General features: G+C 36.3%; 9 protein-coding genes across 32 annotated transcripts; 5 read left to right on the plus strand and 4 right to left on the minus strand.

Moving 5' to 3' along the window:
* The first annotated feature begins 1,972 nt into the window (after positions 1-1,972).
* On the plus strand, positions 1,973-5,456 carry LOC112275354 (protein EARLY-RESPONSIVE TO DEHYDRATION 7, chloroplastic). The gene is made up of 6 exons (XM_024505666.3): positions 1,973-2,662; positions 2,976-3,218; positions 3,509-3,747; positions 3,983-4,149; positions 4,459-4,543; positions 4,732-5,456. The coding sequence occupies exons 1-6, from the start codon at positions 2,144-2,146 to the stop codon at positions 4,907-4,909; spliced, it is 1,431 nt and encodes a 476-aa protein (XP_024361434.1). The 5' UTR covers positions 1,973-2,143; the 3' UTR covers positions 4,910-5,456.
* A 933-nt stretch (positions 5,457-6,389) lies between these two features.
* LOC112275355 (transcription factor GTE6) lies at positions 6,390-13,612 on the minus strand. 10 transcript variants are annotated; one of them, XM_090246165.1, is made up of 13 exons: positions 12,883-13,396; positions 12,465-12,662; positions 12,125-12,278; positions 11,782-11,835; positions 10,705-10,989; positions 10,251-10,408; positions 9,671-9,880; positions 9,234-9,311; positions 8,639-8,866; positions 8,300-8,407; positions 7,763-7,821; positions 7,191-7,347; positions 6,390-7,054 (listed from the first exon to the last, which is right to left on the minus strand). In XM_090246165.1, the coding sequence occupies exons 5-13, from the start codon at positions 10,784-10,786 to the stop codon at positions 6,830-6,832; spliced, it is 1,305 nt and encodes a 434-aa protein (XP_090102291.1). In that variant the 5' UTR covers positions 10,787-10,989; positions 11,782-11,835; positions 12,125-12,278; positions 12,465-12,662; positions 12,883-13,396; the 3' UTR covers positions 6,390-6,829. The 10 variants fall into 10 exon arrangements, with proteins under 10 accessions (XP_090102291.1, XP_024361443.1, XP_090102292.1 ...); XM_024505675.3 differs by lacking the exon at positions 12,125-12,278 and having other exon boundaries at positions 7,191-7,341; positions 12,518-12,662; XM_090246166.1 differs by lacking the exon at positions 12,125-12,278 and having other exon boundaries at positions 12,518-12,662.
* Positions 13,613-13,924: 312 nt separating this feature from the next.
* On the minus strand, positions 13,925-17,116 carry LOC112275356 (ras-related protein RABH1b). The gene is made up of 7 exons (XM_024505676.3): positions 16,493-17,116; positions 16,321-16,383; positions 15,854-15,924; positions 15,471-15,559; positions 14,970-15,081; positions 14,757-14,847; positions 13,925-14,620 (listed from the first exon to the last, which is right to left on the minus strand). Exons 1-7 carry the CDS (start codon positions 16,562-16,564, stop codon positions 14,483-14,485), a joined length of 636 nt encoding a protein of 211 aa, XP_024361444.1. The 5' UTR covers positions 16,565-17,116; the 3' UTR covers positions 13,925-14,482.
* Positions 17,117-17,689: 573 nt separating this feature from the next.
* Positions 17,690-23,969, minus strand: LOC112274867 (uncharacterized). 2 transcript variants are annotated; one of them, XM_024504691.3, is made up of 12 exons: positions 23,623-23,969; positions 21,662-23,336; positions 21,186-21,405; positions 20,852-21,052; positions 20,612-20,682; positions 20,321-20,483; positions 19,224-20,198; positions 19,029-19,104; positions 18,831-18,894; positions 18,582-18,711; positions 18,299-18,412; positions 17,690-17,990 (listed from the first exon to the last, which is right to left on the minus strand). In XM_024504691.3, exons 2-12 carry the CDS (start codon positions 21,955-21,957, stop codon positions 17,973-17,975), a joined length of 2,328 nt encoding a protein of 775 aa, XP_024360459.1. In that variant the 5' UTR covers positions 21,958-23,336; positions 23,623-23,969; the 3' UTR covers positions 17,690-17,972. The 2 variants fall into 2 exon arrangements, with proteins under 2 accessions (XP_024360459.1, XP_024360458.1); XM_024504690.3 differs by having other exon boundaries at positions 17,690-18,088.
* Positions 23,970-24,371: 402 nt separating this feature from the next.
* LOC112274772 (cAMP-dependent protein kinase regulatory subunit) lies at positions 24,372-28,139 on the minus strand. Its single transcript, XM_024504519.3, has 9 exons — positions 27,871-28,139; positions 26,914-26,997; positions 26,565-26,660; positions 26,169-26,258; positions 25,794-25,925; positions 25,523-25,645; positions 25,233-25,352; positions 24,841-24,999; positions 24,372-24,608 (listed from the first exon to the last, which is right to left on the minus strand). The coding sequence occupies exons 1-9, from the start codon at positions 27,904-27,906 to the stop codon at positions 24,531-24,533; spliced, it is 918 nt and encodes a 305-aa protein (XP_024360287.1). The 5' UTR covers positions 27,907-28,139; the 3' UTR covers positions 24,372-24,530.
* A 201-nt stretch (positions 28,140-28,340) lies between these two features.
* On the plus strand, positions 28,341-32,731 carry LOC112274773 (embryogenesis-associated protein EMB8-like). 12 transcript variants are annotated; one of them, XM_090246175.1, is made up of 9 exons: positions 28,341-28,637; positions 28,942-29,192; positions 29,528-29,618; positions 29,797-29,868; positions 30,165-30,984; positions 31,071-31,256; positions 31,639-31,812; positions 31,994-32,097; positions 32,592-32,731. In XM_090246175.1, the coding sequence occupies exons 5-8, from the start codon at positions 30,853-30,855 to the stop codon at positions 32,057-32,059; spliced, it is 558 nt and encodes a 185-aa protein (XP_090102301.1). In that variant the 5' UTR covers positions 28,341-28,637; positions 28,942-29,192; positions 29,528-29,618; positions 29,797-29,868; positions 30,165-30,852; the 3' UTR covers positions 32,060-32,097; positions 32,592-32,731. The 12 variants fall into 12 exon arrangements, with proteins under 12 accessions (XP_090102301.1, XP_090102300.1, XP_090102306.1 ...); XM_090246174.1 differs by having other exon boundaries at positions 29,802-29,868; XM_090246180.1 differs by having other exon boundaries at positions 28,942-29,868; positions 30,165-30,430; positions 30,702-30,984.
* Positions 32,732-33,521: 790 nt separating this feature from the next.
* LOC141044303 (uncharacterized) lies at positions 33,522-35,777 on the plus strand. Its single transcript, XM_073530206.2, has 2 exons — positions 33,522-33,793; positions 34,103-35,777. Exons 1-2 carry the CDS (start codon positions 33,661-33,663, stop codon positions 34,969-34,971), a joined length of 1,002 nt encoding a protein of 333 aa, XP_073386307.1. The 5' UTR covers positions 33,522-33,660; the 3' UTR covers positions 34,972-35,777.
* A 180-nt stretch (positions 35,778-35,957) lies between these two features.
* LOC112274771 (uncharacterized) lies at positions 35,958-38,343 on the plus strand. 3 transcript variants are annotated; one of them, XM_090246181.1, is made up of 6 exons: positions 35,958-36,310; positions 36,495-36,648; positions 36,849-37,083; positions 37,187-37,316; positions 37,422-37,641; positions 37,791-38,343. In XM_090246181.1, exons 1-2 carry the CDS (start codon positions 36,018-36,020, stop codon positions 36,589-36,591), a joined length of 390 nt encoding a protein of 129 aa, XP_090102307.1. In that variant the 5' UTR covers positions 35,958-36,017; the 3' UTR covers positions 36,592-36,648; positions 36,849-37,083; positions 37,187-37,316; positions 37,422-37,641; positions 37,791-38,343. The 3 variants fall into 3 exon arrangements, with proteins under 3 accessions (XP_090102307.1, XP_024360283.2, XP_024360285.2); XM_024504515.3 differs by lacking the exon at positions 37,187-37,316; XM_024504517.3 differs by lacking the exon at positions 37,187-37,316 and having other exon boundaries at positions 36,947-37,083.
* A 1,361-nt stretch (positions 38,344-39,704) lies between these two features.
* Positions 39,705-41,699, plus strand: LOC112274793 (3-oxo-Delta(4,5)-steroid 5-beta-reductase). The gene is made up of 2 exons (XM_024504560.3): positions 39,705-39,994; positions 40,168-41,699. Exons 1-2 carry the CDS (start codon positions 39,947-39,949, stop codon positions 41,320-41,322), a joined length of 1,203 nt encoding a protein of 400 aa, XP_024360328.1. The 5' UTR covers positions 39,705-39,946; the 3' UTR covers positions 41,323-41,699.
* The last annotated feature ends 26,573 nt before the right edge of the window (positions 41,700-68,272 follow it).

Here is a 68,272-nt window from a genome sequence, read left to right on the forward strand (position 1 = left end):
TAAATATACTAATAATTATAGATGTTTATAAAAAAATGAAAGATTATAATATTGTAAGGTTAAGTGACTATATTTTCTTCATGAAGTAAGTGTTTATATTTTGATCTAATAAAAGTTGTTAAAATGACATCTTAATATTATATTAGAAAGATGGATTTAATTATTTACTAAAATATGTTGATTAAATGATCTTGGTTGGCTTAGTAGTGATTCTATATAAGATATAAGTAAATATATTGATGAATTTGAATAGTAGGAAAATTTTTGAATGAATTAAAAGAAATTATAGAATTAACCAAAATTACAAAAAGCTTTTTGTAAGAAAGGCTTCTTTCCAAAAATATTTTAGATAATTTAGAATAAGATGGCATAGCTAAAATTACCTTTATTAGAGTTTGATTTTGGTATTATGCTACAATATTTTGTATGTGAAATAATTAAAATTTCCATTATATTTTTGTTTCATGTAATTAATTTATATAAGTAAAATTATAATTTTCATTTTTCAATTATTTTATATTATTTGTTGAAAATATTAATTTTATAGATTTAATTTAAACTTATCTTTTGCCTTTGTCAAGTTGGTTTAATAAGAATTGTACTATGTACTATTAGCCATAATTTTTTGCTTTAAAAATTATGATTAATTTATGTTTTCAAATGTTAAAACCACATCCATTGAATTTAGTAATGTAGCTTATATCTACATAATGTGCCATTATGAATTTTAATTTATCATAAATTCAAATTCAAATCTCTATTAAGAAAAAAAAAAAAAATTCTTAAATTTTTCTATTTTTAATTGATTTATCAATTGTATTTTTTTAGTGTAGGATAGAAACAACTTTCAATGCAAACAAGGATTTATTTATTTATTTATTTAATCGAAATCAACCTCAATCCAACCATCAATGTGTTTTTCTTCCATACTTATGTTTTCAAGATACAAACCTTCTAATCTAACTCAGCTCTGATACCATGTGGAAAATATGAAGACATTATATTAACAACAAAATTAATTACACTTTCATACATATGTATGTTCTAGTGTCTCCCGAGAGGACACTCCCCTGGTATAAAGACCCAACTGTAGAGATGTATAACTTGTGTACTCGTACTGTATAATAGTCCTTACAAGCAATAATGAACAACTGGTTGCAGTAACAGCAAATCAGTGAAGCTATGCATGCAATGTTTCGAGTGGACAGGATGAGCAGAAAAGTTGGGGCGTTGGACCCATTCTTGCCATCAACTTCGAGCTCTGTAGATTCTTCCACAACCTTGACTTTACATCGAACGATGTTGATCTCGATGTTGACTGTGTGGTGTGAAGATCAGATCCACATCGATCCTTCACACAGTCCACTGATTTTTACACAACTGAGTGTCGGTAGTCTCTTAGATTGGATGCTTGATTCCAGTTTCACGAAGTTTTTGGCGATTTGATGCTTTGGACAAAACTTCCAGAAAATTGGATACATTTCTGATGATGACTTTCCACCTCATACGATACTTTACCTACGCGTCTGATGAATCGATTATTAAAAACTGTTGCAAAGATTTTCAAAGATTTTGGTTTTGTTTATTGGGCCTCTACCATTTTGCATCCGAAGGGCATTCATGCAATTCGGCTACTCTTAATCCGTTACGTTTCTTGTGGGTGGGTGATTCCGAGATCGACGTAAGGTTTCAACTTCTGAAGTAAATTTCGTTACAAAGAAAGCTTCGAGCGAGATGCCACAAATCTATAATCAGATTTTGATTCTCAGCGTTGGAACAGTATCATAAAGCTGAATATGGTATTGTACCAGCGACGTGGTGTTTTGGGTTTTTTTTGGATGTTGCACGTGTCGATTGGATGAAGGCGGAACTGCCACCTCGCTCACGCGTCTGGGCCCGGTTTGATCTCCCCAGTTAGCAAACGAGGCGGTGAAATCAGATGTTGACGGTGTCTTTTGTGAAGTGTTGTAGTGTTGAGTCAGTGTGCTCACAAAGTCTGGATTTCTCAGAGCAGCTGCGAAAGATCGTTGAGAACAAATAGTTTGCCGACTTCATCTCTGTGTGCATTTTGCCGCGACATCTTTCACTCTTTAGTGCCTTCGCTTGTTTATTGTTGTTGCTGCTCTCAATTGAGTAGGTGGTCATGGGAGGTCAGGAACCAAACCCTTACTTGGTCAGCTATCCAAGCATGAACTGTCGGCCTCAGAGTCCCTTCGCATCAGCTGCTAGCGCTTCTCTTTATCCAAAAATTCCTTCCGAGGGACCTCAACCGTCTAGAAATCCAACGGTAGATGTAGCTGGTGATTCTGCCCGTTCTCATCCTTACCCGCAGATCCACAGCCAGGTGCAACAACCGACTGGAAACCCTTACATTTTACCCATGTCCGATTGTTCGGCCAATGCCCAGAACAGTGGCTTTGAGGAGCTCCTGGTGACCATTTCGGGTGCCATTGTGCATCTTGTGGACGATCAGGAGAGTGTCTTCCTGGACCATGGCAACTTTACGGTTTCTCGGATTAAACAACATGATCAGGGGATTGTGGCGGTGGTGAGAGTGGGAGATGGTTTGCAATGGCCTTTGATGAGTGACGAGCAGGTGGTGAAGCTCGATTTCATTCACTACGTCTTCTCACTTCCTGTGATAGACAAGGACACCGCTGAGGTATGCTTCACCAATTCGCTTCGCTCTTGGGATTCATATCAAATTCACGGCTCGCTTGCCTGTTGGAGTTGAGGTCATTATATTCATTCTTCTATACCTGCTTAGAAAAGGTGTACGTAAATCTTGCTACACTTTTGTGTAAGTTTGTTACTCTTGTTTTACAGTCGTTAATCGTTTATTTTTGCAACTTCTCAATTGAAGCTTCTAGGCCTGATTCATTGTGTATGGTGTTTAGTTATCATTATTTTTGTTTACCATACAAAGTTCTGTCAGATGTTGATTGTGTTCTGACTTTTGTTTTATCCATGTCTAGGCTCAAGGTGGAGAGAACATGCATTACGGAGTCACGTTCTCAATACCAGGGCAAGAGGCAGCTTTAAGAACTCTTGACGAAGTGCTCGAGTGTTACAGCTTATTCTATCTTCCAACATTAGTCCACGGAGACCAGATTAAACAGGCTGCCGATGCAGGTCTTGCTCCTAATGCTGCTTCACAGTTGGACACAATGGGCGCTGCGGTCGTCCCAGAATCTGTGGTTGCTGGAGATCCCAAGCAGGTGCAACAATGTCCCTATCTTCTGTAGATTTTCTTTAAGCTGCGGTCCTAGCTGCTTTAAGATGACCTTGGTTTTCGTCGCATATGTATCTGTACATTGCAACAGCGAGGCCTAGAACAACGGCACTAATTTTAACATGGTCTTACCACACTGGGATTTGATGTCCTTGCTTGGGGAGATTCGATTATACTAATCACCCTTTGCCCATTTATTTAAAGAAACCTTTGGTATCTGTGTTCCTAGCAGATTCGTTTCAGCTAATAATGTGTAATATGGTAATGCATCTTCAGATCACCGAGGAAAATCAAAAAGTATTTTGGACTGAGATGGCACCCAATGTGGATGACTATCGAAACAGAGTGGCGAAGTCGGTTGCGTCTGGATCAGGCCATTTAATTCGGGGCATCTTTTGGGTTCGAGATTCAACTGTCGAAAGGCTGCAGAGTGGCGCTATAAACAAGATAAAAAATTCCAAGCCTGCTGATAAACCAACCAATATAAGACCCTCGACACTACGTAATTTGCAGAGGTAGATCTCTGAATTTTTCTCTGTTTTATGTCACTGTTCAGTACCTCCGCGGTTTTTGTGGGTATATTTTCTGAATCATTTTTATCCATAGGTACATCTCATGATGAACGGTCATAGTATTAATTCCGAGTAATGCAGGTGTAGTCGACGGTTATAGTTGCCAGTTTTGTACACTGCTGTTCTTATGAGAGGATGAAAAACGAATGCTTGCTCAATTTTGATGTGTTTCTTTTAGAGTCAAGAGCTTGACGAAAGCAACGGACAATTTTGCCAAGTCGGTGCTATCAGGTATTATATCGGTTGCAGGAACGGTGCCGAATGCCATTGTTAAATCCAGAGTCGGAAGAGCCTTTTTCAGAACTGGTCCTGGGGAGGTGGCATTGGCTTCTATGATTTCATTTTGTGAGTCTAGAATCAATCCTCTTCTCTTGAAACAATGCATCAATTCTGATTGCTTATCTTTGCTTGTGTTTACCTCTTTCTGATGTGTTGTGTATCGCCATCTATGATGGCTATAGTTAGAATGTACATATGCGAACTCAATTTCATTACCAAGTGAATTATTAGTTTTTATATTTAGTAATAATACACTTTATGGGCGGAATTGTTATACAATGATCAGAGTAAAAGTATCTGATTGGTGAAGGTTATTAGATGAATGGAACAACACAACCTCTTTTTGTAACAGGTAATGTCAACTGGTGTTTGCAGGGAAAGTGTGTGATGCAGTGGAGCAGGCCACTAAGGAAGTATTGAAAAGTGGTACAAACGCAGCATCAAAGGTCGTGACACATAGGTGAGTGGTTTTTTAACTCTAAGTTCAATCTTCTCACTTTGGCAGGCTAGAATATGTGTAACTGGGGTCGCAATCAGTTGCAATAAACTCCATGCATCATTTTGAACAGCATTTTTACTTGTGGTATTAGATGGGCTGTGTCGGGTTGTAAAAGCCTTTTTTTCAACTTTACTTGTTTAAATATGCAGGCGCGGACACTCTGCAGGAAAAGCTACAGAAGAAGTTCTTGGCTCTGCAGGTCACTTGGTGGGAGCTGCATGGTCTGCCGTCAAGATTCCCAAAGCATTGAACCCAACCGCGGTTTTGAAGCCGAACAGTGCCGCTGTGATTGGAATGCATCAAACAGGACCAACGCAACCTCGGTAGATTAACTCAGACGCATGAAGTGCATTTCTGTATCTTACTCTCATGTGTGTATTCTTCCTGTTCTGGATAGTACGTTTCAGGAGACATGAAGACACTGGGAGACTGGAAGGTGTGTTACAGACGTCTGTCTTCAAGTGCTGCTTTTGTTTCGAATCCTGTGTTCTCACCACCGCAATTGTTAGTCAGAAGTCTTGAAATCAAACGTATATATTCATGCGCATTGATCAAGGGTTCTCATATCTGCACCATTTAGATGTAATTGATATACTCAGGTTTTGGTCATTGCCAGCTTTCAGAAGCATGCTCTGAGAAAGGCCGTCTCAAAGAGAGTTTTTCCTAGTCATTTAGAAGGCTCATGAACTGATAGCTAGTTGCTGTTCCTCGAACACTGGTAAGTAATTTAGTTCACTTCCAGTTCTGCGTCCGTTATCTTATCAAGATTTTGATTGCATGAATACTCTAGAAATTGTATCTAGTGTTTCTGCAGCTATGAACCCACGTATAACGTGGTCTACCTCTCAATTTCAGCCAAAATTTTGTTTGCGAATATAGGCTTAAAATGGTGCTATTATATGTTTGTTTGATAAACATAGTTGTTCTCAAATAACAGTATTAGTGTTTGTTATGTCAGTAAGTTAAAATTACAATGCATGAATCAAATTTAATACCTTAGATTTTGTATTTAATATGATTAATTTGTAGATAAGTATTTGTAGTCGGACCCTTGAGTGTTCTGTTTCAATTTTTGTACAGCATGAAAGAAGATGAAGTTTTAGAAAATGCATTTTCAAAAGTTATAATGTAATAAATTTTTCGTTCATGCAATGTTTTCTTTTCCAAAAACTTTTCTTTCTCTAGATATTAAACATTTAGTTTACTCTTGATTTTTTAGCATCCTCAAATTTTCATTCACTAGAATGTTTTCTTTTTGGAACCCTCTTATTGATAAATACTTTTAACTCTCTATTTCTTTTTTCCATCATGTACTTCACATTGTAATTTTCTAATATGTTAACAAAGAATTTCGAACTAAAGTAGAGGTGAAAACTTCAAGACAGAAGCAGGCATACACAACCAAGTTCACTTTTCATCAAATACTATATTCCAATGGATTAGAAGGACACATCTTCTGAACAAGCTGTTGGAGTTGCATGTTTGAGTGCAAACGTGGTGGATCCCACAAATTGGACGTGGACAGGAATTAGGTTTCTGGTTTCCATTCACACCACTCAACTTTCCAAATTCTGGCTGAGACCTATCTTTATATCTCCCAGCCGCTACAATAATGCTTTGTGCTTTCCATGGACGTCACAATCTATGGTACCTCTTCATAGCTCGGTTCGACGTGAAAGTTTAGGTTAGGAGACGTAACATGGGTTTGAGAACATCAGTCGTTCCCTGGGAGATTGATTTACATTTGAGAGTTCTAAGTCGGGATTAAAGCGCTCAGCATATTTCAAAGCAGAAACAGTAGCTGTGATCACTTTTAAGGGAAGAAACACACCTTAATTAAAAAACAGTAAGGAATCTAGTTTACAACCTGGAACTCAGGTACGTAAGCAAATAGTTTAAGTGGTTTTAGGTTCAAAGCACACACTATATTGGTGGAAGTGCCAAAACTAAGAACACAAATTCATGGCAAGTATAAATCGTATATCGATACACATACTTGTATATATATTTATGTCGATACACAAGTGAAGAGTATACCAGTGATTGATGTTGATTTCCATTCTTCAAGTTTCACACTCCAAAAATGAACCCTAGTGTGCATCAGTTTAATAATTCCATTGTAGTAAGTCGGCATGTGCATTCACACATGGTCTTGAGTTCCTCGCTGCAGGGAGGAAAGTGGAGATGTTTATACCAAAAACATGCTCAGAAAATGCCTTTATTCTTTCCAGGAGACCAAGTAAAGTTTTACTGGTGGGATAAGAATCCTGGTATTGAGCTGTACTTCATGACGTGAGAGAGTTGTCCATGGCAAGGCGTGGTGGTCTTCTTGCCACGCTTGCTCGAATTTTTGTTCTGTACATAACCGCAGCTGCGCTTGGTGGGCTGGTTCCTCGCCGTGGTCTGCCGTGCTCCGGAGCCACTTAGAACTGCCTGCACATAGCGCTGCAACCTCCAAAGTGTTGCGGGGTCCTGCATAACCCATAAAAGAGACCAGTGTGAATGGTTAAAAGAAGAACGTTTGACATAAGTATTAGGGAAAATTGATGAAGAAGGAGAATTCTATTTCTTGTTCTGGGCAGCAAAGATACACCACAGCGCGACGAACCTGGGCGTCAATATCAACTTCAACTTCGTCGGAATTTATATTGAACGATGGGTTTCTCTGGGCAATGATTTGTATGACGTGACTCAGATTTTCAGGAGGCAATTTCCCAAGGTTCTGTCCCAGATGCCTTTTCTCCTCGATTGACATCGCCCTGCTACTAGACAAAAAACAACAAGAAACCAGCAGAAATGAATATATTTACACCCTTGAAAAGCGTTTCAGAAAGGCATAACTTTATCCTTGTCAACCAGTTTCATTACATCTAAGACAAGGGACGTCAAGTACAAACTTCCCTTTGTGCATGAATGTCTTGATTTAAAAAAAAATTAACAAAATACCATAGTTCAGAAATCGGTGTTAATTCGTTTTCAAACTACCCTGGGGATTGATAGTATGGTCTACTGTACTGAAACAATATTTTCTAGATGTTGGCCATGTGACACTTAATATAAGAATGAATGGGGATATAGATGATCCCTCTGAGCCCAATGATTTAAGGAAGTGATAGCAGTTTATAAGCAACGTGAGATGGATGATACAAACCCACGAAAAGTGACTATCAGAGTACTGACCTGCACGTAGGAGCTGCTTGTCGCTTTAGGTCTTCTAGCTGTTTATCGAGTTCCTCCAACTGTCATCACATAACCAACAAGTCAACCACTTGTGGTGGAGTGAAAAAATGGCGCAATTTTCGTTGCGATACATTTCTCCATGCAGAAATATTATCGAACGTGTGACGCATATGAATGATAGCACGTGGATCATTTAACAAGAGACGAATTTTCATTTATCCTAGGTACCTGGATTAGATCACAGGTTAATTTATAGAAGAAAGTCCTTTGTTAGCTACAATTATAACAACACTATCTTCAAGGCCTAGATCTTACCATTCTGGTCAAGTAGATGTCAAAGAGGGCTTCATTGAGTCTGAAGAGGCGTTACCAAGTCTACTACTGAACATCCAATGTACGTGCGCGTGATAAAACAATTTTAACATTCGAACTGACGCATGTCCTCACGTTCACCTAGAGTCTCTTCAAAGTAGATGGAACGATCTCCTGGCCCTCAGATGCAGTGGTAACCCAAGCTTGAATATGGAAATACCTTACCTGAAGCAAATATTGTTCTGTCAGTTTCTTTGTGTCTATCTCTTCAACTACCTGCATTCCTGCTTCTTTCAGCTGTACTTCATTGTCTTCCTGCTGAGTCTTCGATTCCTGCACAAAAACAGTGAATATAGTCACCAGCTCAGTATGTGGCAGATTACCAACAACTAAGAGTAGAATACCGTCAAATCTCGCCGCACAATGAATCTAAATTAATGATATCAGTATAATAATAATAATCCTTTAATTGTTAGTATGATAAAGCTTAAGATTGATTTCTACAAGAGCTGAAGTTGCTAGAAGGAACAGGGTTATCATCACCATCCCCAAGATAGATGTTACCTCAAAGTGCAACTTTGGTTCTATAAGAGCCTTCCATTTTTCCTCAAACTTGTCAGAGAGGGTTTTCGACATCACATGTACGTCAGAGCCCTCTGGATTATAAGTCATGGCATTGGAGAAGACCAAACGCATATCATCACAGACCTCCTGAACATGCTGGTAGCCTGAAGTGTCTTTCGCATCCATTTTGTTCTTTATTGTGCCCAAGTCCATTGGTTTCTCAATTACCTGCTCAAGAAAAGCCAAACTCAAAATTGCAAATACATAAATCGCTTAAAGCAAGAACAAATATCAGAAGTTAAACCACCAGACCATGGGAGCACTAGATATACATCCATATGTTCAAATCCGAGATTTCTTTTAGATGACGATGGTTCATTCCAAGACAGACGAATGTATCCGCTAGATGCGAATTCGAGACTTGCTTGCAGCTTGGCCTATGAGGATCATGCCATACTGAATACAAAAGCATACTCCTTATCGGGACTTGACTGAATAGATGAGACATCAGGGACCAATATTAACAAGGAGACAGTCTTTCATATGAGAGGTGGAGGTTAGAAGATAGGCATTTGCACGAGTTAATATTTTTTACATCGTTGTAGTCGTGCAGACCCAGGCCTTCGACATCCACAGGTTTTAAAAAAGGCCAAGCCCACTTGTGCTGAGATATCTGCAAATCAAACCAAACTAAAGTTACATCAATTGCTAAAAAGACGTCGTCTCCAGGACTTTTCTAAGACCGCTGTCACAAAACTAAAATTTGCACTTTGTTTCTAACCATACTAACACATAGAAGTTGAGAATGACTGATCTATTTCATTTTATGAGTGGTGATGAGTAGAGGCATTGCTATACGTCGTGATGCAAATTGTCTAAGGAGTCAACCGAACAGTCTTTTATGTTTTAAAGCTTATGCAAGAGCTACACAAGGTTACGGGGTACAAATACCGAAAATATAATTTGAAAGCCCAAATGACTTGAGTTTGACAAAGAAATTGTGAGGGTTAAAATATAAATACTAACACTCACCTGTCTCCAGATGCCTCTAATTTGATTCATTAATTCTTGATTACGCTTGCTTCGAGCTACATCCCCTCTGTTATTATCTAGCAGATACTGCTGCTTTTTGTTGAGGGTACCACAACCTTTGTCGCGATCTTTCAAACCAGTTCCTGACTCTCCTTTGCTTTTACTTTCAGCATTCTTTTCTTGGGTTACCAGTGCAATCTTTCTCTCAATCTGAAAATTTTACTGAAATTTGAGACTGGTTGCACATCTTAAGTACGAACACCACAGAAAACGGCATGATCTTAAAGCAAAGTTTCCTGAGCGAACCTATGCAAAGATAAGTCATTCTTTAAAGACAATCACAGTAGGATACTTATATTGTTTTTCCTTACCGACCATAGGAATTAATAAGAATACAACTGTAAGCACCAGAAAAAGGTCAACTTGAGACAGCGAATCAAACAAAGAGATAAATTTCATAGAAGCGAGTGCTCAAATATGAAGCCTGTGCAGAGGTAATAGTTCTTTCATGCAGTAGCTGCTAAAGTTTAACCAAATTCAGAGAAAAATGCAAGAGTGCTCATGCCAAAAAACAAAGCACCTCTTCAACTTTTGCTGTGAGGGTCTGAACTTGTTGCTTCAGAAGATTTCTCGCGGCCTCTGAGACCTCCGTTTCAACCTCATTGGCTTCTACCGTGCTGTCCCTATTCTGCCCAACTGCAGCTGGTGATGGGACTCTGTCGTCCCTATCTCTTGCTCCTATCAGATTTCCACACAAGACAACTCGATATAATCTCTACCATATGCTATAAACCATCGGAATGGGACATCAAAGGTTTTCTGTCATTGCACTCTCCTATTCTTCTCGTAAGAGTTAATTAGACAATGCCGCAATCATTAACCTTAGGTAGACTTGGGCTGAAGCAGCGGATAGAAGCTGCCAGGCATGACATGGTTACAATCAACTATCTTCAAACAAGACGCACTAGAACCAATATTCATCCCTATCAGAAAATTAAAACTGCTTATAAAAATAGGAATACATAGAACGATACCTCGCCCTTCCTGTACTGGTCCACATTGAGCAGGTTCTGCAGCCATGTCACCATCCACTCCAATTCGTGGTTTCATTTTCATTTGCTACAAATCTACAAAGCTGCTCGATCCTGAAGCATACACAGGACTTGCAGGTTGCTGGCTGGACAGAAAAGCCGCCGCGACTCACGTTCCAGTACAGTTGTGCATGACTCTCCCCTCTGGCTCGTTTGACGCAGTCATTAATCACATTTGCAATGTCAGATGACACAAATGCAAGGATTGCGAGAAGAATAAGTCACCATCTGCCAACAAGGATCACATACAGTGAGGCAATTGGAACACGTTCCACATTCTGCATTCCTGAAAGACCTAAAACATCTGAATTTCTCCAACAACGCAAGTCTCTAAAGGCTTCTCCATGAATTCACCATATGTGAAACTGCTAAGGTCCTGGACTTTCCAAGCTCGTCATTGATCGCAACAAACCAAGTTCTGGCCAAGATGAGGTCTATGATGAAGCGAAGTCCACACTTGAAGAATGTGCGTTAAACTCCAAAAAACGTTTTACAACAAAATTCCATGTAAATAACCTTATGATTTATTACAAGGCATGTGAAGCAGGGATGTTCACACACCGGGCGGCTATCGACTCGGAAATTGGTTCCGCAGTTCGATACTCAAAACCTGCAACGCAATGCAATACCGCGGACCGGACTTCATCGACAGGCTAATCTTGAAATTCTTAAATTTTCATTCGCTTCGGCTACGCTACGATGGAGAGCACTCACCTGGGTTACTAAAGCCTTCTTCTCAGAAATGGGTTCAGAGCAAGGTAAATTGGTGATGTGTCCATCTCGAGTTCTCTACCGAATTGAATAAAACTAGATGTTCTAAATAATCAAGGATTAAGTAAAAAGTTTGACTCGAATCGAAGCTTGATGATTGCATCATGCGCAAAGCACGAGTTGACTTATTTGGACAACAGTACAATTCGCAGTTGAGAAATAAAATGGCGTGGTTTCTGTCAGCCCTAAACCCATCCGACACCACTCCAGTTCGAATCCTACAGACAAGACTTAGACATTCTTACTAACCTGAACGACGTCGAAACCTTGCTTGGTGACGGTAGAAATGCAATCTGATCGGCGCTGCAAAATTACCCATAGTTAACTGTCACGTAAACTGGCATCGAAGAATGAACATCAAGTTGGAGAGGATTAGGGAACGAGAAGAAGCTGATGCAATATGGGAGAAACTACCGTGCTACACGCAACATCATAGATCATGGCTTCCACATACGAAAATCTGGTCTAGTGAACACTATCTCGAGACCATTAGTTTAACACTAAATTGATGAAGAACAATGTGCAGCCAGTTACCATTCTTCGGGACCTGGCCCGAGTTTGTGTTAAGTCTCACATGAGTTGAATTACTAACCTCAGAAAGGGGCCTCGCATCTAGTAGCACAAGTAGGAAACCTTCAAGACTGAAGGCGGGAAACGAGAGCGACACGACTACAGCTACCATGTCTTTAAGCATACATTTTCCATTGACCATTGAAATTCACTCACAGTTCACATGATTCCTCGACCTGGGGTCAGAACATTCAGCTCCACAATCAAGACAACAATGGAGAAGCATTGAGCACTCGAATAGGCAAAAGCTGGATGAAGTTCGTAGGCCCGCAAGAACCCAACAACAAACCCCTTCAGAGATTCAAACAGCGGAGTCGGGGACTCTAAGGATTGCGAAGAAAACTGCCCAACATACAACATACATGATCACTGCAGACTAATAGGGCAATTGCACCAGCATGTGAGAATATCTTGCATGCAATCAGTCTCTAAATGCTGGAGCAGTGAACACGTTATATAGCCAATATAACTTTTCCGATGACACGGATTCCGCGCACAAGTGCAAAGCTTTTGGCAAAGCTTCTGGACTTGGAATCAAAGAAGAAGCATGAGATGAAAAACTGCAAACATCCACACAATCTATTTCAAATGCAGAAAACGAACAAGTATGTCAAATCATGACAAGGAAAAGCCCAACAGCCATTAACCCAAGTTACTGAAACCTCGGGGGACACAATGCACCTTAAGCATGTAAGAAGGTAACCTTTGAGGAACCCACAATATAGCAAGCATCGATTAAGACGGAAGCGACGGCATGAAAAGCAAATTGCCTCCACTCACCGAAAAGAATCCAACCTACGATCAAATTGCAATCCTCTTCTGGAATTCAAGAATCAACACTACGTCCTGCTCGCCGAATGGTCAGCAAAATTGTGGACTCGCAATGAAGTAGGAAAGGTTTAGAACATGAATAGGAAGTCGAAGCACCCTGGACACACATTGCCATGTCTACAAATGGCTCTCCGAAAGTAGCTAGGAAGTAAAGTTATACAACCATGAAGAAAGTTTTATGTGAAGGAGAAAGGAGATTTGCAGCATGAGAGGTGGCTCATTGTGCATTTCTTTAAAGGCTATTTTTCAAAACAGAAGAATCAACTGGGAGTCACATGTTGGTTAGGGAAGAGAACAAGAGCTGGACTTGGGCAATACGAGAGCAGCGCTGAGACTAAAAGTTGCCAAATCATTGCGCTTCCTTATTTGGGTAGTATTACAGTCGTGCAGTTGGAGAAAGCCCTAATATAAATCCTTTCAATCAGTTCAGAAAACACCAATCAGCGAAGACCAATGCAACGCCACAAGCTTGTCATGAGCATGAAATTTCTGCCGACATGGAGAAGGGATTTATTCACTCTTAGAATCTCTCGAGGACTGTGGCCTTGTCCATGAAAACTTTTAGATGCGCACAAAATTGCAGAAACTTCACCTACTATGGGTCACATTGTCGGACATGAAATCCAAAACAAAGCCCCCACACGCAAATTTCTAAGGGTTAAGACTGGCAAACGGCGTCGTTTAGTGCTCCTAACTTGACAGAAGCAGGGAATTCGAAAGCAGATCGAAATAGTAGCAATGCAATGAATCATGCGAGATGCTGTTAGGACACATAGCCTTTAGCCTAGTGCACGGTTGATGAAACTACAAAACAGATGACGCCTTTGGCTCATACAATCACAAGTGGGGATTATGATACCAAACTAAAACACTAGATTGTCTGGTTACACAAACGAGAGGAGAAGGTAAACCTCAAAAGAACGGACGCATGAAGCAAATTGGAGGCAACCCAGAGGACGTGGACCAGGACGTCATTGGACGAAAACGAGAATTGGAAACTGAATCTGAGCTCAATTAATCTAATGATACAAAAATACAGGTGTGAAGCTAAATTTATTAAGGTACTGACTGTCGATTATCGGTGCAGCACGAACTAACAAGAGGACCCCCACGTAGGTAAGCACATAGGGAATACAGAACCTTCGCAAACACTATATAATGCTTCACCTCTTTAATCCCAGTGCTTCTAACCAGTCAATCCTTTCAACCTCTAACCACTTCATTAATACAAATCTGTTTCGAGGTTGGACGTAGTGAGATGGTAATAAGCTCCTTTGTTGATCCTCAGATATCGAGTTGTCCAAGCCGCTACTAGCATAATTATGCTGTATCTCTACTAATGGCGCTCAGTGCAACAGCTAAGACTGAATAGTTAACATCTGTGCCTCAAGTAGAATTGCCTTGGACTTCAGTGTCCCGCAAGTGGAGCCAGCAAGAAATCGAGTCTTCAGAGAATTGAGAAGATGGTACACAAGTTACAATAAGGAGAGGAAAAGAGTGTCCATGTTCCTACAAAAGATTGCAAGCAGCACATTGCTCCTCTCCTCGTTCAGCATGCACAGCCACCTTCTTTGGCCTCCGCCAGTGCATTCGAGGTTGGCTTGAGGTTCACATCAACAAGGTCATCTTTGTGTGAAGATAATGCCTCCATTCCAGGCAGCGCTACGGCAATTTTGCGGAAAAGAGCCTGCGTAAAAAAGGATCAAGGTTATATCAACTCATACAAGGTATACATCATCAATTAAACAATGGACACCATAGAAAGCCGATACACCTAACAGTAACGAAAGAAATAGAAAATGAACATTCAAGTTTATTTTCACCTTGATGTTAAATCCAGCCTTAGAACTTGTTTCGATGAACATGACTTGTAATTCCTTGGCCTTGGCGTCTCCTTCCTCTATTGAGACCTGCCTGCAAGATTTTCCAACATTCACAGTTTATAAGTCAACATAGCGTTGTTGATTCTGGATGCTAATTTTGTGAAGTTCCCCAAAAAGACAAAATTACTCATCTAATATTGTGAATTTACTGACCTTTTATCGACTAGATCGGTCTTATTCCCAACTAGCATAACAATGACATCATTTCCGCGCTCCGTTCGCACCTCTTCCACCCAACGAGCTGTATTAAGGAATGATTGCCGATCTGTTCCATAAAACTTTGTCAGACCGTGTGCCGTCATAATGTCAACATTCAATTTAGAAATCTGTGTTTCTCAGCACCAAGGAAACCTTTGAAGAATTATCATATTCAACGAAGTCACACCCTTGATATCCTGAATTTATAGATCTACAACCCCAAACATTACAGAAGGAATATACGACGACTATCCACCCTAAAATAAATATTGTGTGACTACATTTCTGTCAATAATGAAAAATAAAATGGTAGCGTTCCTTCCAGGTGAACCCAATGAGAAAGCCAAGTAAAACATTCCAGGATTGGTTTCTAATTATTTGCAGCAAAGCATATTCAACATCGATGCTAGAATAGCATGGAACTCATCCTAGACTAAAAGAGGTTGCAAGACTCACTTGACACGTCATAGACGATCACCGCAACAGATGAATCACGGATATAGCTGGGAATTAGACTCCGGAATCTTTCTTGTCCTGCGGTATCCCTGTAACCACATTTGCAATCAACATTAATAAGTCAGTAAAAAGGAGAGAAGCCACGATATCTGCATTCATCCCACACTCGACTTACCCCATAAGACCACAGAAACACCTCATTACTGGTCAATAACGCCCACAAAGTCGGAAGATGAAAAATATGTGACATTGGTCTATAATGAGCAGAAGTGGATAGGACATACACAGATTGTTTGAAGGTACAGAGTAAAACGAGGAAAGTTGCAGAACGAGGCGAATTTGCATAATGTTGCTAAATCACATAATGATTCTTAGAAAGTTACCAAAGCTGTAGCCGCACGGTGCGGTCTTCAAGGTACATTGTTTTTGAAAGAAAATCAATGCCAATAGTCGCCTGCAAACATAAAATTTGGTTATCACCATAACCACAGAACACTTCGAAGTTTTGAAAAATTGAACAATATTTTCGTGCATCAGATTTTCGCACATGAACATCCACACATTGCAACTGGAACTTCAACAACTAATAGATTTGATATTTAAGAAACTAGAGAACAGGAATAAATTAGAAGATACAAAAGAGGAGCAACAAATAATTTTAGGGTTGAAAATGACAATGAAGAGAACGAAAAGGACGTCCAGCGCAGTTCATCCCTTCACGCATTGCAAGGATCTAAAAACGAAGAAAAGGTTACATGTTGTACAGATGCGTACTGAAATGGAGAGATGTGTAGTGAAGAAAAAGAGATACGGTAAAAAGGCTGGAGAAGCACGGCACGCAGGGCATTACCTGGTATGAATTGTCAAACTTGTCATACATAAAGCGTGTGATGATACTCGTCTTGCCCACAGACTGCCAACCACCAGCGTTCAACATCAACTCATCAGGATAAAAGCTTACCCTCACAAAACAAAACCTCGGCTAACCGGGAGAGGATCTCAAACGGGAATGTAAAGCAAACCTGATCCCCGAGAAACACCAATTTGTACTTGGCCAATGGCGATACTGTTGTGGATTGATCATCCCTCCCCATAGACCCCACCTGTGCCTGGCTCCTGACGGATACTTCGAAAATGATAAACCTTCTGGTCTCTTTCTAGATTCTGAATCACTGCCGCTCTGAATCTCACAGTGCTCACTGTCGAACTAGTCACACAGACATTCTCCAAGTTCTTCCAAAATCTACCTCGGCTGATCCAAAAGCATGTCTCAACCTCCACAACACCTTGTAAGAAGCCACAACCCAAATCCAAGTGGTGAGGTTTGTTCCAGCTTCGCACACCAAACGTTCCACCTCCGATCTAAGCTCCCAGATCCTCTCGTTCACGCTACAGGTGCCCACAACTTTCAAATGAAATTCACAGAGTTCCGCAGCAAGCTTAAAGACCGCCGCAGCGAATCAACCACCGACACAACGAAGAGGTCAAAATCTCAAAATGCGATGGCCTTGTAGACTGCTAGCGCTCCCAAGCTGTGGAGAAGAAAACGACGAACCTCGCCAGATGAGGCGGAAAGCAACTCAGACCTCATTCTTCCTTCCCCAGCCTTTCCCTTTCACTTTGGACTTCATCTATTCTCGAGCCATGTCCTCTCGTTTATCATGTATCTTTCCTGGCCTTGGTTTCTTTCTATCATTTTGGCACGCCAGCTTGGACGGGGTACTATTTGTGTGGAGTCCAGCAGGGTATTACAATGTTGTACTTCCGTTTCAAATTTTGTACTTTTACGTGGTTATGTAAAAATAAGACTGTGCACAGTATTTTATTTACTGCCGTAATGAATGAAGTGTGTGTGAAGTAAGAGGGAATTTATTCCAAATAAACACACATCTTTCAAAGACACATTTAATCTTTTATGTCGACTTATGAGTAAGCGATTGACAGGATTCATCTCTAATTTGGTATATTAGTGCTGCTAATTTAGGAGGGAGGATGAGATTAGAGTTTTAGCAATTCAAACTTGCAAATCATGACATTGTTATTGAATATTTTGACGGCTTCCTGCAGTGTATAGCTCAGTATATCGAAGCTTATTAAAAGCACGCTAAAGTGGTGATTTATGAATCTAGCACACTTCAGATTAGAATAACAAGAGATAGGAGACAATCATCTGTAAATGCATCTCACAGATAAAACCATAGACATGTAAAGACCAATGATTGTGTAAAATGGCCATTGTGAAACGTTGAAAGCAGGTGCAGAATTCAAATGCCTAACACCATTCAACAAGGCTTCACCATTTAAGAAGTAAAGTCTCTCTTTTGTTGCCATGGATAGAGTCAATATAGTTCAATTGCAGAAGCAAAGAAGTAATCCTGAGAGCGCATACAAATGCATGAAATCTGTTTCATAAAACTATCTTGGTTTTACCTTCGAGACACTTCGAATACAGACCACATTTGTCAGACAACATAACAAACTGAAACTAGACGCTTAAATGAATTATTCCTCGCGCTTCATCTGCCACAGCAAAAATCCTCAACCAACATCAGTCAATCCATCCACGTTGCGCTTGTCATCTCAACGACGAAGGAATAAGCATCGATCACTTCATCGATCTGCATGAGCATTGAACATCCAGTTTGAAACTTGAATGTTAGAATATCGCAGGGTCACAGAATCGTTTATGAGAGGTTTCAAAAGGTGTGGATCACACAATATGCTCAAGTAATTAAGCTTCCTTGAGAAACAAGGAGAATTAGTATTGTCTACACAAACTCTCTACACAAATACGACAGAACCTAAAAACCATTAAAATTGAAACTCACAATCTTCTGAGTGGGTCGGCCAGCTCCATGTCCAGCTTTTCTGTCAATGCGAGCAATGATAGGGTTCGTCTGCGGGCTGTCCGCCAAGCTCGTGCAAAGTGTATACTGAAGAGCCTGCATGAAAATCGAAAGCCACAGCTGATAATCTCGTCCCTGAAACTTTCAACCCCAGCATCGGTGAGATCTGATAGGTTTTGCTTCTGAAAAAAGTAATTGGCTGCAAGCCATTAATGATTCCAAGTACAGGGATTGGAAGAGAGGGATTGAAGGGTGGGGTGCATACCGCAAGAAGTTTGAGAGAGTGTAGAGGAACCACTCTGTCGTCGTGGTCAGCAGTAAGAAGCATGGTGGACGGGTACTGCAATCCCTTCATCTGCTCCCATGGCCTACAGACGTTGTGAATGGGCGAGAACCTATATGCAACGGCGAATTAGACCTGATGAGTACTTCAGTAAGCAAGATGTTCCAAATTCTTAGTCATCTTAACGTCGGGAGTTTTAAGGTCGAAAAGATGGAGAGTGAAGGATCATACTTGATTAGGTTGTGAAAGTCCTCCTCATTGTCAGAGCAACCATACTCGGAGGTCCACGCATGTCCTGCAAATAGCCAAACAAAGACATGTCACCAAATGCTCAACATTTTTGAGTAATATCACATACATATTTGGAATGAATCAACGGTGATGTTCTGCATAGTGCTGATCACGGACATTTACATGGCCGGAGCTCACCTATTGTAAATTTGTGGAACCGAAGCATGTCCATCACACCCACATGAGCCAAGGCACAGCCAAATAAGTCAGGCCTCTGCACACACAAAAGTGAGAACAGTCTGAATTGTTAACATATTATCCTTCGTCAATCTTCGAGGCGTGTTTAACTTGACGACACTTGGAGTGACGATTTGAAGGATGGAGTATTGCTACCTGATTGATGCAGGCAGCCACAAGTAACCCCCCATTACTTCCACCTTCAATACATAGCCTGTTAGACTGTGTGTAACCCTCCTTTACCAAGTATTCCCCGCAGGAAATGAAATCGTCAAAGCAATTTTGCTTCTTCAGTAAACACCCAGCTTTATGCCATTCTTCACCATACTCTCCACCACCTCGAACATTGGCCACGGCCACAACTGCTCCGTAATGCTGGACAAGAACTAAGCGAGAAACGCTGAAGCTGGGGGTAAGGCTGATGTTAAATCCACCATAGCCATACAAGAGTGCGGGATGGTTGCCATCTTGAACGAGGTCTTTCTCGGAGACGATGAACATGGGCACTTTAGCACCATCCTTGCTGGTCACAAACACCTGCTTGGTCTCAAACCTTGACCGAACAAAGATTTCGGAGCCAATCTCACGCAACACCTTCAACTCTGGCTTCGGTGCACTCAAATCAGACCTGTAGATAGTTCCTGGAGTTAAAAAACTCGTGACGTTGATGAATATCTCAGAGTCCTTCCTATTTCCTGAGATCTCAGTAACGCTACCGATGTCAAGTGGGAGCCGCCATTGGAATTCGCCAGTTCGCAGATCGTGAACTTGAAGCACGTGCTTCACGTCGTGTATGTAACATGCTAGCAGATTTTTTTCATTCACACACCTTACGGAGCTAAGTACGTCTGTTTCAGACTCAGGGATCACATTCCACCAAACCTCTGGGTCGTTGATGCTGACTCTCGTAACCTTGTATTTGGGCGCATTTTTGTTCGTGAAGAAGGTGAAGATTGGCCCGTCGTTAGCTACATAGAGGTGCTGTGCTTCGAAATTGTCCACCAGTTTCGTGAAAGGTAGGATAGAGTTTGTGTCTTTCAGGATTTTCAAACCCCCTGATATCTCTGTGAGGTCACAGTAGTAGAGCCGGTTTACAGGGTCGCACCCTTCTCCAATTAAAAGCAGCAAGTACTGCATGGTACAAACCTGCATGTCATGGACTTGAACGAATCCCTGGGCATGCGAAACGACAATCGCAAGATCTATATGCCATGGATCAAGGAAAAATGAATGCCAATTTCATTCGAAAGTACCTTGCCATCGTCAGTGATTCTGGTTGAGGAAAGCCAAGCAGAGTGCTCTAAGTCCTTCCAGCACAAAATATCGTCAGATTGATCAGTGCCCAAGAAATGATAATACAGTTCGTGGAATAGGTTGATGTCCGTCTCTGTGCCAGCGTCTGAACACTCCACGTTTCTGAAATGAATCCATGATAATCGAGTTCAATTGAACGATTGAAAACAGCTGATTGTAAGTGAAGGGGATGATAATTATTTTGCCACTTCGTGACTAGGCCGAGGGTGAAGTCGAGATTGAGAACTTACTTGGGCTGGGGGTAGCGGTTGTAAAAGAAGCCTTGGTGGTCATGAGTCCAAGAAATAGATGAAAATTTCACCTGTAAATGCCACAAAGATATCTATCAAATTCAGGAAAAATGTAAATAAGAGCTCTAAGAAATGCTCTCAAATTTGAATTGATCTTTCATGCATGCATGCATGCAACAGAAGAACAGTACCGCTCAATAGTAGCATGAAACGAAGAGGTACAAGCCAGCAGCACTCCACCCAGGATATGGTATCAGGTTGCACAAAGCGATCCTCCACGCACATTACTTTGATAGTAACCCAATCGCTCCCGCTCGAGCTCAACCCATAAGCCATGAATTCGGCATTCTCGCTGAATTCTTTCATCGAGAGAGCCACAGTGCCATCGTTGCTCAATGCGTTAGGGTCAAGCAGTACGTCCGCGTCTGCCTCCAATGAGCCCTACGAATTCACAACACAAAAGAGAACCATCTCAAACTCCCAAATTAGCTATGCCCTAACTGGAAGGCATTTTTTCACCAGGACTAATTGACAGGGGATGGTGGAGCCAGTTGCACAAACAAACGGGGTGCACCTGAATGTAGAGAACGCTCTGGGCCTGTAAGCCAGAGTTGTGGGTGTGAAAAAATTTGTTTCCTCGCTTGTAAGGACAGCCATAGCGAGGATAGTTGTACATGGACGTGACTTTCTCCTTCAATTTTTCTCTGTTTGAGCATTTCAATAACACATTGTTTGCTAGCTCAACTTGCCTCTCCACAAATTCTTTCGTTTCAGGGAAATCTGGATCTTCCAGCCTACCACAGCAGTCGTCCGTTGTGGAATCAGAAACAACAGAAATACGTCATTCTTGCAAGCTACCAAACAACATTGCAACGTGTTTCTGAGACATTGTGAGAGGAAAATCACGGAAGAATTTGCCACAAAATCGCAGACTTCCGTTATGCGACCCAAAGCAAGTTTCGGCATGATGAATGGAAAATTGAAATAAATGATTGAAGGTAGGTCGTAGCAAGATGACTCGCGTATTGTGAGTCTTTCGAAAGTAATTACCAGCGATAAGGATCCACGATTTCAACTCCATAGTAAACATCCTTCACTGATTCATCACGGCGAGCTTGGGTGTACTGAAGGTTGAATTTCACGTCCTGCGCTGACCTCATGGAATCAGCGACGGCTTGGCCGCCCGCTGCTGACCCTACACCATCACCGTCTTTGAGAGATGGCTGCACATGGAATCGTTCCAGTGCTGAGATCCCCTGGGAATGTTGCTTCGAGTGGAGGGAAGCGGCTCGAGGCAGAGCGCTTGCATTCACAGAAGAACAGCTGGTGTCGTCATCGTCAGACATCTCAACGTCTGCTCGTTGTTGTTATCGACACAGCAAATCTACAACTATAATTTCTGAAAATCGAGGCTACCACGCAGTAGTGCAGAAGTTTACGCCCATGAGGTGCCGCAAATTTTGATAAACTCGTCGAACAATGCCTTCGACACATTCATAGACAGCGCCCTCATCGATTGTCTTAACCATCTCGTGACTTCTTAACTATCTTTGCACAACAGAAGCTAATCCAGAATTGCAAACTGAGTGTATCTCCTTCACTTTAACTGAAACACAACCGAAAACGGTTTCACTGATGAACTTGGCTCCCTGGAATTATAACTAAGCTAGAATAAAATTTCGTAACCAGCATCTGGTTTGGTCAAACAAGCCCAGGCCGGTCTCTCTTGAAGACTATTCTTCGAGTTGCAAAATTTATCACAGTAAGCAATAATTCAATCTTTTCGCAACACATGACTGTTGTTTGAGCGGACGAAGATCCTCTCCACTACTCCTCCCCACATGTCAACAAATTTAACTAGCAAAGAGAATAAGCTGATCACTAACACAAAAAGTAATAGCGCTGCGCATTGCATAAAATCGCCGTCCTAGCGAAATTAGTGCACTAAAGGGGTGAATTGAAATCTCCTCAGGATTCTCTTCTCCGAAATTTTAAATCTTATAGATGAAACAAATACTTTTAACGACAAATTCAAGCCTGGAATGGTAGCGATGAAGAGTCTCTTTGGCTGCATGTCCAGATTTTTTATTTTTTGCAGGGATATACAAGTCCCATCATTGAGCATATGGATTTGGGCATTTTGCCCCTTTTCTCTGTTATAACCAAGGTCGCAAACTCAGCAATAGTTGATGATTTTTTTGAAAAATTGAATAAAACGAGTCAAATTTTTCTCTGAACCAAACAGGGAAAAAGATTCGAGGAGTACGAAAGAGTACATGAAAATCTTTAACGAATCAGAGGATCGAATCAAAATGTCAGTCCTGACGATCATGTCAGAATAATTTGTGCAAGTCAGAGCTGCCGAGTAACAGAGCTACGCAAAGTGTTCACGAAAACATGATGATGAAGCACAGTGACCTTGTTGACCGCAGCTTGAAACCTGGCGTCAAATTGTTAACACGGAGGAAATCAGGTCACGCGATGTCGGATTTGAAACTGAGAATAGTCAAAATTTTACTGTAATCAGAATTTGGGGCGCGCAACTCATCCTTTTCCGGAATTTGCACACTCAACAGTGCAGACACTAGTTACAGATTCGCAGAGAATTGAAGAGGGCAGCACAAGATGATCATTTTCCCCGTCACAAGACGACAAACCTTGATTCTGTCACACACTGTGCCCTACTTCCGTGGCCTATGTGATCCCAGTTTCGACCCTGCAACCCCTTTAGATTATGATTTCACAATTAAATCTTCTTAAAATTCTAAACATTAAATATATGAATCTAATTAATAAGGAAGCTGTGGCACAAGACAAAGAAGCCCTCTCATTGGCCAAAATCAATCGATAAATTGATATTTATAAATTGATACGAATAAATTTATATTCATTACATCGTATTTTACAGTTATATTTATCTATATTATTCTTTGTAGTTTCAGGTAGCAGAGGGATAGGTACCTAGTTGGTACATAGTATTGCACAAACAAAAAATCCAAATAGCTACATACCAGAACAATTTTAAAATCTCGTAATTCTTAATTCATGTTGTTAATATTTTAGGACAGTCCAAGAGTTGGCTGCCCATCGTTAAGTTGCCTACGAAATTTGAGATAACGACATGGCATCCATTTCTATTGATATGCATAGATGACAGGCAAATAAAGTGAAATAATGAGACTGCAAAACAAATACATGTTATGCAAAATTGATAATTTGATACTTGGACAAAGTCAAAATTTGAAAAGGACACTTACACTTTTGCATGTAAGAAATAACACAATTTGAAATAGGACTAAGAGAAAAAATTCTTAAATGCAAAAGCTGATTTTTCTAAATATGAAACCAACTAAGTGAGGCTTCTTGATTCCAACCGATCAAACAATTGCAAATTGTGACCTTTCACCTTGTCTTCTAAACACAACTATGATGTGATCCTTTATAATTAGAACATTTATATAATCAATTAGATATTTAAAAATAAATAAATAAATCCACCATTGATCTGTGAGTCTTGCACATTTTTAATTCCATATCAACTTGCTTAACATTTCTCAACCACTTAGTATTAGATTTATGTCAATATTATTTATATTCTCTTGACAATTTTGCACCTACTTAGTAAAAATATTATAGACATCTTGATGCAACCTATGCATGAGTACATCTACAAAACAAAATTATGTAACTTAACTTCTATGTTTGTGTGGGAGATTTTTGCTCTGTATGCTTTGCATCTTTCATCAACAAAGATACAAAATTGGGGTTTTAAAACTTTTTAACACATCATTTTTGGAAGTGCTTGTATTTGTATAATATATGAACAAGTTGTAAATGTATGCAATGCTAGCACAGTTTTCATATTTATGCATTACAAAACCCATTCACGCAATAATAATTTAATATTTAATACATTACATTAGGTGAGATTAGATGTTGCTGATGCATATTCTGTTTTCTTCCGGTGCAAGATGTCTTCAACTTTTCCTAGCAACCTCTGGAATGATCAATGCAAATGTAGGTTTACTCATATTAGTAATTCTTGTTGTAAAATAACATATATATATATATATATATATATATATAAATTGATTGCATCTAGTAACATGTAGACATGTCTTTGTTGTTTTAAAGAATTTAAATCACACACAATTTTAAACTAATGAACAGTGTAAATAATTAAACACGCCATTTATGTATCAAATAAAGCTGTAACAAGATATTATTACCTTAAAACTTTCTCCATCTATAGATACAACTTTACAAGCAGAAGCTGCTATAACAGATGCTGCTCGTGGCTCTTTGCTCAAAAGTGCTAATTCACCAAAATAATCACCCTTACTGTATTTCATAACTGTTTGATTCTTGGTTTTAGCCTCTGCTGTTCCCTGTGAAAATCACGTTTTTATTATTATTTATTTTATTTAGAATTCTCAAAAGTACATTGTGTTTTTTCCAATAAAATTAAAATCCTCTTTGTATAAATGATAAACTAATCATGTAATAGTTTTCTGAATGTCTGAAACGATGGATAAAAATATTCATAAACTTCTTCAACACTTTCCAAACACACTTTTAATAGAACACATGCCAAATTACTAGTAGGACACAAATTTATTACCTCAACCAGTAAATAAAATTTATCCCCAGGTGTACCTTCAACTATAATAGATTCCCCAACATTAAAGTATTCAGGTTCCAAAACATCTGCAATGGCTGATCTTTCATATACATCAAGGCTCTGCACCCAATATGAATTTCTTTAAAAAAAATTTAAAAAAGTGTAAAATAGAATATATTTTTTTGAAACATATCCAAAATTCTATCATGTTTTTTTTTTTTTTTTTTTTTTTTTTTTCTGGTTGAAACCTCATTTAAAAAAAATTCGTGGACTATTTTTTAATGAATTACCTGTAATAATGGAACATTGGATAAAAATTCTTCATACAGATCTCTTCTTGTAGCTGTTGATGTCATCAATATTGCCCTAAATGTTGCACGATCCATGGCCCATAATACACAATCTGTACTAGCCTAGATTGGATGCACATTTCTTTGATAATAAGTTCTTAAGCAGTATCAATTAATTGTTTTAATAAACAAACTTAAGAGTTGAACGTGATAACAGAAATGTCAATATATAATAATATATTAAACATGCAAATAAGGAACTACTAATCACTTTAATAGTGGCTGCCCGCGGTGCATCATAAAGAAGTGCCAGTTCACCAAAACTGTCTCCTGGGCCATAAGTGTGAATATGGATGGGCTCTGGGCTATTATCTCTCAATATCCATACAGTACATGATCCAGCCTAATCACATAATATTTGAGCTCTTTGTTAAATTTTAAATTTAATAAATACATATACATATATATATATATATATATGTGTGTGTGTGTGTGTGTGTTTGAGAGAGTATTCATTTATCTATGTAATTCTATTCCAAATGGTATCATCTATATATATATATACATAGTGTCTTTTTTCTCATGTTCTCATTTTGATTTTAATTTTACTTTGGTTTTAAAAGGAACAATTGTTGATGGCTGTTACCTCCATCAAGTAGAAGTTAAGGCCAGATTCTCCTTGTTTGATAATCACATCACCTGTTTTGTGTTTTTCTTCTTCTACAGCATCAACTACCTATGACCTTGCATCCAATTTTCTAATATCAATTTGGGTACTCTAATGTCATGCCAACCCCGAGAAGATCCATTGCAAAGATATTGAATTTTAAAAAAATAATAGAGAATAAATTTTCCTGGATTTAATCCACAAATTTTACTGTTTAATATATTTAACTTTTATGTTAAGATGTATTCATTTTTATTTGAAAATAATAACCAGAATCATTTGCTAAAAACACATCACATTGTTGTATGGCTTCAACATTATTTATTTATATAAATACATAAAAGTGTGGGAATCTATGGAAGCAAAGTTACTCACAATCTGAACTTGTTCTTTATCAAGACCTTTGAAAATATAGCTCTTTTCTATGGCCTTTTGTATGCGCTGTTTGGCTGCATTGGACTTTACAACAACCTAAAATTCATTCCAAGAACAAAAATGTTAGCATAGAGTGCAAAAATTGATAAAAATATGCACAAAGAATTATAATGGTTTTATTTCGAAATTGGGTAGAAATGGAACTCCAAATCTCAGGTGTCCCTGAATCTAATTTCAGAAACAACTTGTGTATTTGAATACTATTAGCAGTAGTATTCTGAAATAATATTTAACTTTAACAGAACAATAATAAGATTATGTTTGTCATTAATTTTGGTTATTGTTGTACCTTTGGTACAAATGTACTATCTACAGTTGCAGCTTCTGCACTAACTCCAGTTCTTCGAAAAGATAGAGTTTTCCTTTGTTTTGCCTAAATGTGTAATAAATCATATCAGGCCTTTTCTTAAAATGAAATAAAAAAATTCTTTTAAAGTTTTTTACAAACTTACTTTATTTACACGTTTCCATTCATCTTAACAATCTACAAGATCATTTAATAACATTTGACAAACCACATATTTGGATTTAATAATGCAATAATTAAGAAATTTATGAAGATCGAGTTATAAGGTTCTGGCAAAGACATGAATTTTAAAATTGCCACACAAATTCACAACTAGGACTTGTGTGTGTGTATATATATATATATATATATCTATGTGTGTGTGTGTGTGTGCGTAGAATTATTATTATTATTGATCAGATATGCAAATTGACATTATAAATAAAAAAAAATTGAAAAATGATTAGTTTTTTTTATTGTATACATGGAAATTTTGTTTATATTTTATAGATTAAATATTGGTCATAGACACGCTTGCATGCATATTTTAATTTTAGTGAAAAATGATTTAATGGATCTTCATCATTTGCTTTTAGAAAGAATTAAAACTCATCTATGCAAAAAATCATGCTCAAGACATTGATTCTTACTCATGTTTGCCCAAAGTTCTACTTCAAACATAATCATGTGATGCTTTTTTTGCATGAAAATCAGAATTATTATATCAAAGAAATACTTAGCATCATCCATGTTATATCAAAGAAACCACAAATCTGACTCTTCAGAATGAATAATATGTGATTTATTTTATTTTATTTTATTCTATAATGTACACATATTTAAGTGGGTTTTATAAAACATTATTTTTTTTTATCAAGTTGTTGTTGTTGTTGTTGCAAATGTTATTATATTTCATCTGATCATCTTTTAGGGTTAAACCCCACTAGGGTTGGAGATTACTTCTTTGTCTGAAAGTTTTTTGCTGCTTGATGCCATGACTTAGCACATACTATGCAGAACCAGTCTTATTGTTATAATTTGATTATGACAGACAATCATGTGAACTCTTACATCACAAAATGATAAAAATCTTAATCAATTGCATTCTTTTCATTGGCTTCACGGTCTTCAAGTAATTTATTCTACTCTTTGTCATTCTCTTAGGCACAACCCCTATTAATCCGAGGGACATCTTTCGAGTTTGGGTTAGCAAAGGCATTTTCCATACTGGAACTGGCATCCTCCAAGAAAGTACTTTAAAGCTTGTCCATTTACTTTTTGAACTGCTCCAGTTCGGTGTTGGGGCACGGAGCAAGGCAACGGCAATAGGATCAGGAACCTAGAAACATCTGGAGAATTGATGCCTGGTATCTGAAACCCGGTCAAGGCGGGTATGAGCACATCACCTTGTCCGCAAGTGGGAAACTGGAGGCGATCGTCGTTTGCGCTGATTCTCCGTAGACCACTGTACACCTGAGCCTCGTTCTGTGTCGATCAGCATGAGCCTCTGCTTCTGGTCCAGCCACGAGCAATCATGCTGCAGCGGAGTTTCGATCGTCGAATTGTATGCATTGAATCCTTCTTACGTTAATTAGGTAATGCATGCTGCCGCTGAGACGTGGAGGCACTGTGGACCAGGTGGACTGGTACGTCGAGGGGATAGTCGAACGACCGCGGGGTCACGACATCGTTGGAGGGGACAAAAACTCACTCGGCATTTTGGCAGGGTGGGAATTTCTGAGAGGACGCCGCTGTTGTATCGAGCACTGGACTTTTTTTGGAATTTTGAGAGAATGTTTGGTTTGATGGCAGTCGAAGTTCAATGTTGAGTTTGAGAGGGAGAGGTGTGGATTCCTAAGGATTTGGTTGTGCTTGTATGGGGTTCTGTACACGACATTGAGGTGCGTGACGTTCTTCGTTGTCAATGGGGAATGTTCATGTTGATGAGATGGTGAATTTAGAACTGGTGTCAAATGTGCTAGTCGAGGAGAGATGTTTAATCGTGGTTAGATTATTGTGTCACCTTTCCAGGCTCAGGCTGCTGTAGCTTCGAGATTTTGACTACAGTCGACTGCTACTAGTTGTGGATTTCAAAGAAGAAAATATCTTATCGGTGTACAAGATTCTATTGTCAAGAAAAGGATTAATCCAGTTGATTTTGCTTGTGCACTTGTACGTGCTACTCGCCGCAACGAAGTGAGAAAATTTATTTTGCAATCTACGGAATTGGACTTCAATCCAGTGTATCCAGTATTGAAGCCTTGTTCAGTGTAACGCACGATGTAAGTTATGGTTACAATGAGTTCGTGCCGTGGTAAAGATACTGTCTGTAGGGGGGTGCGCTGTATGTTAGGGACTTCAAGCTTTTGACTTCATTCTCTTAGCGGTCGGATCATTACCCATATAAAGTAGGCGAAACATGTGCATTTTTGCTTTGTCTTTAGAGACGGAATCAATGTGTCGGCTGTATCATGATACTCGATCTCATGAAATGCTAAGTTTGTAGAAACTTCTTAAGCATTCCATTGCTGATTGGTGATTTGTGTAGTTCAGAATATTGAATTATCACCTTCATACTATTCAGGGCTCGTCTCAGCACGTGTTTTGCGGTTTGCAGAAGGCTCATCGTCTTTGGTGGAACTTGGTTTGATGTGCATGGTTATAGAAACTGAGCTTGGTGTGACTTAACAGGTTTTAAAACCATTGAGGTATTTTGTTTAGGATTTTTAGTTTGCATGGGTCTGAAATCGCGCGTAGTTACAATTTAGAGTTGCTACTTTCAAAACGTGCTGTTGTGGTCGAGAGCATCAGAGTGGATTGGAGGGGAGTTGAGATCTTTAGTCATCACTTCAATCGGTTTTTGATAGCGTAATTGTTTCATTGAAGGGCAGCAATAGTTGATTGCGGCAATGGAGGTCAGCGACTGCTCGGTACAGCCAATAATTTGTTTATGGAATGGTCTCTATGTTACTCCTCACTCTCTTTCATTTGACGAATTGTACCTATTTGTCTTTGTTGGGGGTTTAGTTTGCTTTCTTTGAAGAATGAGAGAAATAGGAGAAACAACTGAAGAGTGATTCTTTCTTTTGTGTGCAATCGAGTTGCTGAAGGCTATCTAAGCACTCGTGTTTGCGGCAATAACGTAGTAGTTCATACATCGCTTATTTTTTACATTTTTCTCTGTGGACTAACTTGCCATATCCTTTGTTTTTTATTTGGACTTTCAACTTTTCGAACATGTTTGCTGTGTGCAGAGTGGAGTTTGAACGTGGATCGGTCTTTATAGGATAATGGCGGAATTTTTAAAAGCATCTAGTACGACCCGTTCGCTTTATATTACAACATACAGGAAGCGAAGAATTCCTTTACCTTTTTCCCTTTGTAGAACCTTTCATAGAAGCCGTTCAGTAAATTCTTTGGACTTAAAAAGCTTCCACAGATATTCAGATCGAAGATTTCCAAGAATCGTTCGAAGATGCACAAGCTACACAACTCAACTACCCCCTATGTCATCCACTAGGTCCGAAGAATGGCTCGCAGCTGCAACCATGCCGTCTCATTCGTCATCAAACTTAAAATCCTTGCCTACAGAACATTTGAGCGATTCATCAGCTCAATGGTTGCTATCGAGAGAGTCAACATTGTCTGCTATGGCTCATACCCTGCTGAATTCTCTGTTAGAACCAAAGATTAGATGAAGAGAATTATTTTCATTTGATTGGTTATAAGTTTCATAAAGTGAATACATATTCATTGAATGGTGGAATGTGAATGTGGGGTATTTGGACTAGGGTGTTCTCAGGAGCAGACAGTGATGATGTTCGCTTAGTTGTTCAGCATGTTGTTCGCGAGCGGCCAGTGTCAACGCTAATGGGCGTTGGCTGGGGCTAGGGTGCCAACTTGTTGACCAAGTATCTGGGTGAAGAAGCAGGTTCCACTCGTATGGTGGCTGCTATAGACATTTCCAATCCTTTCGATTACGAGCAATCTTCAATGCATCTAGGCGCACAACATGGTGAAAAACTCGACCGTATGATGGCAAAAGGTCTAGTGAGCATTCTTGAGGCAAACAAGGTACTTGTGATTATTATTAACCTCTCGTTGATACTTATTTAGCAATTTTTATGTTTAGTGCTTAATTTTGAGCTTATTTTGTGCAGGTGCTTTTTATGAGGGAAAATAAAGGCTTCGACTTGAGAAAGGCTTCGACATCCTCCACAGTTCGTGAGTTTGATGCAGCCATATTAAGAGTAACGTATGGCTTTAATACGTTAGAGGAGTTTTATACTGCTGCAGGTTCTGCAAGATACATCAGTACTGTCCAAGTCCCTCTCCTTTTTATCCAGGTAAGCCGGATCAGCACTGTTCGAGTCTAACTTATTTTAAATGTGTTTTGAAGGCAGTCATGAAGCTGATTTCCACTTAGAAAAAAAATTATTTTGTAAATATGGACGTCCAATGGTTATTATAGTCATACACGTGGGGTTCTAGATTGTAGCTTTGCAATAGTACTATTCTATGTTATGCGTTCCTAACTTTTACAAGTGTGCATACCTTTACTAATCTTGATTGATGCATTGACGTTCTACTCCACATTTCTCTGATTTGCTAATTGCGAAGGCATACAATAATATGTAGGTAGCACGGATTTCTATTCAGACGTTTGTGCCCATTTCGTGGTTAAAGTCGTCCTGAATGGTGTTTATAATGTTGTTGATTTGAACGCAGAGAGAGGATGATTCAAAGCCAGTGACTTCCATTCCTCGCCTTGTTCTTGAAAAGAATCCATACATCACTGCTCTTGCACAGATTCCAGTAGTTAATTTATCCTCTTTCAAGGGAGTTGTACGAGAACCTGGAAGTACATCAAGACATGACTGGAGTTATAACGTTGCATTCGAGGTTAGGTTAATATTCCTCTGTGGATCAAGTGATTGTTTTATCATAATTATGTTCATGAGCTCAAAACTTCACAAATTTGAAAGTTTGATTGCGTCGTATGGATTTCAGTTTGGTTCTGTGTTTAATTTTAAGTTTTCTCGACTGACACCTTCGTATAAGGTTGGTTTGACTTAAATGACAGTGGTTAGCAGCAGTGAAAGTGGCGTTGCTGAAGGGCCAACATCCACTTTTACATAGACACTCGTAATAACTCTGGAAGCGAATCGCCAGCAAGAGAGCAACCAGGTATGCCAGACAGTATATCCATCGAAGGAAAACATTTGAAAATGGAAACGTCTGTTGAAGGCAAGGTCCCTGCTCACTCCATAGTGGGATCTATTTAAGGGATAAAAGCGAGTTGGGGATACATTGTTGCATTTGGTTCCAGTTTGCTAGTCTTTATCATGGAGTACTTCTCTAAATACATGATTGACATTATTTGGTAATACTGCACTGTGAATAGGCTTAGTGTCACCGATTCTAAACGCTGAACACTAATCATTAAACTTAAAAAATTCTACGAACGTCTCTAACACTGAATGTTAATAAAACACTAGGTTAGAACAAGGCTATTCAAAGGGACAGTAAGGCACTTTATGAACAGGGTCACGTATAGAGTGATTCATTGTGACATTGTTGTTCATGGCACTCAAGCTCATGAACAGTGTGTTCATCCGTTGGTTGTATTTCCGTAAAATTAGTGTTTCACTCATTCAACTGATTCTTTTCTATGTTTTCAGCATTGGAAGATGAAAGCGTAGTTGAGGAAAAAGATGAAATTAAACCCATTCATGAAAAGAGAGCGTCGCAGATTGTCAAAGCGAAAAAGGCTGGAGAAATTAAACCAATGAAGAAGAGGGATGATGCTGGAACAACTGATAGAGAAAATTTAGTTTCAGGGACGGTGAGCACTACTAAAGAGGCGGAGACCGCCTCCCAAGGCTCGGAAACCACTCCTCTAGAGGTAGAGAGAATCCTTTCAAAAGAGCAGGACACCACGCCGAAGGTTGAGAATACCCCCTCAGTGGACGACAGCACTTCTCCAGACGAAGGATCCGAAACAGGTGCTGAACCGATCCAAATGCGTGCAGCAGCTAAGAGTATTATCAATGTGTTGGACATCATCATGCCTGATACATTATCGGACGAAAAGAAAGAAAAGGTGAATTTTGTCTTATAGAACACCAATTTTGTTTGGATTGAGTGGGAATTAGGGGATATGTGACTATGATTTCTTTTTAGGAGCTGAAAAACGTGTTGCGAATAGCGGAACTTTGGTCTTTTTGTAACTTGAAACATTTATCTTTAGCTTCTCTAACATAATGCACCCTCGTTTCTGAAGCATGATTGAACATTCATCCACAACTTCTTAACGATTTAGACGATTGCCCATTTCTCTGTTAAAGTGATTTCTAAGAATTATTGTGTTCTTGAAGCCAATCATTTACCTCAAAGTGCGAAGTCTATGCAAGTAATAGACCTTGGTCTCAATGGAAGTGGAACTATCAGCACAATAGTGCATACTGATAGAATTATTTCATGTGCACTGGTGCAGGTGTTAACTGCTGTAGGAGAAGGGGAGACTATTTTGACAGCATTGCAGGAAGCTGTGCCTGAGGATGTGCGAGGGAATATGGCAACAGCAGTAACAGGGGCTGTGCAAGCAAGAATTCCTAGTTTTAATCTGGTTGGGTTTGGTAAGCGCATGCCGCCGAGCCTTCTTCTGGGGTTCATTGATAGCATCAAGAAAAATCTACAACAGTTTCTGATAGAAAGAGAGAATCCATCCCCATTGCTCCACTTTCACCTATGGATAGTTCGACTTCCGGGGAGGACGGTGATATTCACAGTACACCGGCGACATCAGGCAAAACGGTTGATGGTAATGGGCTTACAAATCCAGTGCAATCTAATACTGAAGCCGAGAAGGCGGATACAACAGGTTAAGGCATCCTTACATTCGCTTCAAAAACCTTGCCTTGCATTACCTGTTCTTTGAAACTCGTTGAACTAGTGTGCACAGGATTTTGTGCGGGGTTGTTGATAGCTCAATTTTTATTATTAGAAAGCGTGATGCTACGTATTAAATCATGCATGAATGAGACTCAGCAGTGGCATGTATTTTCTTTTGTGTACTCTACTCTCTATGTGTACTCAGGCTTGCATCACGAATGTATTGCTTTAATATGAACAGGTTTTGATTGGAGGAAAATGAAAAAGTTGAGGATTTAATTTCTGATGTCTAATGCAGAGAGGGGAGGCAATGCATTTAAACAAGAAGACAAGAACCAGTCTGGTGGTCGAAAAGATTCGAAAGAAGATGCTTTGAATGACTCCAAAGTGTTGAAGTTAGAGGAGCCCAATGATAGCATGGAAACCAAATCATTGGGTGGAAAGCGTGATGGAATAGTAGATAAACAGGAAGGACTTGAGCAAGGGCATAATATAAAGGATGGAGCAGGAAAGACCCCAATTATCGAAAATGGTCGGAAAGAAGATAATGAGCAAAGCGATAGTGCGGGCAGTAATGGCAGCACGAATGAAAATGAAAAGACTAGAACTTCTGAAGAAAGTCATCTTGGGTCTGTTACATCTGACTCTGCGGCAGTAACTGCTCCGCCTCAACCTACACCAACTTCGAGCCCTGAAAACAGCGCCCCTCTTGACCTACCTACACATTCCCAAACAGGAGTGACACCTCCATTGGACATGGGATCAGCGCTTGAAGCTCTTACAGATTTTGATGACTCCACACAAGTGGCTGTGAGTAATGTTTTTGGACTTGCCGAGAACATTCTGGAGAAGCTAGAGCAAGAACAGAAAGGAGATGTTTATGATGCTTCTGCTGATGCACAGGTAGACTCTGCTGATCAGAAAAAGGAAACTGACCGCAGGAATGGGAAGGAAGAACACGGCAGTAAGGAAAACAACGACAAAGGAAATGGTAAGGAAGACGACTGTAGTACTGTCGATAGTGGCTCTCTTATTTCCGAGCACAATGAGAAAGATGGAGTAGCAAAGACAATAGCTAAAGCTACCATTGACTCGAAGAGTGTTGGTGGAAAGAACGAGCTCAGCAGTCATGAGAGCACTACAGAAATCTGCTACAGGTGGGGTTGACAAGAAGCAAATGGGAATGAAGTAAGAAAAGATGAAGAAAACCATGGATGCCTTTGAAATGACCAATAAACCAAAGGACGACAAGAAGGATTTGGGGACGATTTTATTCTCGAAGTTATTGAACCCAGTATTAGATTCAAGGACTCAGTCTAAAGTTATGTTCATTCAGAACGTAGGTAATTATACTTTGGTGATGACAGTGTTGAAGGATCAACCTCCTAAGGTAAAAACTGATGACATTTTACTAAGCACGAATGGCACAGCCTTCAATTACAAGGATACTTTTAAAGAGCTGAAAGGATCAGAAACTCAACGTAGTAATCAATATATGAAGGAAGCAGATTCTGCTGGGCCAGGTTTAAGGAAAATTACCATCAAGCAGATGTCAGAAGAAGTTGACGACATAGGAAAATCAAAGGGATATGTTAGTACTCTGGGAGCGAATGAGAATCATAGTAAGCGAACTATAGATATCAAGAAAGCGAAGACTCCAAACTTGGTAGAAAGTACGGTGAAGGACGCTCTGGAATTTGAGCTGCTTCGGAGGTTGAGAATCGCAGGAATAGAGTCTCTGGGAATTATTTAGACCAAGAGGTCTAAAAGATAACCAATTCAGTGGCTGACGCAGCTCAAGGGTGGAAGATGAAGCCCATTTCCAACGAAGCTTTTAGAAACGCTGTGGGAGGTAACCGCAAATTGGGCGGGCTGGTTCCTCTTGTAATGTTAGTAGGCGTGATTATGGCTCTTCTAGGTGTTGTGTATTTGATTGTTACTGGCAAACAGCGGAATGCACAAGAAGAAAAGAACCAAGTGATGATGAAAACTTGGAAGAGGAAGAAGAGATCAGTGGTACTGATAGTGATTATTCTTTGCGGGTCAAAGCAAAATCATCTGCCGCAGATGCTTTAGCTTTGAGTGCAAAACGTAACAGCGAAATTCCATCAAGTGGATCTTTCGAGTTGAGGGAAGACCCTGAAGTGGTGACGACAGAGACTATGGAAATTGATGCTGCTGGTTAAAACGGACATAGCTCAGAAGCTGAAGGAATGTCCAACGATGTTTGGGACAGAGCCAAGAGCAAGAATCAAGGGAAAGTGATGGGCATGATGGCAGCAGCCATGAGCGGTGGAGCCACAATGGCTGGAATCAATGTGTCGAATGAATGTAGCGCAGTAGAAGATTCAGATGGTGGTGGTGGTGAGAAAAATAGTAAGAGGACTGGAACTGAGGATGAGAAGGCAGGTACTATTTTCAGCGTTCATCCCTTAGCCGAAAAGGCAATGTCAGTGGCAGCGCCAGTGGCACCTCACAACGGCGATGGGAAGGTTGATCATGAAAGGTATGTAACTAAAATCGAGGTTTGCATCATTTTTTTTGAAGAGCTGTATACTAATCATCACGGGTATTATGCATGAGAAGTTTTTTCTCCTATCAATCTGTGTCTAACTTTTTCTTTAACCTTAACTATAACCTGCACTACTACCAAATTGCGATTTGTAACATTTTCATGACTTGTCGCCCAGGCTGGTGGCAATGCTAGCAAAACTTGACAGAAGGTTGGTCTTCTTCGATTTATTGGAAAAGTTGCTCTTTTACTGGGTGGCCCGAGGGGTGCAATGAGCCTCACTGATCGTCGTCTCGGTTTTTTGCAATTGATAAGCGTCCATTACATTTGAGGTGCTCTTTCATACACTTACCAAGCATCTATTCTTGAAAAAATCGAGCCTTCATTCCGACTGTAGTAGTTATGCAGAACTTTCTGTATAGAATTGCCAAAATTTCTGATTTTTTTTGCTGTACCCTAATAATCATGATAGTTCCAATTTATTTTTTTGCTAATTCGTGCTGACGAGGCATTAGTGTCCCTTGTTTGACAGGCTTCTTGTCTTTTCTGCACTTATTGTATTGCTCTGGTCTCCTGTATTAATACCCGTCTTACCATCATTGTTACATCAATGGGCTACGAAATCGCCAGGCGGTGTTGTTGGTGCTGCTTCTGTGGTTGACCTGTATAGGGCCATTCTTATTCTTGTTACGATTTGGGGGAGGCGAGTTCGTGGTTTTAGTAAACCCCTTGTACATTATGGTCTTCGTTTCTGGTCAAAACGAAAGGTATTGCCTGTGCAATCAAGTTCTACATCTTTTCAATTAATTATGTTTTCATGCAATTTTACGTACATTTTATTCATCTAACAATTATTTTTTCATGTTTTAGGTCAAAGATTGGGGCTGGGGGTTAGCCTTAGGTAGTGGATTAGTATTATTTTTGCATAGTACAAATTTCATATTGGGCTACGTGCAAATCAATTGGGGGGCATTGCTTGCTACAAATCCCATGATGCAAGGTAAACCTCGCGGGGGAACTTGTTTAATTCTACATATCTTGAGTTCGTTTACTCTGAAGGATTCTTTTTTCTCATTCTCTGATTTGATGCTTCGTTTGAATACAGCAAATTGGGGCTCTTGTGCTAAGCAAGGTAGTGTTGGGATATTCTTATTTACCGCTGCAAAAGTAATCAAGCTTGTGGGACAAGCGGTTGGAATTTGACTGGCGGTGTCCCTTGTAGAGGAAACTCTATTCAGAGCGTGGTTACAAGAGGAGATTGCTGTTGATCTGGGATTTCATACTGCAGTGTTCATATCGGCTGCTATTTTTGCGCTTGTTCACTGGTATGTAAAGCTTTTTATCTGGTCAGCCTCTAATTTCCGAGTACTATCTTCATCAGGATAATTACCTACACAAGCCAAGAATCAATTCAGCATCTACTCAAGTCCTATTTTTGTATTTCTTATTCATTTTGTGCTTGATGATCGTGCAGGTCATCTGCTACAATGCCAAGCCTTTGGTTTTTATCGGTGAGCTTAGCCGGTGCACGGTCGAAGATGAATCGTAGCTTGGCATTTCCAGCAGGATTCCATGTTGGCCTTGTGGCAATCAATTACGTTACGACTGCAGGAGAACTAGTTAAATACTTGCCTCATGGTCCCACCTGGTTCACAGGTGCACATATCGGAAATCCATTGGCTGGGACATGGGCACAGCCCAAATGGCAATACTGGCTGTCACCTTGTGTCCGCGTACTATCACTTGACCAAGTATTCATTTAAAAGAAGTTAGGCATGCAGCATAAGTTTTATGAACTCAACTGTAATATGAGTCGATGAGTCCCACAGAAGGATGCTCATAATTTTTTAGCTGGAATTTCTTAGACGTGGGACCATTTTGTACTAGAATACTAATTATTCTGACTGACAGCTAATTGGGAAAACGAAGGTTTTTGTTAATTCATTAAACTCTTTTCTGTAGTTACGAACTCGCTTTTCTGACGTTTTAATAAGCACCTTATCTGATAATGCTTTGTCTTGGGGCAAGCTGGAATAGTATCTCGTGTGTCGCATGCGCTCTCTAATTTACAGTTTGTAGAATTGTTGCTCCCATGGAATGTGATGATGATTCCTTCTGTGATATTACCAACGACTGGAATATCCTCTTCCACAAAGTCAAATATCATCACAGATGTGGGAAGTAAAATTGGAAGACTACTACATCCTTCTAAAATTGTCTCGACTTGGAATATTCAGCATACTCACTAATTGTGTTTATTACGGAGATTCAAATTAGAAAAACAAAGAAAAGTAAGAAAAATAAAAGGGCATTGTCACTAGTTTAATGTAACTTTCTCAATGTATATAGTACATACAATTATTTATAGAAGCTTGATGAAAATATGATTGGTATTGGAATTAAGGTACATTAGGAGAAGAAAATGGAATAGGTACAGAAGAAATATTATGTAGCCTCAATGCTGGATATTTTGAGGGATTTGGAATAGTTTCAATAATATAATTTACTTATATATGTACTTCACATATTACATTCAAAATGAAAAAAATAAGTTTGATGTACAAAACATGTTCTATTGCATGCAAAGTCTTAAACTTCAATTTGGCTTTAAAATAATTTTTGATGAGTCTTGAATCATAAGCATTACTATTTGAAATGTTTATATACTGCCCAGAAATTCAATTTGATATTCATTATGTTTTGCTTATAATTTCTTCCAAACGTGTTTTAACCAACGAATTGTAAAAAACTATTTTTTAATAGACGATAAAATAATTAAGGTGATTAAGTTTGTTGGGAGCATCAATTTTTTTTACAATAAGATAATATATATAAATAAATAAATAAATGATGATTCTTTCAGAATCACAATAAGAGGATTTTTCTTATATTAGTCTCTTCAAAAATTCAAGTCGTTTCTATTATTTCTGTTTTTTTTGTATGTGATTTTACCCCTTCTCAAAGATTTTTTCATGGGCAGCAGTTGTTTTAAGCTTTTTTATGATTAAAAACCCAGCAATGTTCACTTGACACTAATATAAAAAGTATAGAATTTTTTTGATTGCAAGCTAGTTGCACAATTTGTAATATTCTTTGTGTGTTTATCATGACATAAAAGGTGCATCAAATGAAATAATTAGCTGAAATAATTTTTGTATATAAATTTGGTATTGGATATCAATTGTCATCGTGTTATTATAAATATTATTATCATGTGATGGAAAATTAAACAGCCACTCAGACGAGAACCAAAGCACGGAGACATAATATCTCAATATCGAAATGCCACTTGTTCGACATGCACGGCAGGTACGCCACTTGTACACCGCGGCTCGGTTCCGAGCCTCCAAGAGCTCGGAGACTGGGGTTGTTGCCCAGATGAAGGATTTGCGGAGATCGCAATGACCGTCCTCGTTCAAAAATCCAAAGCTCGCGCTGCTTCCCGTGCTGCTTCAGCCAGCTCCGCGCATTTTGGATTCTCTCTGGAAGCTTGTGCGCGCGAGAGAGAGAGAGAGCGAGAGATGTATAAATTACGTCTTGTCAATGTTTTTAAAAGGCTTGTTTAGATTGACGACGTGGCTTAGAGAATCACTAGTTTTTGAAAACAGAGAAGGCTTCTGATACGTGAAGATGGGCTTGTTTCCATGGCAGACTGGCAGACTGGAGCCTCGCGCAGGGGTGAGATGTCTGGTTTCATTTCTCCATGTTTCTTAGATGATTCTTTGATATATATATATATATCGCTTTTTTTGCTGGACTACGTGAGAGTATCTGCTTTGAGCACGAGAATCTGATCTTATGGGGTTTGTTCGCATGTCGAATGCAATGTTTGTGTGTGGGTTTTCCTTCAGGGGAGAGGGCATGGGGCACATTCTACCGCAGAGCGTCACGGCACTGCAGAGGTCGGAGAGCAGAAGGTGGCGCTCATCCTCGGCGTGACAGGCATAGTGGGCAACTATCTGGCTTCGCTTCTTGCCAAGCCAGATTCCTACGGAGGGCCTTGGAAGGTGTATGGTGTGGCCCGTCGGCCCAGGCCGGAATGGGTCCCGTCCAATATAGAGTACATGCAGGTGGATCTTCTGGATAGACAGCAGACGTTGGCAAAGCTTGGAGCGTTGGAGGATGTCACCCATGTATTCTGGGTCACTTGGGTGCAAGGTAAAACGGAGGCGGAGAATATAGAGTTGAATAGCAGGCTGCTGCAGAACTCGATTGATGCTCTGCTTCCAAATGCCAAGAACTTGCAGCACATCGTATTGCAGACCGGTGGCAAGCAATACACCGGCCCTTTTGAGCTCGCGGGGAAAATCCAACCGTGCGAATCGCCATTTGTGGAAGACGTTCCGCGTCTTCCTTGCGACCAATTCTACCACAACCAGGAAGATATTGTGTTCGAAGCCGTCAAGCAGTCTGGTGGCCGACTTACGTACTCCATCCATCGACCTACGATCATATTCGGGTTCGCAGCTGGGAATTTGATGAACTTGGTGGGGACTTTGGCAGTCTATGCTCTAATTTGTAAGCAGGAAGGGAAGCCACTTGTATTTCCTGGCAACCAATTTACTTATGAACGTTTGTTTGATGCGTCGGATGCTGAGCTCATAGCTGAGCAAGAAATCTGGGCTTGCGTGGAACCGGCGGCTAAGAACCAAGCCCTTAACAGTTCCAACGGGGATGTGTTCAAATGGAAGAAGCTGTGGAGGCTTCTGGCGGATTATTTTGGAATGGAGGTTGGCGAGTATAATGGTAATTCAATTTTGCTTGATGAATTTATGAAAGGCAAAGAGGATATGTGGGACCAGGTTGTGAAGAAGTACAATCTAGAGCCTGTCAAGCTTAACGACATCGGCCACTGGTGGTTTGCGGATTTGATCCTGAACCAGTCTGCTGAAAACGTGAGCAGCATGAACAAGAGCAAGGAGCTCGGTTTTCTGGGCTGGCGCGACACGGAGAAGAGCTTCTTGTCAGTCCTGGACAAAATGAAGGCCAACAATTTGATTTCTTAAATTTTTATGCTTGTGTCTTTGTCCATCAACCTGTGGAAGAGAGCGTGTCGCGCTATTGTAATTGCTTCTCAGGTTTTTCTGCAGTCGACGGGTATGTAGATACGATGTGGATGCGTGTTGATAAGGTTCCTTGCGACGCTGTGTGTCACTTAGCGTTAAGTGAAACGCTTGATTCTAATTGCAGTGACACTATACATTTCCATGAGCTAAGACGATCGCCATAAAATGGCACGAAGTGTCTTTGACGATGCTGACATGTGCCTCCTAACCTGTTAACGGAAGTAGAATTTTCATCGCTGAGTAAAGTTTTATTGGTGTGTATGCAAGACCTCGAATAAAGCATATGCGATTGCCCACAGAGGGCTGGTGTATTTTCAGAGCCTTTTGCAGCATTTACATGAGAAGCTTATTTACAGCAAGTCTTGATCACATTAGACAGCTTTCTACACTGGGCGTGTCTTCAGCGCGAGCAGTGTCTCTCAAAGTGAACACAACATTGAACCTGCACATGTGAAATTGTATGTGTAATGTTTTTCGCTAATTTTCTGACAAGTCTGAAGCGTGATAAAATACAATTCTGAAAATTGTGCAATTTTCACTCTGGTCAGAATAATCGATAATTTACAATTCACATGGCAGTCCTCTAAACTGCAAGAATTAGAAGTCATCTGGGAATTCAGAGCAATGTGAAACTAACGTTCTTGTAATGTTATAGTATAAAGTAAATGATTGTCCTTGTAAAAACATAACCAAAATTCTCAAACCATATTTGAGTAAATCAACATGCTAGTTGATAAATATTCATATCCAATCTACGATAGCAATGCACTTCAGACACTACTATTAGCCTACAACTTTCCATGTATCTCTAGATATTGCAATTAAAAAGATCTCATAAACTATGATCGTCAAAGTTCTGTTGCCGGAACTGATTATACGTTGTTACCCCCCGCCGTTAATTCCGCTCTGATTATGAAGACTACGAGTCCGATGTTGCATCTCAGCCTGATAATGGTTTCCACCACCGAATTGCCCTACATGGTCAAGACCACGGGATTGATGGTGCGGATGATTACTATAGCCGGAATCTGCCATATGATCGAAACCGGGTTGATATTACTGTCCATATTGAGGGTATACAGAATGGCTTGTGTTTCCTAAGCGAGCATTCCTCGGCTGATCGAAACAGGGTTGGTACTCGTGTCCAAATTGTGAGTAACCAGAATGGCTAGTGTTTCCGTAACCGTCATTCCTAGTCTGATCAAAACCGGGTGGTGCTGTTGTCCATATTGTGGGTGAGCAGATTGGCTGGTGTTTTTGTAACCTTCATTCCTCGCCTGATCGAAACCTGGTTGGAATTGCTGCTCATCTTTTGGGTAAGCAGAATGGCACGTGTTCTCATAGCCGGTATTCCTTGACTGATCGGAATAGGGTTGGTATTGCTATCCAAATTGTGTGTAGCCAGAATGGCGAGTATTTCTGTAACTAGCATTCATAGCCTGATCGAAATTGAGTTGGTACTGCTATTTGTATTGTGGATAAGTAGATTGGATGGTGTTTCCAAAGCCGTCATTCTTCAACTGATTAAAATCGGGTTGGTATTGTTATCCATGTTGCCGTTGATCGTAGTCGCTGGGGTTCCATTGTCGGCTCCCTTCCATTTATTGAAACGAAGATGATATTGTAATTGTTGCACACCATCTTGAATAGATGGTACATGATCCACAACTAGTGTCAGGTAGTAACACAACCATTACGTGAAAAAGGAAATGAAAGATTATATTATAATGGAGTTTAAATGAAAATATTTTAGCAAATTATCTTAGAAATATAGATAATAGATAAGGAGGTAGTAAAAATTAATATATGATAATGCTGCCTTCTTAAAAAAGAGACTTTTACTAACTATGTAGGGGCATAAATGAACCAAATTAAACTGAATGAGGTAAATAATAGATAAAAATATCTTTAAGAGGGAGTAAAGAATAGGATTTAGCAAAAAATTATCTCAAAATACTAAGAATTGATACTCAGAAAGGACCGATTGTGAAGCAAGATCAAAATCTGATTCCAAGGCACAAAATTGTGCACCTATAACAACTCTACAATTCTTTTGCTAATCAAAGAGTGTAGTTAAGGAGATGACTTTAGAAGGGTTGTTTAGACATTAGTGTCATATGATTTGAATGCATATTAAGTTTCTAAAGTCTTTTTAAAGTAAAAGTTGTATTTAATGGTTTGAGATTTTGAGAAATAAAAAAATGTTTATAAATTTAAGGATTGTGGGAGTATTGTAGCAAATTCATTAGTAAATTTTTGTGAATTTTTCCTTGTGCTTTTTTGAAAAAAACTTTCAAAATGTTCAATCTATTTGTTAAATGACATCAAATTTGTTAAGTGTATTTAAAATTTTAGAGTTAGTGAAGGTTTTTGCTATCTTGAAATATATACAAGTTCAATTGAAGCAAAATTTGGTTAGCACAATTTGGATCTAGCTATTTACACATAAGCTAATTTGTATAGTAATTAGACGGTTTAGCAAGAAAAAATTGCTCATAAAAGATCAACATATAGATTGGAAAAAGAGGGTGAAAGAAATTTGAAAGATTTAAGAGTTTTTTTTTTTTTTTTTTTTTTTTTTTTTTCTTAATTGGTGAGTTTGATTTTCTTCAAATTTTGTATGCTTGTTATTTGCTTGTGGATTAAAATGTTGGCGAAAGCTTAGTTGAGATCAATAGTTTGATTAATAATTATTGAGATTTTAAAATAACTACAAGAATTGATTAAGTTTTACTTAGGATTTTTTAAAATTTATTTAGAATCTATTTAGAATTGATTAAGATTTTATTAGATTTTGGTTAGAATTTAGGGTTTGATTAAGGTTTAAAATTTGATTAAAATTTAGTTAGGATTTGATTAAGATTTAGAGTTTGATTAAGATTTGATTAAAATTTAGTTAGAGTTTCATTAAGATTTGATTAGAATTTATTTAGGATTTGATTAGGATTGGTTTAGAATTATATTATTTGATTTGATTAAAATTTATTCATGATTTTTATTTTTAATATTTCTTTAAGCTTTCTTTGATATTTCTTTGAGATTGTTTTGTTATATATATATATATATATATATTTAATATCAATTTATGATTTTTTAATGTTTTCTTTGGAATTTCTTTGAGATTTCTTCTAGGTTTTATTAAAGATTGATTAACATTGTTACAATTTAATTGGAGTTTGTTTAAAATTCTATTAAAGTTGTTAGGATCTTGTTGTTACAAATTCCATTTTACCTTCTACTACTATGTGCCTAATGCATTCTCAAATAAATTTCACATAATACAACACTAGCAATAAACAAAAAAATTCAATTGATACCTTCAAATCCTCTAGTCCATACTATTGCTTGAGTATATGGAACTCTAATCCTATCCCAAATTAATTGCTGCATTTACTAATGTGCAAGTCTGTCAAAGGAAATAGGATTGAATACTTGTCGTTCTTGACAAAAATATTCGTCACTATGTGGTGAGGAAAGGGTAGTAACTTGTTGTTTTTGCATAGAAAGTATCTAAGATATTGGTTGCAAACCACATCAAACTTATTGATGTATAGTGTGGGCACCCAATCCGCTAGTCTTTGATGTTGGTCTTGCTTCCACTGATAATTGTGAAAGCCTAATTTGATGAGCTGGCTCAATTTCATAAATGGTGGGTTGATACAGTGGATTTGGAAGCGTTTTGAGGGTACAGCGGCAGCTAGATCTTTCTGTGTAAGGACGGCAATCGCTGCACCAAGTGAATGTCCGGTGATGCAAACTTCTTGAGGCTTACCACAGTAAGGCGGAGATTGAAACTTCTCGGTAAGTTCCATGACGCGATGTTTGCACTTGTGGAAGCGATGGCTCAAGTTGAGTTTGCTACAAATGATTCTAAAGTCAGCCACTAGGTCTTGAGCGCTGCTGAGTTTCCTACTGCGGAGAGCGATGACGAGGTGCTAGTTAGTTGGGGTGGGGATCTATTCTAAGGTAATGGTTCAGTCCTACATCGGCCTCGTCTTCCTCAGAGGAGAGGTTCTCCAAGCGATGCCAGTAAAATGTGGAGTATACTTCCGTCCGTATATCCACTTTGCACTCGCCCTCGAAGGATAGTTTCATGAAATATTGGAAATCAATAGAATTGCGGTCTCGGGAATAGACTCCATCGACCAGCATGGCAATCACCTGCTGCAGACGCGCATTTTGAATGGAAGCGGCAACTTCAGGTGATACATTCCGTTTTTCGGTGAGCAACAACTTCTGGCTTTCAATGTAAGTTTGTACCGATTCAGCTGCTTTGGTCATGGGGGGCATCGGGCTTTCTTTTTGTTCTTGCGAAGCGCAATGCCCCCCATGACCAAAGCAGCCATCTTTGTGAAACAGTAATTGTCCCTTTTCTTGCTTCTTGATCACAAACCGACTGTGCAGTACACCCAAATCCTAAACTCATGGAAATTCAAAACCATTTGTTAAAATCATAATTGACGTGCAGCAACATCGCTTCAATGACATGATCAGATACAGAAATGTGTACAGCTCGAAATAGAGTCCTTAGAACATACCGATGTATTGATGCTTCACTGAACATGATTAAACCAATGCACGTCGTTCGCAAGCAACCAAAGAAACAAACTTCATAAAGCTCTCTAAATCGACCAAGGTCTCCGAGCTTGTGTGCAGGCCACCGTTTGCGAAATTGTTAGGACGCTCACAACCTATGCAGATAGCTGGCAGTAGAACTCCGACTCTGCGATTCTCAATACCCCGCGTTGACTTCTTGCTCTACAAGGCGTCGAAGATTTGCGAAAGGATTTTGGCCGGCTCATCACGTTGTCTGTGCGGCGTTTAATTTGATTCAGTCAAATATTTTCAAGCAGGGTTTTACCGATTTCGCAAAACAGGTGCCCATCTCGCTCTCTGACCTTTTCAATTCACCTGTCCGTCATCCATGCGTATCGACAGACATAGATTTTGGGTAGCTGCGTCAGATTTTGCAATATACTGTTGGGGTGCAAGGTGAAGTGTTTGGTGTTTTGAAAAAAACAAAAAAAACAAAAAACAAAAAACAAAAAAAAAAAAAAAAACAAAAAAAAAAAACACACACACACACACACACAAAAACATTTATGAGCAATAGGCAGGATTAGGGGTTTATTGAAGTGGAATGGTGCAAGGTGCCAATTTCCTGTTCATCCAGTACAGGTTACCAGCCACTTTGGCTGGGTTTTACCAACAGCAGTCAACTAATGTCGGAATACTTCAAACCATCAATTTAAGGTTATTCAGCTATTTTGGAGATTTTTTGTTGGAAAAAATTTTTTTTGGGTGGAGAAATAAGGTTCTGATGTGCTCCATAAGAAAAAAATTGAATTGCCATAGTGATTGAATTGATAAAAATGATCAAAGCAGTTTTTGCATTTTATCCCTGAATTGAGTTGTAGACTTGAGTAAAACCACTACCTCCATTACACAAAACCACTGCCTTCATCATTGTAAAGTTAGCCAACTATTGGTGGACTTGGAATTCACTTGAAATCTTTCTCATTCTTCAAAGTGGTGTTGGGTTTGTACAAGCATGGTTTTTATCATAGTCTATAAATTGGTTCAAGGGCTTGACATGGTTTAAGATATTTTGATGTTAATAATAGAAGGAAATTTAATTGTGGTATATGATAAAGTAGAAAGTATGATGTATTACAAACTTTGATGTAGTCAGTAAGGTCTAATCTTGATTATTGAAACCAAAATACTGAGAATAATCAATGAGGCAAATAGTTGTGGATGAAAAAGTGTTATTTCTTATTTATTGCATTTTTGTTTTCTTGACATAGAGAGGTAAACCTCAATGCTATTAAAAAGAAGATAAAAAAAATTAAATTTTGATTTTTCTTATAAAACATCATAAAATAGAACATCTATTTGTTTAAAAAAAAGACAATTAAAATATAAAATAAAATAAAATACTAAAGGCTTTACAAAAATAGTATGTATCACTACTTTACAAACTATCTTTATTAAACCAGTACTTTGAGATATTTCAAGATTTCTACTTTCTTATATGTCTAAATGGTTGAAGTAGATATTGGCATAATATTCATAATAAGAATCTTTTATTTTTTTTAATCTTGTTCTTTGAATCCTTAACCATTAAAAAATTTTATAATCTTTACTTTTACATGTTTCATGGATATATAGAGATTGTGGATTATTTTCTTCTAATTTGACTTATGGATTTGTTAAGTTGTTTGAAATAAAAAGAAAAATTATAGATGCTTCACTTAGTAGAAGTGAAAATAGATTTGTAATTATTGCAGATCTTTATAAACTTATTAATAGTTTTAGGGTAAAAATTTCATGCATCACTATTGCCAATTATGAAAATACTAATCCTATGCCTATAAATAAAAGTTCACAATTTGTGTCAAGAAGTTGTTTAATTGAAAGAAGCAAGTAGATCAATATCACAACCAAATTGAAGAAGTTTTGCTTTGATAAGTATAATAGGGATAAGAATTAATATGCCCAAGAAGTTTAATGGAATAAGATCAAAATTTTGAGAATTTTTGTAATAAATCAAGCTCTATCTAAGGTTACATCTCTTCCAATATCTTCATGGATTTACTCAAGTTGAATTCATAGATGCACTTCTATTTGGAAGTGTTCTTTTTTGATTTACTCATTTGATAAAAAAAAATATTCATGAATCTTTTATGATTTGAATTTATTCCTAAAAGTGTTTACAGCCAAATTTAAAAAAATGATTGAAAAAGAATAGCAAAGACTAAGCTCTTATTTTTATCACAAGGATTTTTAATCAACCACCATATATGCTGTTAAATTCCAAAATCTTTCTTGTGACATAAGTTAAAATAACAAAGTTTTTATCAATCAATTTTGATATGGATTGAAAGACAGTATCAAAGATTTGTTATTAATAGTGCTAAAAATAAAATCTTTAGAATAGTTTATTACTCAAGCCATTGCATGTAACAATCAATTATTTGAAAGACATCAAGAGCAAAGATTTGATTAGAAAGGAACAAGTCAAGTAATGACTGCAACTTTTAAGTTTTTAAAAACTTATTCATTAAGCCCAGAATCAATGCAAATTGATATTGTATATTTTAAACCTCTTACTAAGCAAAAAACGACTCATTGTTGTGAAGAAGATTTGTGCCTATATTGTAGAGAATCTAAACACACTGCTTGATATTGTTCAAAGAAAAAATACAATCACAAGATGAAGAGCTTGGTTGCCAAAAAGGATGATGTGTTCGAAAACAAGTTTTTCTAGCTACTATAATTATTATATAGCTAGAATCTTACATAGTACTTTATAAAGGTCAAATTCTCTCCTTAGATTTCTTATCTTATTTTACAATAGAAGTTTGTTTACGACCAAAAAATTATAAAGTCTTAGCCTTGTTGGATTCAAGAGCCTCAACTTATTTTATAAATAAAGGCTTTGTCAAAAAATAAGATATATTCTTACTTAAAAAAATCAAACTTGTGCATGTAGAAGTAATAGATGGTCATTCATTGTCTTTTGAAGATATTATATATGAAACTATACTTAGAAAAATAGCAACTAATGGTCGTAATAGTTTAGTAATATTTAATGTAATTAGATCTCCTTTTGATCTAATTATTTTAAGATTATTGTGGTTTAAAAGGTATAATCTTTAAATAGATTGGATTTCTTATAATCTTAATTTTTTTATAATTTAGTCCAAGATTTTAATAAGCAAGTAAAAATCTGTAAGATTAATACATCTAAACTATTATTAATAGATAAAAGAGCTTTCATACATGTTGCAAATGAAGGATCAACTTTTGTTATATATGCCATACCTATTTTTAATAAAGAAAAGATTTTAAGTAACATTCTATACCAATATTAAGATTATCAAGATATTTTTGAAAAATATATATATATATATATATATATATATATATATTCTTCTAAAACACATCCTTATGATTTTTCTATTGATCTTCAGAAGTAGCTCAACCACCATTTGGACCAATCTATAGCCTATTATAGAAAAAATTGGCTAGACTGAAGGAATACATTGATGAAAATTTGACCAACTTTATATGCAATTCTAAATCTCTAACTAGGGCTCTTATCTTATTTGTGAAGAAAAAAGACGGATCTCTATAAATGTGTATAGACTATTGATGACTCAACAAGATCACCATAAAAAAATAAGTATATTATATCTTTAATTTTTAGACTTTTTGATCAATTAAATTAAGCAAAGATCTATACAAAAATAGATCTATGAAGAGCATACAATGTGATATGTATTAAAGAAAGAAACAAATGAAAAACTACATTTTAAAATAGGTATAGATATTTCAAATATAATGTCATGCCTTTTGGATTCACAAATACACGAGCTCTTTTTCAGCATCTAATGAATGATGTCTTTGATGAGTTACTTGACAATTTTTTTGTTTTTTATTTAGACAACATCTTGATTTACTCTAAGAATATAAAACAACATGAATTTCATATTTATCATATATTATAAAAATTAAAAGATGCAAGATTATATGCTAAGATAGAAAATTATATATTTTATACTATCCAAGTTGACTTCTTAAGATACATCATTTCAAATGATGGTCTTATGATAGATCCTAAGAAGGTCTAAACTATTATAGATTGAAAGATTCTAAAAACAATTAAAGATGTGCAATATTTTTTAGGATTTATGAATTATTATCAAGTCTTCATCTAGAACTTTTTTCAAGTTGTGGCTGCTCTTACACATTTAGCATGTAAAGACAAACTTAAATAGAGTAAAGAAGCTGAAAAATCTTTTGAAGCCTTAAATTCAACATTTATTTTTGTACCAATCTTATATTATATCAACTTTTTAAAGACATTCTTCATAGAAACAAATGCATCAAATTTTGCCATGGATGCTATTTTGACACAAATGGGAGCAAATGACAACTTCTATCTAATAGCTTTTTATTCCAAGATTTATTAGAAGTCTTTTCTTGAAATTCTTATTTTGAATCAAAAGAAGAAAATATGTCTTTTGATCAACAAAGAATATTTTTTTTAAAGCCAAAGAATTTTCATCTTTAAGCAATAAAATTAACATTGATTGTTGATTCAATCTTTATCAAGAAAATTCAATCAAGTATGTCCTTTGATCCTCTTACTTATGATATCAAAAAAAATTCTTCAAAGTCTTATAATACTTTTAAATTTGAGTTCAAGAATAATCTATTTCAAGAGACAATTATATATTCTAGAAGGCAAATCATGAGTATGTGATCTTCAAACTTATTAAGACTTGCCAACAATTAGATATTTTGCATATAATAAGACTTTCAAACTAATATTGAAAGACTTTTGGTGGCATCAAATAAGAAAGGAATTTAAAGAATGTATACAATTATGTGATATTTGTTCAAGATTAAAAAATCCTTAACATTGACCTTATAGACTTTTTCAGCCATTACCTATTCTAAAATAATTGTGGTCTTGTGTTTCTATGGATATTATTATGGATATTTTAGTCTCAAGTTTATTTGATTCTATATTTGTGATAGTATATCATTTTATTAAGATGACACATTTTTTACAATATAAAAAATCTATCACAAGTGAAAAAATAACTAAGTTTTTTTTGACAACATCTATTGCTATCATGGATTATCTAAAGATATTATATTAGATAGAAAGACTAAATTTGCATTAAGATTTTGAAAAATTCCTTTTAAGATTTTAAAGGTGGATATAAAGCTCTCTTTAACTTTTCAACTTAAAACTAATAGGCAAATGAAATAGGTGAATGAAGTTTCAGAGTAGTATTTGAGATATACTATCAACTATTATCAAAAAGATTAGACAACTCCTTTGCCATCGGTAGAGTTTGCATATAATAATTCAATATATTCTTCTATTCAATAAACATATTTCTTTTCCAATTATAATTATCATCTATAATTTGATACTTTTAACTTTTTAAAAGTTGATAATCCAATGATAGAAGATTTAACAATTTTTTTGTAGAAGCTACATATAAAAATGAAGGCATATTTAAAAGAAGGTTAAGAATGATAAAAAATCAATATAGATGCCTATTATAAGGAACAACCATAATTCAACATGTATAATAGGATATGATTACTTTATTACAATATCAAGACTACTTATTCTTATAACAAATTAGACTATTATAAGTTTGAATCTTTTCTTATTTATGAACAAGTCAATCTTGTTGTTTATTAATTACATCTACTAAAGTCTATAAAGATCCATGCCATATTATATGTGTTTTTTCTTAAGACATACAAGATAGTGAATATCTTGAAAAAAAGACAAATACCACTTCATCCTATAGAAATGGATAATAATCAAGAATTTGAGGTGAAAGAAGTCTTAGATTCAAGGTGGTGCCAAAATAGATTAGAATATTTTGTTCATTGGCAAGGATATGATAATAGTGAATGCACATGGAAGCAAACAAAGAAACTTGCAAATACAACAAAGAAAATTGAGGATTTTTATCAATAATATTTATTAAAACTAACATAAAGAATAAAAAATCTTTACTATAAAAAAAAATATCTAAGGAAGGTAGCATTCTACTTTCAACTCTTCTTTGTAACTTCTATATATTTGTGACAAAGAAATAGAGAATCAACAAACAACAAATTTAGCTCAAGAGCTATTACTTACTAACTTATTGGATAAGACATTACAATTGTTATAATCTTTAAGACAATGTAATGGAGATAAAGACCCTCAAAAATAACATATCTTTCTTTGAATAAATGGAAAAATATAATGTATTTAGTATTATGACCTTGGAAGAGACTGTCAATGTTTGATAATTTTTATTAGAGGCAAGAACGATTATTAATAGTATTTTAAATATTTTATTTGAAAGAAATTATGAAGGCATCAATAATGATCAAATAACAAGGTAATTTATCAACCTTGATATAAGACATTATTGATGAGTGAGAGGACCTATCAACTATCTTCAAAGAGAATAAAGATCAGAGTATGTAGCAAATATAGTTTGTTGCATCTTAGATTTTTTAATATATGATGATCGCTCTTTGTGAAACTTATTTCTAAAAATAAAAGAAAGATAATATCATAGAAATACATATTTAATCTAATATTTATTTATATGAGTAAATAAAAATAGATAAAATTAGATTTATTTCATAATATTTCTAAAAAAATTTCTTAGAAGCTTTATAGATGCTGCTTTGATTTTACATATGTTTACAGTTGATTGGTGGGCTAGAAACTTGGTCAATAAGTTAATCACATATTGATAGCTTACGAAACAAGTTAACTTTATGATATACATATAAAAAACTTATCTTGTAAGTTAAAAAACATATTTTGTAAAGTCAACATAATTTGGAGGTCCTATAGGACATTGCCATGTAACTCCTAAATAAGAACATATATGGAGGCAAGAGTAAATTATTCTTTACTCTTGTTAATATCTTTTTAGTCCTTAGTCTTATTTTAAGACTTTCTAGTTTTCTTGTCTTTGGCAATAGCCATTCTAGTTTAATACTATATCATCTTTGAATGATTTTTTAGTCCTTTTGAGTGACATAAGAGTGTATTGAGGATTTTTTTCTTTAATATTCATGTCCTTGATATCCTATCTTACTTTAGTTGCTTCAAAAAATTCTTTAGAATAATTTTTTTTGAATATTTTTACTTAATATAGGATTTAATTTTTATATCTTCTTATTTCTAATCTTCTAGTTTTTTTAGGTTTTATTGAATTGATTATTATAGTTGTTGTATCAAAAGATCTTATAGATTATGTTAAAAACTACATTAGACTTACACCAATTTTTCTTTGTATACCTTATCCTTTTTTTAATCTCAAGTAAACTTTGTCTTAATAAAATTGCTTATAAAACATGATAAACTACATAATTCAATTTTAGCATGTATCACTATATTGACATGAGGCTCATATTTTATTATCTTAATCTTATATTTCTTGATTTTTAAAGTAATAAGAATCTAAGTTTAAAGTTTGACATTTGAGACTATATTTGCAAAAGTTGGAAGAAGAATTATAATAGCAAAAAATTTGATAAGGCCACGTTGTCATGATGTAATATGACTATAGAGTGAAATTATAATTAAAATTAAATTTCTAATTAATATCTAATTATCTTAGTTCAATTATAATTTGAGTTATCTAAATATGGCTTTTATAAAAGCCTCTTAAGTTATTTTCTTATCTTAATAGTTAGTAGGTTGAAGGTTAGTTAGTAATTTTACCTTCTTGGTTGTAGAGACTCTTCTACTACCTTAGCAAGACCATAAATTGATAAAATCAGGATAGAAGAGGTAAATGATTGATATGATTGATACTAGGATCAAGTTAAGGGTAGAATTGGGCTAAAAACTCCTTAGGATAAATTAGATTGATACCCGAGGGTCGACCATTTGTGAGACAGGGTTGAAATCAGACCTCTAGTTACAAAAATGACCGTTGAGGGTAAGTTAGGGGGTTATTTGAAGATCGAAGGTTAGAATTTGAGAGCTAGCTTGAATTTCTTTCCAAAGACATAAGAATTGTTTTGAGAGGATTTTGGAGGACTTAGAAATTGTTATTCAAAGTCATGGTTTGTATTAGTGATTTGGGTTTTATATAACATAATTAAGGCTAGTAATTTTGGCTAGTTCGTGAAATTGGTATAACATCTACGGTTGAAAACTTGGTACTATTTGGATTATTAGATTTTCTAAGTATATACAAAATTTTGTGATAATCTAACGGCGTGGTTTAGAGATATCTAATTTTTAGCACAAGAGAATTTTGGAAGGTGGCAGTTTGAAGTTGGGTAGGGTTTCTATAATATCTGAAGCTCTATTAGTCGGATCAAGGTGAAAATTGGCATAGCATTGAAGGACTTGAAGATCAAGCTACACACCAATTTTGAGACAAAGTTAACGGTTGAAAAGGAAGAAATCATTATTGGAATTTTTGCTTCACTTTTTAAGTTTGTAGCTGAGTGACATCAGTGCAATTTTTGGAGGTTTTCTCACAATCCATAAGTTAGATTGGACTAAGAATTCTTGAGCATATAGAAGACTTATATTGACAATTGCATGCAAATTTTCACATCAAGTGAATGGTCGAATTGGATGTTACAACTTATTAAAGCTCACTGATTAGGATTAGGGCTTAGAAGAAAAGTCTAAATTGCTTAAATATAAAAGTAATAAGGTAATTGGGATTTATGTATGGTTAAGACTACTAAAAATAGTGTTTTAAGCACTTTTGAATTGAAATTCAGATTATATTCTTCTTGTATGGGTGAAACCTATTAGGATTTCTTGGCTACTTGTGAAACACAATCTCACCTTCCACAGCTTGGTGCCTGGTGCATTCTTGAGCAAAAAAACATGTAATACAACAACGTCACTTATAATTATACATTATAAATTTTTATTTAAAAAAATAGTAGTGATTAATACAAAATATATTGAAATTTGTAAGATTCCTAATGTCTTAATTCTTATTATTCTATGAGTTTTTATATAGCTTATTATTGTTCTCATTGTGTTCAAGATTCAATATACCAAAGCAATTGAACTAATAGAGGTGGGTTTGAATATGGAGAAAGACTGGTTATATGAATTGGGTATGTTAGTGTCACAATTGACTATACTCTGGCTATCTGAAATCAATTATCAACTACAAAACACCAAGGCTTATTACTTCCGTCTTAATTCAACCCATAATTTATTCTACCACTATCAATTCAACGATACTTCTATATTCTTATCCGTTCATCTTCCACTTACTCTTTTTGTGGTTTATATATTCAATTACTGATCTCCTACTTACCTATTGTATTCATTTTCTCAATTCATCACACAGAATTCAATATCTCGGCTTACGACTCTCACAGTCTAGCACTCTAGACTAACTTCTCACTATTCAGAAACTATCCATTACTCGTCAACAACAAAGCAACAAAAAGAGGTAGCACGTAGCTTGCCCTAGCTTACGACTATCACAGTCTAGCTCTCGACTTACGACTCTCACAGTTTGGCTCTCGGCTTATGACTCTATTAGTCTGGCTTTCATCTCTCTTTCCTCAACCTCTTTATCCTACCAAAAAGATGATCCGTCAGTTAGCGGATTCCAAAGGTTATGATCCTTTGAATTCTTAACCATTTATTTCACTAACAACCTACTGTTACCAACTAAACTACCTAACTATGAGTCTAATTCTCAAGGTTATTAATAACCAACTAATAACTTACTACAAAGTTTAATTACCTATTCTACACTTATTATGTTTGAAATAATTATTTTAAAAATCTTTGATTTAAAATATTTTAAGAATTATTTTATTTCCAAATTTAAATCTATCATATGATGTGGATTTTTTTTGGACTTTATACCATATTCTAATCACTTCTGAAGATAAACAAGGTATTCAATGGAAGAATATCTATAAGGTCAATCTATATAAGGTTCTTTTTTTTGTGGCTTGTCAAAGACATAAATGTGGTTATTCATAATAAATTCTTTAGAATGCTTTTTAATGTAATTTATAAAATCATATTGGTCACAAGAGATCTTATATTAATCACAAGGTACTAAATTGAAGAAATTGTAAAGATATGATTTTGATTTCAAAATATTTTTTTTAATAATAAAGCTTAATCTATTAAATAATTTAACAAAAAATTAAATTAAGTAAGAATAAAAGAATTAGATAGATAGAAGAAATAAGGCAATAAGAAAATAGGAGTCATATAAAAATAATAATTTTTATTAGAAATTAAAAAAAAATAGCTTAGATTAAGAAGCTATCTTAAATTAAACTTGTACCAAATTAATAACACTAGTAGAGATTAGGAGTAAATTTAATGATGTTTAATATAATTTTTAATATTATCTAACATATTTTAATAATAATAAAATTCTATCAAAACTAATATATATATATATATATATATATATATATATATATATACATTTATTATTGTTTTTTTTTAAATTAATTTTATATGTTTTTAATGTAATAATTATTTCTAAAAAATGATGTCAACTTCTTTGTATGAATAGATAAATATGTCAAATAGTGGACCTATAATTTCTTCCACTTATGCATTATTATGTAGACTAATTAGAAGTTCATATAATAATTGACGTCAATTGCTTCCAAATAACCTATTGTTTCTTAAATAATAGGTGGATACATATAATGAATGTATATTTTTTTCTATATATATTTTTATATTTTTTGAATTTCAAAGTTATATTAAAGTATTTAACATGTTTATAATAAAATTAACATATATTGCTTTATTTTAAGTTAATTATGTTATTTTAATTTCTTTAATATACATTATCAAAAATATGAATCTTAAAGAAAGAAAAAACTCAATATATTCTTGTGTCACTTAGAAATCATAGATAATCACTCAAAGCTAGTATAATATTGAAATTGGAATAGCTATTGCCAAAAAAGAAGATCAAAAAGACTTGAAATAAGATTAAAGATTAAAAAGACATTGATAAGAGTGAAGAAGGCTTTACACTTGGCTTCATATATATTATCTAACTAAGAGTTATGTGGTGACATTGTATAGAACCTCTAAGACGTGTCCAACTTGCAAGACATGTGTCTAACTTATAAGACAATTTTTTTATATGTGCACTACATAGTTAGCTTGTTCCAAAATCTACTAATACATTATCGTGATGTAATACATTTAATAGGTGAAAATCGTGAAGGAATTATTATATTATAGAAAATCTTACTTCAAATATTATAGTAAATTATCTTAAAAAATAGACAATAGTCGAAAAGAAAATAAAACTAAAATTGTAAAGACTACCTTTTTACAAAGTAAACTTCTACTTGCTTTGTAAGGCCATAAATAAGATAAAATAAGGTAGATTAAAAAAATAAAGAATATGAGTACATATAAGAAAAATTTAGGAGTTGATTTTAGTAAAAATTAACTCAAAAGGATAAAATTTGATACTCGAAGGAGGACTAGTTATCAACCAGGTCAAAATCACATCCTAAGGCACAAAACCTATAGCAACTCCATGGTTTTATTGTAAATCAAAGAATAGGATTTGAAAGCAAACTTATTAGGATTTCTTTGGGTATTGATTTTGAGTGATTTGAGTATGTGATAACTTTGTAAGAGCTTTGTAAAGTTACAATTGTTTTGGGTGATTCTGAAATTTGTGAAATAAAAAAGATATTACATTTAGGAGAATTTTGTGAGTTTGGTAGTAGATCTATAATTCAAATTTTAAGGACTTATGCAAATAATTGTTTGAAGTGTATGTTATAAGTTTGAGCTTAATCAAATAGTTGAATTGAAGGTTATTAAATTTTAAGTAGGTTGAGGTCTTGAAAATTGGACTTTGAGGGGCAATTAGGACTTTTAAGATCTTTAGAAATTCAATGATTAAATTGGAGTAAATTTTATATATTAAGATAATAGACTTGATTTTTTACACACATGTAAAATTTGAAGACAATTGAATAATTTATAAAGAAGATATTAGTACTACAAGTTTAACATTTACAATAGAAGAAGAGGTCGGCCAATACTTAAGAGGATTTTAGGATTTTTCTTCTATTTTTTAATTACAATTATCTTTAAATTTATTATACCATTTTTTAACTAAAAAATTGAGAGGTATCTAAATTTTTAAGTAATATTAATAACTTAATTAATAGATATTAGAGTTCTAATTTATCTTAGAATTTGGTATAAGTTTTCTTATGAATCACTTTAAGATTTCTTATTATTTCTTTTGTAATATTTTTAAGGTTTCTTTTGAATTTGATTGATACTTACATAGCATTGTTAAAGGTTTAATTAAATTTATTAAATATTTTATTAGAATTAGGATTTTTTTTGTTGCAATTTCTATTTTATCTTCTGCAATCAATTGCGAAGTGCATTCTTAAGCAAGACTTCACTTAATACGACATATTTGGTGAATCTGACATGAAAGACTTGAGGTGGAAGGTATTTGGTATTCTTGGATTATTTAAATTATAGAGAAAGAAGGCAAGAGAATTGAAGAAGGAACTATGGGTGGTGCTTCAATTAAAGCTACAAGTGAAGGTACTAGTGGAAGACAAAATATATATATTGATTCCAACTCCGGAAGTATATTTGAGACTTTTGTCTTATTCATGCAACAACAATAGGTTATAGATTGCAAAGAGGGTACAACAAATAAAGCATTATAAGCAGTTATAGATAAGATTGATTAATTTGAAGGAAAATACATTACAAAGTATTTTAGGTGCTATGTGAAAGAAATGGAATTGAAGCATGTTCTAGAAAGGGAGATGGTTTAATTATTTGAATTAGCTACTGCATCAAAGATAAGAAATCAAGTAAAGTCTCTTATAAGATATTTTGGAGGTTTATAAAAGAAATTTTCTCAAGCATTGAAGGTTGAGTTTTTTTTAGAAGATAGTGACAAGGTTATAAAGAATTTATTTTTTGAATGAATTGAAAGGCCAAAGAAGGGTCTTCTAGCAACACAATTATTAAAGGAGATTTAAAAGCTATATTCTTGTAAATTAAAGAAAGAGAGGCAATTATTAGATCCAAGTAAAGTACAATTTATTTTCAAGCAGTTGAAAATCTTGCTTAAAGATAAAGAAGAAGATGAAGGATTGATGACAAATAGAAGGAAGTCATAGAGGCAATAAGATTGCTTACAAAAAGAGAAAGGAAAAATGATAGGATGGATATTTTAAGTCTATTACAAATATCTTAGGTAAAAATATCCACTACCAATCATATATCTATGATTCAACCTTCAATGGCTACATCAAAGAAAGAAGAAATGGGCATTGATGTAATTATAAATAAGTTGAAAGTTTTGCAAATAAAATTTGAAAAATTTGAAAAAAAAAAAAATCATCAAGAGTATCAACAAATCAAAGGTTAGGATCAATGGAAGGTGTAGTACATAGGTACATGTGGTGTGATAGCATGGATCATTCAAGAAGAGAATATGAAGATTTTATAGAGGCACTACATAAAAAGATTGTTTTTTTCAAAGATGGTATGATATAACTAAAAGCAAGTAGAAAAAAATTGGAGACAAACTTTGGCAATGGGGGGTATGAAAGCATTGATGGTTCATGCAATAGAAGCAAAGACATACAGGATTGGACTAACTTGGGATTGTGTGGATATAAATATTGAAGCATTGGATCATATAAGTTCATTGTGGCCAAGTGCAATGAAGTGTGGAAATTGAAATGGTTGCTAAAAATATATTAGTTAATATGGACAAGTCTATTTGAAAAACCATGGATTGAAATGATCTGCTTGATAGTCTATCTATACATGCATATATTGCAAAGAGTCAACATGAAGCATTAATAGAAGAAAAATGGAGGAGAGATGAAAATAATGAAGGACCATCAAAAAGAACTACAAGAAGAGAAAAAACATGACAACAAAAGAATCCTATGCATGAAGAGACAATAGGGAATATTTCTATAAAAGAAAAGAAAATTATGAAAAAAAAAAGCAAAGACTTGTGCTTATAAATTACAATCAGATATTGAGGCAACAACAAATTTGAAGAAGATTTTAGAAGAACGCATTTTAAATGACAAGGTGGAATTTACATTAGGAAAAGTTCTTGGAATAGCAAAAAATGAATTCTATCAGGTGATTATGGATATTATTAAGAGGTGTGAGCCCAAATTTCTTCACTCATTAAAATTGATGCCACACAACACATTCAAGAGGTGGAATAAAAAAACTCCCAATTGTGTAATTGCTAAGTTGATTTAAATCTTAGTGTTAATAATTCAATTAACTTTAAGTCTTTCAAGCAATGATTAAGAATATAAATAAAAAAAGGCTTCATGAGATTACTATGGTTTTCAAGGCTATTTGCATGATCTCCACTTAAATCTCAATAGGTTCTTTAAGACTATTTATATAATCTTTAATTACTAATTTTTATGTGATTATAAAATATAATTAATTAGAATAAATAAATAATCAATTAATAGAAACTTATAAATTATTATTCCTTAAATAATTGATGGTAAAATTACTTGAACAAATTATTACCAGTAATTTTTAGTAAAAGTAAAAAATATATTAAAGATTGAATTAAAAATAAAAGTTAAAAGTAAAAAATAAAAATAAAATTAAAGAAATAAATTTTAAAAGTAAAAGAAAAAAGAAGATTAATGCTTGATATTTAAAAATTAAAATTTAAAAGTTGAAATATAAAGATTAAAAATTATTATAAAAATAAAAGTAAAAGTGGGACTAAAGAGAGATAAAAGCAAAGATACGTTGATAACATCTAAGAATTGAAGATAGAAATCCCTTTATACTCCAAAATTTGCCAAATTTTTTAATTAATTCTAAATTGAATGATTTTTAGTTTTTGGAAAATTTAACTTAAAGACGCTTCTATTATAATAAATTTAAATTCTATCCAATACTTAAAAAGTGAAAAATACTCCTTTGAATTTGAGTGACTAAAACTACTATGGCAAGCATCCTCTTTCTACTTGAAAATTAACCAAAAATTCAATTTGTCTTTGAATTTAGTGAAATTTATGCCATTAAAAGTTCAGCTTAAAGATGAACTTTTTTAAAAAATTTCACAATAATCCAATTAGGAAGCATTGAGAAATATCTTTTTAAAAATGAATGATTTAAACTACCAAGGCAGCCATTCCCTGTGCTTTCAAAATTCCACCAATTTTTTTTTCTTACTCCAAATCAAGCGATCCTTATCTTATTGGAAAGATAATACTAAAAGCTACAAAAAAAAAAAAAAATTCACATCAAATCTCAAAAAATTGAATGACTTATTGAGGGAGATCTTAGGCTCTTGAATCCTTAGGGTATTTGGGAGGCCAACGGAGCTATCTACTACAATGCCGTATGTCTTAAAACCTAATAACCATCATTTACTACTCAAGATCCATGCATTCAAAATCACAAGTTCACAATGAGAATAAAAATAAAAAAAAAATTAAGATTAGGATTTAGGGCCAAAATTCGATTTGAGAAGTAAAATGTGTTTGGTCTATAGCTAGCATCACAGCTACTTGCCGTAAGAACTTATGCTTGTAGTAGCATTCTAAATTTTTTTTTTTATATATATTCTCTTTTTTGTCTTTTATCTTCAACAAGCTCATATCTAATGATGGAGTAGCTCTGTCTACTATCTCCACTACAGCTTCTGAAAGCTTGCACTGTAGAGAAGCTCTACTACCAGACCAGAAATACAAAGAGTCAAAGAGTAGAGCAGGATACATTCGACAATGAACTCCCTCTAGAGACTTAGGATCCACCTTGTTCTGTTTTGTATCATAGAAGGTGGTCCATACCTTTGAATCTTTGTTGCTTACAATAAGCTTTGCATACATTCGCATTGTTGTGATACCATCCTTTGTAAACTCTTTCAACGGATGTTTGAACATATCATCTATCGTATCCTTTGACACTTTGATATCAACATCCTTGGGATGCTTCATGATATATTCTTTACAGCAATCATATATTGCATGTACATTAGCACAAAACGCATTCTCGTTGGTATCCTTGTTATCTTCTATACTTATGCTAATGCACATACTCTTGCTTCCTTTATTGCTAGATCCTGAAAAAGAATCATCTTGTATTCCAAAGGAATAGAACATGCATCCTTTCGGTGCTAGTATTAAAGGATACTCTATTCCATTCTCCGCTTTGTATGATATACCAACTCTCTTTCCAACAAATGGGATTGCGGACTTTCCTATTGATCCAGAAGATTGGAATGCATCTGTTACAGGTGTGAACATTATATTCAAAGGATTCAGATCATACATAACTCTCCTTTTAGAGGCCATGATTGGTTGATGTTGGTAATATATATTATGAGGTCGTGTCATTTATCAGTTGACTATGTACATATTATTCTCTATCAAGATTTTAATCACAATATCTGCAAGCTTCTTTTTGGTCCTTGTAATTATCCATCCATATAATTTCTGCTTTATATTGTAAGGAAGTAATAGCAGACTATCATACTTTGAATCTGTAAATATTTTTATGGTATGCATCTTTTTGATACTTATGAGATTTTCTTGATCTGAGAAATTATAGAACGTAGGTCCTACGATATCCATAATGCTTTCCTACTTAGTCTCATGCGCAAGCAAGTACAGTAGTATGTCCATCATCATAGATCTGCTATGTGAATCTATGCATCTACCTCTATTGATACTTCTCAGATCCTTAAGCGACCTTTCTTTATTCTCAAATAAAGAGTTACGTATCATAAACCTATTATCTCTATTAGAGAATATAGCATATATCTTATGCTTTGTTTTCATTATCTCTCTAGAGCGCTTTGACTTTGATATTATCTTCTGTATTATGTCAAGCTCATCTTCTATACTTACTGCTATCCAAGTACCATCTAACACCCTCGTTTTCATACATGCTTTGAAGGATTCTGAAGATAAAGAGTATGAGTAATTATCTTCTGCTGTCCTATACGATAGTATGTGATAGTACTTGTCATTGATACAATCGAAGGAATTCTCAAAGAACAAACTAACATTCCTATTACCACTTAGTATTGCTGATTCAAGTAAATGCACCTTCTGCGACATTGTCATTGATGACACAACGTATATAAGATCTCTCTTGTCTTTATATATTACTTTCGTAAAGTAATTAATGCTTACACTGATACGTTGTTTGAAACTCGATAGGTGCATATTTCTATTCGAAGTAGTAACGGGATCTAAGTATATTATGCCTTTTATTTCTTTAATTCTTATTCCATTGTCGAGACTAATACCTTTTCCAATTAGGGCTTTCACTACACTTTTTTTGGTGCTTAACAATGCACTTATAGTGCCTATTGAAAGAGCATCTGTCGATCCAGTGACAATCTCTCGTATAGAAGCTTCTATATCATTACAGTACCATAAGAGATATATTGATATATCATCACCAAATCCACTTCCTATCGTTGTAGTATCAATGTTTAAATAATAATCAACACAGCAACTTCTTATAACACTCTCTACATCTTCTATATGCTTTGATTTCTCCTGCGAGATCAAGTACTTGTACATATCTATACTTACAGACAGTACACACTTGTTGCTCTTATCTGCAAGAGCTACATGCCTGTAAACATGTATTGACCTTTCTTCAGCCTTCAAAAGATCATGTGATCGACTCCTTACTGCTCTTCCAATCGCTTATACTATTGTTGACTTATTCCAATGAGGAGTAACAATATGCACTTGTCTTACATTAGTCAAGCTTACACTCTCTCCACTGATTCTGCTACCAAGTAATATCTTGACATATTCTCCATACTTGTTCTTTGGGGATCTAAACCCATCTAGTCTCTTTTCTGGATTGGAGCAAGTGTCAAGGACAAGAACTCGATAAAAGCTAAAGAGTAAGTGAGACTTTTCTCAAAAAGAAATAGGACAAAATAGAAATATGTATATTAAGAAAGAAATTGGAATGGCTATTGCCAAAATACAAGAAAACTAGAGACCCTTGAAACTAGACTAGAAGCAAGAAAGGAGTTGACAAGAGTGAAGAGGGCTTCACTCTTGCCTCTATATATACTATCTAACTAGAAGCCACGTGGCGATGTTCTATAAGACCTCCAATATATGTTGACTTTCTAGGCCACATGCCTTTGTTTGCAAGGCAAGTTTTCTATGGATGGACCACGTAGTTAGCTTGTTCTTTAAGCTTCTAACATGTGTGGCACATGGCTAACTTGTTGACCAAGTTTCTAACCTAAAAGTCAACTATAGATTCCTATAAAGTCAAAGCAGTGTCTATGAAGCTTCTAAGAAGCTTCTCTAGAAGATATTACACAATTAACCTACTTTTATCTACTTTTACATACTTTTATCTATTCATATAGGTAATTATATGTATGTCCGTGACATTACCCCCCCTTCTAGGGACGAGTTCCACGAGGAGCGGTGATTATATATTGAGAAAATCTAATATGCGGCGAATTGTATTTGCTACATACTCTGATCTTTGTTCTCTTCGAAGATAGTTGATGGGTCCTCTTAGCCATCGATAGTGTCCCATTCCAGGGCGAGAAGACCACCCTGTTATTTGATCACTGTTGAGGCCTTCATAACTTCCTTCAAAAAATACATTTGAAACACCTTCAGAAGTCGTTCCTATCTCCAATAATATCACCAAACATCGAGAATCTCTTCCAAGGTCGTGATACCAAACGCGTTGTATCTCACCATCTATTCGAGGAAGAACATGTCGTTCTTGAGGATCTTCATCTCGGTTGCGTCGTCTTGAAGGTTGTGACAATCGCAATGTCTCATCCGGTAAGTCAGCAAACGAAGGTTCTTGAGTTGAATCCGCTGGTTGTTGGCTCTCCATCTAATTAGCATCACAAATGCAAAGAAGTTACAAACAAGGATAGGAAATTGAATGTTATCTTGCCTCAATCTTGTCTCTTTTATAAGAGAGGTTTTCATCTTGGTTTTGATGGATGTCGTTGATGAAAAACTTTGACTTTAGCTGATGCATTTGCTAGATTCCTGGATGGCTCCCATGTGCACTCACTAATATCATATCCGCGCCAATGAACAAGATATTCTAGCTTATTTCGGCGCCGCCTTGAGTCTAATATCTCTTCCACCTCAAATTCTTCATTATTATCTACTTCTATAGGAGGCGGTGGCATTTGTCTTCTTCCTTGTATATCCACTGTCTTATATGGTTCAAGAAGAGACACGTGGAATACAGGATGGATCTTCATTGACTCTGGTAGATGTAACCGATATGCAACTGGGTTGATCTGTTCAGAAACAGAAAAGGGGCCAAGCCTACGATAGTCCAATTTGTCACAAGGTCGAGTGGTCTTGATATTGCGACGAAGTAGCCATACCTTATCACCCACGTTGAGTTGTGGTTGCTCTTTACGATATACATCTGCATTTATCTTTTGTCGTTCTTGAGCTTTCTTCAACTGCGCCTTCATTATTGCATGTAACTCTGACAACCGATTTGCCATATCTTCTGCTGCAGGATTATCAACTTTTGAAAAATCAAAAGTATCAAGTCGTGGATGATAGCCATAATCGGCAAAGAAAGGTGTTTGTTGCGTGGAGGAATGTACCGTATTATTATAAGCAAACTCTGCCAATGGCAGAAGGTTTGTCCAATCATCTTGTTGGTAGTTGATGGTACACCTTAAATACTGTTCCAAGACTTGGTTTACGCGCTCTGTTTGTCCATCAGTTTGAGGATGGAAAGCTGAAGATAGCTTTATGTCCACTTTTAAAATCTTGAAAAGAGTCCTCCAGAATCTCGACACAAATTGAGTTCCCCTATCCGATATGATATCTTTAGGTAATCCATGATAGCGATAGATATTATCAATGAAAAGCTTAGCTGTTTCTTCACCTGTGATAGATTTTGTACATGGCATAAAATGTGCCATCTTGGTGAAACAATCTACTATCACAAATATAGAATCATAAGATCTTGAGTTTGGAAGATCTGTGATGAAATCCATAGAAACAGAAGACTATGGTTGTTCTGGTACAGGTAATGGCTGAAGAAGTCCGTAAGGTCGATGTCGAGGAATTTTTGATCTTGAACAAATATCACATGATTGTACAAAGTCTTTGACTGACTTCCACATTTGTGGCCACCAAAAATCTCTTGATATGAGTTCCAAAGTCTTATTATATCCAAAGTGCCCTGCTGCTGGAAAGTCATGACGTGCTTGAAGAACACGCAAACGTGCTTTTCCTTCTGGAACATATAGGCGTCCTTCAAAATATAATAGATTATTCTTGAACTCGAACTTAGAAGAATCATGAGACTTGGAAGAATTATTCTCGATATCATGAACAAGAGGGTCTGAGGACATACTGGACTGGATTTGCTTGAGAAAAGTTGAATCAACAGTCAATGTTGATTTCACTGCTCGGAGATGAAATTGCTCCGGTTTCAAGAGGACCGTTCTTTGTTGCTCAAAAGCTGCATCTCCTTCTTTTGGTGCAAAATAAGAACGTCTAGACAGGGCATCGGACAAACCTTGTTGTTTTCCTGGCCGATAATTGATAATGAAGTCGAATCTTGACAAAGACATACTCCAACGAGCTTGACGACGATTCAACACGCGTGCTGACATGAAATACTCAAGGTTCTTGTGATCTGTATACACAGTGACTGGACTAGAAGCACCTTCTAGATAATGACGCCATTCTTGAAAGGAATCCACGATCGCAAGAAGTTCTTTATCGTGGATCTCATAATTGATCTCGGCTGCTGAGAATTTTCTTGAATGAAAAGCTATCGGATGAAGTTTGTCATCTGTTCCCATTTGTGATAAAACTGCACCCAAGGCAAAATCCGATGCGTCTGTTTTCATAAAAAATACCTTGGAAAAGTCAACACGATATAAGACTGGTGCAGAGACAAACGATGTCTTCAAGGCTTCAAATGCTGCTTCCGCTTCTTGATTCCATTGGAATTTATCTTTACTAGTCAAGCGTGTAAGTGGAGCTGCAACTCGTGAGAAGTCTTTGATGAAGATCCGATAGTAATTGGCAAATCCCAAGAAACATTGGACATCTCTTACAGTCTTTGGAATCTTCCAATCCATGATTGTTTGGACTTTCTTAGAATCCATCATAAGACCATCATTTGAAATGATGTATCCTAAAAAGTCAACTTGAGTAGTGTGAAATACACACTTTTCTATCTTGGCGTACAATCCTGCATCTCTAAGTTTTTGTAATACTTGACGAACATGTATTTCATGTTCTTCAACATTCTTAGAATAAATCAGGATATCGTCTAGGTAGCAGACGACAAAATTGTCTAAGAATTCATGAAATACATCATTCATGAGATGTTGAAAAGCAGCTGGTGCATTCGTGAGTCCAAAAGGCATGACATTGTATTCAAAGTGTCTGTACCTGGTTCGAAACGCAGTCTTCCATTCATCTCCTTCTTTGATCCGTACTAGATTATATGCTCCTCTTAGATCTATTTTTGTATAGATCTTAGCTTGATTTAACTGGTCAAGGAGTCCTGATATCAAAGGTAATGGATACCTGTTCTTGATTGTGATCTTGTTGAGTCCTCGATAGTCAACACACATTCGTAAAGATCCATCTTTTTTCTTTACGAATAAAATTGGAGCTCCTGCTGGAGATTTTGAATGTCGTATGAAATTCTTCGCTAAATTCTCGTCAATATATGTCTTGAGTTCAGCCAACTCATCTTGCGATAAACTGTAAATTGGTCCAAATGGTGGCTGAGTTCCTTCCTTGAGATCGATTGAACAATCGTATGAGCGATGCTCAGGAAGAATATCTGCATTCTTTTTTTCAAAAACGTCTTGATAATCCTGATATTGACTTGGAATGCCACTTGAAGTCTTTACGCTTTCAGAAATAGGTGCAGCATAAATAGCAAAAGTTGATCCTTCTTTTGCTGCGTGTATAAATGCTTTTGCACCTATAAGTGCGGGTTTTACTATACTAGACTCATGGTTTTTTACTTGATTAATAGAACTGTTACTAATGCTCCGAGGAAAATCAAGTTTACGAGAAATCCAATCTATTCGAGGATTATACTTTTCTAACCATGATAAGCCTAAAATTACTGGATTAGAGGGAGATCTAATTATATTAAAAATTACGCAACTACTATGACCATTTATTACTACATCTACAGGAAGTGTTTCGTGAGTTACATCTCCAGAAGACAACGGACGACCATCTATGACTTCTACGTGTACAGGTTTAGTTTTTTGTATTAATGATATTCTATGACATCTAGCAAATTCTTCATCTAAAAAACAAGCTGAGGCTCCTGAAT

The sequence above is a fragment of the Physcomitrium patens genome, chromosome 22, assembly GCF_059467195.1.
Source record: "Physcomitrium patens ecotype Gransden chromosome 22, ASM5946719v1, whole genome shotgun sequence".
Lineage (NCBI taxonomy): Eukaryota > Viridiplantae > Streptophyta > Bryopsida > Funariales > Funariaceae > Physcomitrium > Physcomitrium patens.

Excerpts from the sequence above, each read along its gene's own strand:
- LOC112275354 (XM_024505666.3), top strand. The coding sequence starts at position 2,144 with ATGGGAGGTCAGGAACCAAACCCTTACTTGGTCAGCTATCCAAGCATG. Across the intron at positions 4,150-4,458 it reads GGCTTCTATGATTTCATTTT|GGAAAGTGTGTGATGCAGTG; the intron begins GTGAGTCTAGAA and ends TGGTGTTTGCAG. Across the intron at positions 4,544-4,731 it reads TCAAAGGTCGTGACACATAG|GCGCGGACACTCTGCAGGAA; the intron begins GTGAGTGGTTTT and ends TTAAATATGCAG.
- LOC112275355 (XM_024505671.3), bottom strand. The coding sequence starts at position 10,786 with ATGAAAATGAAACCACGAATTGGAGTGGATGGTGACATGGCTGCAGAA. Across the intron at positions 9,312-9,670 it reads TTAGAGGCATCTGGAGACAG|ATATCTCAGCACAAGTGGGC; the intron begins GTGAGTGTTAGT and ends TTTGATTTGCAG. Across the intron at positions 8,867-9,233 it reads GTCTGCACGACTACAACGAT|GTAATTGAGAAACCAATGGA; the intron begins GTAAAAAATATT and ends TTTCTTGAGCAG.
- LOC112275356 (XM_024505676.3), bottom strand. The coding sequence starts at position 16,564 with ATGGGGAGGGATGATCAATCCACAACAGTATCGCCATTGGCCAAGTAC. Across the intron at positions 15,560-15,853 it reads ACCGTGCGGCTACAGCTTTG|GGATACCGCAGGACAAGAAA; the intron begins GTAACTTTCTAA and ends ATGTGGTTACAG. Across the intron at positions 14,848-14,969 it reads ACCGATCTAGTCGATAAAAG|GCAGGTCTCAATAGAGGAAG; the intron begins GTCAGTAAATTC and ends AAAATCTTGCAG.
- LOC112274867 (XM_024504690.3), bottom strand. The coding sequence starts at position 21,957 with ATGTCTGACGATGACGACACCAGCTGTTCTTCTGTGAATGCAAGCGCT. Across the intron at positions 20,199-20,320 it reads GAATCACTGACGATGGCAAG|TACTTGCTGCTTTTAATTGG; the intron begins GTACTTTCGAAT and ends TGTACCATGCAG. Across the intron at positions 18,089-18,298 it reads GCCGACCCACTCAGAAGATT|ATCGATGAAGTGATCGATGC; the intron begins GTGAGTTTCAAT and ends ATGCTCATGCAG.
- LOC112274772 (XM_024504519.3), bottom strand. The coding sequence starts at position 27,906 with ATGGCATCAAGCAGCAAAAAACTTTCAGACAAAGAA. Across the intron at positions 26,661-26,913 it reads ATAGTACATTTGTACCAAAG|GTTGTTGTAAAGTCCAATGC; the intron begins GTACAACAATAA and ends AATGAATTTTAG. Across the intron at positions 24,609-24,840 it reads TAGATGGAGAAAGTTTTAAG|AGGTTGCTAGGAAAAGTTGA; the intron begins GTAATAATATCT and ends TGATCATTCCAG.
- LOC112274773 (XM_090246170.1), top strand. The coding sequence starts at position 30,853 with ATGGTGGCTGCTATAGACATTTCCAATCCTTTCGATTACGAGCAATCT. Across the intron at positions 30,985-31,070 it reads GCATTCTTGAGGCAAACAAG|GTGCTTTTTATGAGGGAAAA; the intron begins GTACTTGTGATT and ends TATTTTGTGCAG. Across the intron at positions 31,813-31,993 it reads GTTATAACGTTGCATTCGAG|TGGTTAGCAGCAGTGAAAGT; the intron begins GTTAGGTTAATA and ends CTTAAATGACAG.
- LOC141044303 (XM_073530206.2), top strand. The coding sequence starts at position 33,661 with ATGGATAGTTCGACTTCCGGGGAGGACGGTGATATTCACAGTACACCG. Across the intron at positions 33,794-34,102 it reads CGAGAAGGCGGATACAACAG|AGAGGGGAGGCAATGCATTT; the intron begins GTTAAGGCATCC and ends TGTCTAATGCAG.
- LOC112274771 (XM_090246181.1), top strand. The coding sequence starts at position 36,018 with ATGTCCAACGATGTTTGGGACAGAGCCAAGAGCAAGAATCAAGGGAAA. Across the intron at positions 36,311-36,494 it reads GGGAAGGTTGATCATGAAAG|GCTGGTGGCAATGCTAGCAA; the intron begins GTATGTAACTAA and ends CTTGTCGCCCAG.
- LOC112274793 (XM_024504560.3), top strand. The coding sequence starts at position 39,947 with ATGGGCTTGTTTCCATGGCAGACTGGCAGACTGGAGCCTCGCGCAGGG. Across the intron at positions 39,995-40,167 it reads GACTGGAGCCTCGCGCAGGG|GGGAGAGGGCATGGGGCACA; the intron begins GTGAGATGTCTG and ends GTTTTCCTTCAG.